Here is a 59136-nt window from a genome sequence, read left to right as displayed (position 1 = left end):
TCTGTGCGGACATACGGAATCACAGCCTCCTTTACTGTAGCCCAGGTGGAGGCCCTAAATAGACACTGCATGACACCCGGTGATTGGAGTGGGCTCACACGAGCTTGTTTGAGCCCAGGTCAGTATTTAGATTGGAAGGCCTTTTTGATTGAATTTGCTAGTGAAGAGGCTGCGGCCAATCAGGCTGGGGGAAACCCAGCTTGGGACAGAGATATGCTGCTTGGACAGGGGAGATTCGCCAATCAGCAGATAGGCTACCCGGTTCAAGTTTATGAACAAATCAATAAAATTGGCATAAAGGCATGGAAGGCCTTACCAAATGAAGGCGAGGTGAGTGGCAATCTCACCAAAATCCTGCAGGGCTCTATGGAGCCGTTTTTGGACTTTGTTGCCCGTATGGTCGAGGCTGCTGGCAGAATTTTTGGTGACCCAGACGCAGCCATGCCATTAATTAAACAGCTTGTTTATGAGCAGTGCACTAAGGAATGCAGAGCCGCCATAACCCCATATAAGAACAGGGGACTAGAAGCATGGATGAAAGTTTGCAGAGAGCTGGGTGGACCACTAACTAATGCTGGATTAGCTGCTGCTGTGGTGCAATTAACCCAGAAGAATGGGGGGCTGGGAAGGTGGCTCAGTGGTAGAGCGCATGCCTTGCATGCCAGAGGCCCTGGGTTCGATTCCTCAGCACCATATAAGCAAAATGAAAAAAGCCGGAAGTGACGCTGTGACTCAAGTGGTAGAGTGCTGGCCTTGAGCTGAAGAGCTGAGGGACAGCGCCCAGGCCCAGAGTTCAGGCCCAGGAAAAAACCTATTCAAAAAATGCTGCAAATTTGTCTAAACAGTTGTCTAGTTATCTTTTAGGTAATTGAACTGGGGAGTTTGACAGCCTGATGGAACAGCTCAGGGTTGCCATCGTCATGGTGAACTCCACCCGAGTGGATGCCGGATTGGCGGAGGGGTTATCTTCATGGATCTCCGCTGCTATGATTCATCTCAAGGAGGGGGCGGGTTTGGGAGCCCTGATAGGCCTCCTGGTGTTAGCCTCCTTGGTATGTCTGTGGTGCATTTGCCAAATTAGAGGTTCTCAGCGTCGCAGTGCAGCCATGATTATCCAAGCCTTTACAGTCATTGGAGCAGGTCAGTCCCCCCAAGCGTGGCTTGCCACCCTAAAACAATGAACACAGATTACAAAGCCAAAGTACTGCAGTCGAGAGGCATGAGTTTTGCCCTCGAGGAGAGCATGTTTGATTGCACACGGGTTCGATTCGCCTTTTCCCGTCCTTGTGAAAAACGAATCAATGGACAGGCTGAGTCATCCCTAGAGAAGGTACCCTCTGGGAGAAGGCTTGTATGCAGTCCTTGCATTGCACAACAGGGATCAGACCTCTGTTCTCATCTGTATTCTTTAAACAAAAAAGGGGGAACTGTAGAGAGCTGTGAGAGGCCGCACCTGGAAGATGGCGCCGGCTTCTGCCCTCCGCCTTCCCGATGGCAAGTGCTCTCGTGGTAAACAACTCCTTACATGGCTAAGGCAAAGAATCTGGCTTGCTTCCGCGTACCTGAACCTATTGGTGATTCCCACGTGGCGTATCAGGGTTGGCTATCCAGCGGGTACTTAAGGCTGTGGGGAATTCTCCCCGGGGTTGGGGTCAGAAGATTACTCAAAGGTCCTGAATAAACTGCAGAGAGAAAAGTCCGGTGTCGCGTCTTCCTTGCTGGTCGAGGCGGTAGCGACACTTCTTCCCTGAAAAACTGGGCTTTGGCCTCTTGATTTTTCCTTGGCAAACCATTATAACAGGCAGTTACTATCATGGGCATTTTGCTTCCTTCCCATAAGACTTCATTTAATAAAATGCTATTACTGTCTTCAGATTACAAATTAGGAATTAGTACTTAACAGCTGTGAGAAAACAAGGAAATACACCATCCATCTCAGGTTGGTGGATAGAGAAGTATTACCTAATATGATTTATTATAACTTTACCTAGTGTATTGTAAGTGACATATAAATATTAGATGTCACTGCTATTGATATTGATTGTAACTTAGCATTTATAACCTTTTTTTCTCCCCTCACAATTATTTTTCATGAATGCAGTGCACTGGCAATATTAGGAATCAAGGATCAGTTCTTGTCCCCAAGGAGATTACTTCTAACAAGAAAGATAGCAAGTTATAAAAGGATAATAGAAAGTGATTGCTTAAGGCAGCGCTCTCCTTTGCATTGGGTCTTAGTGGTTACTTGGGTGTGTTCCAAATGGAATGTTGCTTGTCACCATGTAGTTGCCAAACTTGCTTACCTACAGCTCAAAATCACCTTAGCTACCTTGTCTTCTGAAGCTATTTCCCAGCCTGGATTGGTGGGATTTTTCCACTGGTTGATGTGGTAACTCCAAACGTCTCCTATAATTGTGACTCACCCAACAGAGGAAAGCACTTCAATTCAGTTTATCTTGGCAGTTTATTTTCTTCTAAGGAAAAATTATACATGGCAGTAAAGCAATATATTCCAAAGTTAAACTTATGTCTACACTATAAGAATAGCTTATTTTCCCCAAGAATAGCTTATTTTTCCCAGCTATTATGTAGGAGTAATGGTTCACTCACTGAAAATTGACCCCCACCCTACTGTCCCAGGCCCATTCAGATGCCTGGCAAAATCCCAGGTATGTGTGAACTCCTCTGAAGTACAGGCAGGGCAATCCACCTAAGCCCAGCTTTAAACATCCCATTGTGGGCCCAACTGAAAGGCCCCCACCTTCCTTGACCTAGTGGCCTTTTCATTAATCTCTGTGAAGGGTCCCACACATCCATCCCAGGAGACCATGAAGAGGCAGGCAGGCACTGAAGAAAGGTTATTATAAGGTTTATTTTCCCCAAGAGTGAGCACATGGCCTCTGTCACCACCCAGGCAGCAGGAGAGGTCAGAGGGTAGGAAGTGAGGCAGATGGGAGCCCAGGTAGATCTGGGTGGAGAGAGGGAGGGGCCAGCTGTATGGCGAAAACTCCAGGGATGGGAGTGGCTCAGGTCTGGGTGAAGCGGAGGACCAAAGGTGAGCATAATATGAACATTCTGCCTTCTTGCTCAGACCTTCTATAAAAAAAAAAAAACCCAGCTCCTGTCCCAGCTCTTCAGTACAACCCCATGGGAGGGTCAGTGCCTCTCAGTGTTCCTCAATAAACAGTCCTCACCTGTTGATCAAGCCGGCCTATTCCTTTTCCATTCTCCTGCATTTTCCTAACATTCAGTGAGGGATCAACTGAGTACTGTCACTCAGTCCTCTCTCCACTTGTTTTTATCAACAGCTTCAATGGCTTCCTTAGGACATGGATATGAAGACTGGTTAGAGAGTATGTGTAGCTTTCTAAAGAACACCATACATAAGTGATCTTCTACAACTTCAACTGGCCTAAAACCTGAGCAGGGACACTTGGGCTTTGAAGTCTGGGCAGAGACTTCAAGCACCACATCCACTTGTGTTGTTCTGCTTTTTGGATCCCTGGTTCTGGGCCTAAGCCAACTCTCTGGCCATTTTTCTTTTGGGGGGGGGGGTCTGATCGTGGGGCCTGAACCCTGGGCCTGGGCGCTGTCCCTCAGCTCTTCAAGCTCAAGGCTAGTGCTCTACCACTTGAGCCACAGCACCACTTCTGGCTTTTTTTTCTGCCTATGTGGTACTGAGAAATCGAACCCAGGGCCTCATGCATGCAATGCAAGCGCTCTACCACTGAGCCACCTTCCCAGCCCTCTCTGGCCATTTTCTGGTCTCCATGGTCACTGTCTGTTCCCTACAAGATTCCCCATCACTGACTCATTTTCTGACCAGATCATGGGAATATTTATTTCTGAAAGTCTTCCCATCACATCTGTTCTGATTTGCCCTTAAGAGCTAACTTTCCTATCAGCAATCAGGCCTGGGGACTTGCTAGGTGAAGATCTCTTCTTATTGCATGTGTCTCTCACTTAGTTAACTCTACAGAAGAGAAAACTAAAAATCTGGAGAAAACTGACTTAACTGAATAATTAAAAGTAATTCCTGAATACAGTGTTCTTTTCTGATAAAGTGTGACTCCAAATGAACAATCTCTCTTTTCATGAAAAAGTATTTGCTGGCTGTGCCCACAGATTTTGTGATATCTGAGAAATAAAATATATATGGGGTGAAAAAAGGAAATTAAATTTTCAAGGGTTTATTTCAGTGTTATGTAAATTTTAGGAATCTACTCAGCTTTTATCTGCTTTCAAGAAAACAGGAGTTATTGAATTTCAGTAACTGGAGAATCTAAAGCACATCTTTGTTCATTGTCTGAACCTGCAGTTCAGCCTGGCCTCAGAAGGGCTTGTTTGTTTCTTTTCATGGAGTCCACTGGTATAGAGCCACAGGCACAACAAATAAATCATCTGATTGGAATCAGGAAAATGACAACATGTGACCTCTTCAGTCAAAGAAAGTTTTGGATCCTTTCCTCACATTTTGCCTTGACAAATCCATTTAGAAAAGGAAAGCAGATACCACTGTGTAGTTGAGCTATGAAGCTTATGGGCCAGTGTAATTAAGGCAAAATTTATTAAATAAGTCAAAATAGATTTGGAACAAATAGTCAAGTCTAAGAATTTAAGCAAAATTTAAGAGTTTGCCAAAGGCTCATTGGCACATTTCATACCTCTATTATCCTAGGTATTTCAAATATATACATTGTCAAGCAAAAGAGTGAAGGAGAGGTTCCCAGAATTGAGCATGTCAATCAAACAAGTGGCTCACAGAGACAACCATCTGAGAGGCTGGTGATTGAAAGATTCCACAATTAAATAATATAAGGACAGGTCTCATCATGGAAGGTGGCGCTGAATTTGGATACTCTGAAGACCCTCCCAGAAATAAGGACTGGGTATCCACAGTTATTATGAAAAAGAACTGGTCATGCTTGTATGGTATTTTATATTGTTCACATACCTGATATCATGGATCACAGAAAATGACTTTCATGTCTGTGGAAACGACACTGAAGAATAATAAAGGTAGTTATGTCTCTTGAAGAACCGTGGATACCAGGGTAGGATTAGGCTCATAGGTTCTCCAAAATTCTTTTTCTCCATATCCACAGAATATATACCACATAAAGTAGAGCAGCAGAGATTGGTTATATTCATTTTCTTCACAGAATTTTTAAGTATTTTTTCACTACTGAAATTTGAAGAGAGAGCCTTGTTCTACTGTTGCTTCAGTTAATTTTTCTGATAGAGTCTTACACTTTTTGTCCTGGTCAGCCCCCACCCACAATTTTCCTATCTATGCTTTCCAAGTAGCTGTGATTCCAGGTATGTATCACCATGTCCACATTATTTTTCAGGTAAGGTCTTAGTAACATTTTTGCCCAGGCTGCCCTTGAATCACAATTTTTTTTTTACATCTGTCCCTCAAGTAAGGAATTACAGGCATGAACCACTGTGCGTGGCTCACTTAAACTCTCGAGGCTTGATTTAATCGTTTCTAAGCAAGGAACATTAATCTGCTTAATCACATTCTATTCCCCACATTCTTTGTCTAATTCACTATTACAATAAGCAAGTAGGTTACTTTGTACACATATATACACAATTTGGACAAAATGAATGGAAAGTAAGAACTACTATGAATAGCAATTCAATAATGAAAATGATAGGAGTATATAAAACATTTCTCATTTGCAAAGCAGGCATAAAATTGCCTTCTATAAATTATTATGTACTGGATATAATACAACATTATATGGGTATATTGTTATGCTATTGTTATTTTCCAGAGAAGAAAATAGGAAGCAGAAATGTAAGGGATTTTATTTATTTATGGCACCAGCCCTGGGGCTTGAACGCAGAACCTGGGCGCAATCTTTGATTTTTTTTTTTTTTTTGGTTGGTTGTAGGGCTTGAACTCTGGGCTTGGGCCCTGTCCCTGTGCTCTTCAGCTCAAGGGGAGAGCTCTACTGCTTGAGCCACAGCACCACTTCCCCCTGAATTTTTGTGTTCATGGCTAGCACTCTATCACTTGAGCCACGACTCCACTTCTGGCTTTTCTTGAGTAGTTTATTGGTGATAAGATTCTCACAAACTTTCCTGCCTGTGCTGGATTCAAACCATGATACTCAAATCTCAGCCTCCTAAGTAGCTAGGATTACAGGTAGAGTCAGGCAAGGGAAATTTTTTGAAGAGATGAAAATTAACTAGGAAGGAAGATTTAGAGAAGACTATACAGAAGTACTACTAGAACTTGACTGCTTTTCCCTAGTCTAATTTACTTCTTTTTCTTCCTGCTCTCACTCTGGTCTTAGTACATCTGCGCTCCCAGTGATATGCCCAATTCTTTTTGCTGCCTCCAATCCCACTAAGGAATATCAGGTCATTTCTGTTTTCTTTTCTCTATTTCTCCTGTTTTTAATACATCATTATATCCAGCCAACACTGCTAACACACAGCCCATCAGAAAAGATTTGGGAACTGGATTAGAGCTCCCTCTTCTGTTGTGGGAATGCAGGTATCTGGGGCTTAGAATAAAATCCTCAGCAAAGGAAATCAAACCACACCGGCTTCTTTTCCAGAGAGTAGCAAGTACTAATTGGAAAAGAGACTTTAAAATTTCCTTATAACTAAGAATCATCACCTGTTCAAATGCAGATTCTGAATCTAGGTCAAGATGAAAACAATATTTTCATATATATCATGCTCTCATACAATGTCAATATAAATATAAATTAATTCAGGACTCTTCACTTTTGGTTTATGATTGTCATCTGAATATGAAGTAGGAATTACGTGATAAATTTACATTTCAGCTTCACCAACAGCTTCTTTCATCAGGATTGTTTGTAGAAAACAGATGAATGATTATGGTAAAAGATTGTTGGTTATAACCCCAATGAAAGAGGAAGTCTGTGTCATGATTTTATTAGTGTGTTTTAATTGCATAAAATAATGAGTTTTGTCATGACATTTTCACACATGAATATAATTTAATTGTACTTACCTCCCATTACTCTTCTAATTCACTTTCACCTGGGCACCTTTCTTCCCAAATAGCCCTCTTATACTTTTACATTTTTGTAGAGAATCTAGATTCTACTTATGAGAGAAAACAAATGAGACTTGTATGAGTCTGGGTTATTTCACTTATCATCATTATTATCTTCAGTGCCATTTCTTTGCAGGCAAGATTTCATTCTTCTTTATGGATGAATGGTCCACTATACATATAAATCACATTTCCTTTATTCCTTTATCTAATTCCATCTTTGTCCATCAAAATTCAACTATTGTGAATAGTACTGTGAAAATAAATATACAGAAAAATCTATTGTATGTTGGCATATCTGATCAGACAGAAGTTCTTTTAGTTTCTTAATAACCTCCATGCTAATTTGCATAATGGCTGTACTAATCTATATTCCCACCAACCATGTGTAGTTAACCTTCTCTCTTTTCATACAATACACTGCTTCTTTTTCACTTAATACTGTCAGCACATGATTTTTGTTTTTTTTCCTGATAAAGTCTCTATGTTCTTTTGATTTGTGTTTCCTCAATGGCTGAAGATGTTGAACATTATTTTCATACATTTATTGGCTGTTTATGCTTTTCCTATTAAGAGGTGTATGTTCAGTTCATTTGTCCATTTATAGGCTGGATTGTTTTGGTATTTTTAAAATTATCTTTAAGTAGATGTACAAAGGGGTTTCAATTGAACATGTCATTTTTACAAGTACAATGCATCTTGATCAGAATTACCCCTCTTGAAATTCTTCTCCATCTATCTCAACCCCACTCATCCCCCCTAATTCTCCTACTTTTATTTCCACTATTAATTTCTGAGTTCTTCATAAATTCTCGATATTGATGCCCTATCAGATGAATAGGTAGCAAACGATTTCTCCCATTCTGTAGGTTTTCTTCACTCTGGTAATTATTCCCTGCGGTGCAGAAGGTTTTTATTTATTATTTTTTTTTTTGCCAGTCCTGGGCTTGAACTGTCCAAGCTTCTTTTGCTAAAGCACAATACTACTTGAGCCACAGCACCACTTCTGGCTTTTTTTTTTGTTTATGAGGTACTGAGGAATCAAATCCAGGGCTTCATGCATGCTAGTCAAGCACTCTACTACTAAGCCACATTAGCAGCCCAGAAGGTTTTTAATTTGATGCAATCATCCTTGCTATTGCTGCCTGACCTACTGGAGTCTCATTCAGAAAGTCATTGTGGCACTGTGGCTCAAGCGGTAGAGTGCTCGCCTTGAGCTGAAGAATGCAAGGACAGCGCCTAAGCCCAGAGTTGAAGCCCATGACCGCCAAAAAAACCACCAAAAAACAAAAAACAAACAAAAAAACAAACAAAAATACAAAAAAACCCAGAAAGTCATTGCTCATGCCTATATCTTAAAAGTGTCTCCTCTGTGCTTTCCCTAGTAGTTTCAAAGCCTTAGTTCTTATATTAAGGTTCTTGATCCACTTTCAGGTGATTTTGGTATAGTGAGTGAGGGATAGGGAATATAGTTTTGGTTTTCTCTATATGGGTATCCCATTTTCCCAATACTGCTTACAAGAGGATGTCTTTTCTCTTACATAGGATTTGGCACCTTTGTTGAAAACCTTATGGCTAGAGCTGCTTGGATTTACTTCTGAATATTCTATGCTATTCCTATCCCATTGGTGTCTATTTTTGTACTGATACCATATTTCAGTTACCATAGCTCTGTAATATTGTTTGGAATTGGGCATTGTAATGTCTATAGTATTGCTTTTTGCTCAGTATTGCTTTGGCTATTTGGGAATTTTTGTGCTTCTTTATGAGTTTTCAGTTGATGTTTTACCAGTTCTGTGGTGAAGGACATTGGAATTTTGATAGGAATCAAAATTTATATAATATTTTACAGTATGGCCATTTTCACAACATAAATCTGACCAATGTATGGAGGAGGTCTTTTTATCTTCTAATATCTTCTTCAGTTTCTTTCTTCAGTATTTTATAATTTTTCACTTTGGAGGTCTTTTACTTTCCTTGTTTAGCCTTATTGATAGAAAAGGTAGAAAGAGACCATGAAGCTGAGAGAGACATAGTGTAGGCAGAGAGAGGGGAAGGAATAAGCACAGCTTATGGAGTGGAAGGGTCCATAGGACACTGTGGCATTGGAGTACCACTAGGACCAAGATCATGGAAGCCTTGTAGCTCAACAAGTTTACTCTCATGTGGGAGCTACCTGGTACCCAAACCTTGGCTTTTAAAAATATTACAAGCTTTCAGATATTCATTTGTAAAGATCACTCTGGCTAATCTGTAGGAAATGGATAGAAGAAAACCAAATTGCTGGAATGTAAGAGCAGCAGTGGACATGGACAGAGCTCAGACCACAGTTCTAAATCGTCTTCCTTCAGATATTTCTATGAATTTCTCCTATCTCTTGCAAATTTAGCTGTGTGGATGAAATAATAGCCTTTCCAGCTTGTAGGCTTATTAATGAGACATATCAAGTCTTTGCTTGGTTGGGAGTGCCTAAGGTAATGTTGACTAAAATAGAAAAAAATGAAATGACACCTAATGACATAAACATGGTCTGAGACCTAAAGTCATCTGTAGTGTAAATATTTTAGACTCCATTTTAAAAACAGAATTTAAACTTGTAAAGATGTGATTCTCAATGCCTCATCCACAAGGGTTCCAACTGTATTGCTATTGAGAGTAATGTAATTATTAATTGCCATCTAGGTCCCTTTGTTCCTCCAAAACCATGTTTACAAATTCTCTATTTCTTCTTTGCAACAATATGAGCAGTATGAAAGGGACTATATAACCCTTAAAACCTAACATATGACATTTACCTCTTCGTAGAACAAATATGTAACTATTTACAGAATATTTCAACTCCACGAAATAAAATATTTCTTTTATTTCCATGAAGTAGAAATCCTTAGACTTTTTTTTTTCTTTCCCTACATACTTCTAATACTTAGAAGATTAGGGTTTTGTGATGGGCTGGAATGGTTTTTCTCATTTTCCTGTCACAAAACTCACTATTGCATCTGGTTTTAGGGGCAGATTAGATATAGATTGGGATGCCACTTACTCTACTTGGATAATTCAGTTAAAATTGTAAATTTGAGACTATATGTTTACAGGAAATCTTTTAGATTTTATGATTGCTTTATGATTACATCTGATAGTGATATGGTGGAGGAAATAAGGATGGAATATAAAATTGGATTGTGTAAAATGGATAATGAATGATTTTAAGATATAAATGTAACTGTGCTTTCTGTGGCTATAGCAACTAACTAGCTATTTTAGCTAGTAACTGTAACTTTGCTTCTGCTATTTTCTGAACAATGCCAGTCCTAACCCAGCAGAACCATCATTACCCTTTGTTCTATTCCCCTGCTTCCCACTAGCAAAACCTTGGTGGAAAATTTAAACTTACGGTGCAAATTTCTTCTAACAATCATTGCCTAAAATCAATACCCAACCTCCCCCTTTTCCCACCCCAGCCAAAAATGCTTAAAAGCCAATGTGGGCTAGCACTCAGGGGCTGTTTCTAAGGATCCTGACTCCAGGTGTGGTCCTGGCAGCGCAGCACTTTTCGCTCAATAAAAATCTTCTACATTTTCACTGTGAACTAAGTGGTCTCAATGCATGTCCCCACTACAATAGCAATACAATTAATTGAATACATTGATTAAAAAAATGAACTTCTTTTTACAGTTATTATTTATTTATTTATTTTCTCTGGGCCAGGGCACTATCCCTCAGCTCCTCAGCTCAAGTCAAAAGCTCTACCACTTGAGCCACAGTTCCACTTACAGTTATTTCTTTCATTATGATAAGTTAGTAACTTAAGCTAGAATCTCTGGTTAACACCGAATAGACCAGAATTGTGTATACATCTTATTTTATTTTTTATGTTACCATACTGAGGGCTTGAGTGCAGGGCCTAGTGTTGTCTCCCAACTTTTTTTCCTCAAGGTTTGCATTCTACTGCATGAACCACGGCTCTATTTACTGCTTTTTATTAGGTAATTGGATATGTCTGCCTGTGTTGGTTTTGAACCATGTTTCTTAGATCTATCTGAGTAGATAGGTTTACAATACAGGCTTGAGCCACTGATGCCCCAACTCCAGTCTCCTCTTCCTTTTCTTAGAAAAGAGGCTTAGAGATGTTAGTTGACTTGCGGAAGGCCACAAACTATCCGTGATAAATTTCAATGTCCATCACTTTGTAAACAGGGCACAATTATTACTCGTTTGAAAATTTTAACTTTCATGATCCTTTGCTGGGTAATCATAGGGCTGGGGAAAAATAAGGCATCGCTGAATCGAATTGCTGATGCTCTTCAGTAAAATCAAATATGAGATGGGAGCATACGTGGTTAAGCGGCTGTTAGTAGTTGCTCTAAGCACACTCATATCAGGAGCACAGAAGTACTGAATGAATTTCTAAGCTATTCTTATTCCGTTTAAAAATCATACCAGATGGCTGTAGGACAGATATCAGGAGCTGGCTTTCTGGAGGCACTTCCAACACCACAACTGAGTTCTCTCACAGGATAAAAAGACACCTGAGCCCCAGGTAAAATAAACGTCATACACTAAAGGTGAGGTTTCCTTCAATTGCAGTTTTGCTTTGGCTTTTTCCAACCTCCCCTTTAAAACAAAACGAGAACACTTCCAGACCTTTCTGGAATCAGCCTTGTTTTCTGTGGTGGATGAGCTTAGTTACGTTTTCCGGTAACTAAGCACAAGTGCTGCCCTAGAAATAAAACAAAGCCTTGAGGAAGGGAAAAGAAAATCACCTTGGTTCCGCCTCCAGACTTCCGCCGGTAGAAGCAGGCTAGGAGCCCGCTCTCCCGATCAGGGACCAATCAACTACGCCGGCTGCGGGACGCCGGAAGGGGCGGGACGGGGGTTGCCAGAGAAGCCGCTCGTCGGTTACCAACACGGCGTTTGTGCTACAACACCCCTTAGAAGGGCACTCTTGGTCCTCAAGCTGTTCAAGGAATCCTCCTGCTTCTGGCCTCCTGACCTCTGCCTCCACCCTTAGACTTTCACTCACTCTACGCTTCCCGTTTCCTCCCAGCTAACCCAGAAGGATATCACAGGTACACTGGCCGGCCTTCCCACACCCACCGCGGAACGTCACCCTCCAAGGACCTCCTGGCCCTTCGTGGGTCGCGGCGGCTGACGTCACGGTGACGTGATAACGCAGCGGCGGGGGTCGAGCCGGGGCGGGCCTTGTGGGGGGCGTGGGCAGGGTCCTGCTGTGGCGCAATGGGAACCGTTTGCTTGTCTGAGCGATTGCTTTGGCCGCCACCCTCGGAAGTTTGGGACTGGGGCGGGTCCAGGAATTGACAGTTGTGGCGCCCCCCCCCCCCCGGCTGAACCCCCTGGCGTGGCGTGGCGTGTTTCTTGTGTTCACCCTCGGTGTACCCCAAAGAGGCGGCGGGTCGACTTGGCCCTGGGACGTTGGGGCCCGTGTTAGCGAGAGGTGGGCTTGCTCAGTGCAAACCCCAGATTAGTGCTGAGCTTCAGAAATAATACTGCCTAATCCTTTGTTTCTTTTTTTCAAGCATCTAACAAATTAAATACCAGATTCAGAGAAGCCCTGCAGCTCTTTAAAGTGAGGCATGTGCCACTGGAGCCCCAGGAAAGAAGTCCTCTTCCAGGATTCCTGATTATTTTTCTGTAGACGTTTGTGATGCGATAAAGGAGAAGTACTGGGTTTAAGTGGTCTAAGTCACAGCTCTCTCGCTAGGTTTTCCCTGTACCTACCTCACTCTGAATCCTCCTCATTCTTTGACCAGAACACACTGAATTCTCCTCATTCTTTGACCAGAACAATTTTAATCTTTTGAGTATAATTGGAATTTGTGAGTGGTATTAAAGACCTGACTGTATTAAGTAAAGTTTGTACATTGCTTTGTGTGGAGTGGATCTTTATATGCACTCATATATTAGTATCTCATGGTTTTTAGTTCAAAACAGCCCCACCAGCTCTTGTGATTTTGGGCAAACCAGTTCTAAGAGGAAACCTTGTTTCCCTTTGCCTATAGGTACTAGATGCTACGAGCACCTCTAGAAAGCTTTTTGTGAGATGATATAAATTGCTAAATAAGTGATAAAAATAGACATCAAGTTGAATGAAAACTTTTATTTGGTAAAGAATATTGACTTTATTTGGGACTACATGGTATTCTAAACATCTTTGGTACTTCTCATGGGTAGTTGGTCTGTACAGATTGGCCCACTACAGGTCAGCAGTGTCCTGCTGAACATAAACATGGTTTGTTCATCCTAATAGCTATTTAAGAACCCTTTGTAGGCTGCCACTGTCTTAGGTAATTTTCGAGGCAGAAAGTGTTAGGTATATTTGCTCTTACAGAGTAGCAAATTTAAACAAAAGCTAAAGCATGAACACTCTTTTTTTTTTTTTTTTCAGGTAAGGGGTAGGTTTATTCATCGTTCAGGCTGGCACCAGGCCATCTTGGTCCTCCACGTGGTGGGGAAAGGCCTGTGAAAGAGAGCGAGCTGGGAGAGAAAGAAAAAAAAGAGAGAGCTGGGGAAAAGAGCTAAGAGAGAGCTAGAAAAGAGAAGAGCTAGAGAAGAGCAGAGAAACATGAACACTCTTGATTGTGAAAACTAGTTATTTAGGGTTCTTGATAGGCTGGAGTTTTCACTACAGTAGCTTTGAGAAGGGAAATCCCACCTTAGGCCTTGAAGTGTACATTTTTGTATTTGTTCAGACATTCTTTTTTTTCTTTTCCATATATATTTTTTATTGTAAAAATACTGTACAGAGGGGTTACAGTTACATGAGCAAGGTAATGAGTACATTTCCTATCAAGCATTGTTACCTCCTCCTGTTCAGACATTCTTGCTGTTAGTGTTCCCCCTATACTCCCTCATTATAGCTCCTGTAAATATTCCCTTTTTTTTTCATTGTAGAACATTATAGCTAGTTATTCAAGTTAATAATCTTTTTGTATTAGAAAAAGTTATTTCCCAATTTTTGCTTTTACTCAGAACATGATTTAGCTTTTACTCAGAACATTAAAAATTTTTTTTTACCCTCTGGTCATTTTCCCTCTCCCACTATTCCCAAGTTTCCTATACTTTCTTTTATGAAATGTTACGGTACCATAGTTAACTTTTTCGTGCATTTTGACTAGATAGCAATAGTGGGAGAGGGAGAAAACAAAAGCAGCATTCCAACAACTACTTTATGATCCTTGCAAAGTATTTCATGGTTTTTGTTTTTTGTTTTTCCAGAGAGACTGTGTGCTTTTGTTTGAAGTCTTTTTCAAAAATCAATGTTAGGGGAAAGAAAAGTCTGAAGGATTCATATCCTTTTTTTCCTCCAGAGAAATTAGTTGTATTTGTATGATGTTGGTCTGTTTACTTAACAGTGATTGAGAGGCTAAGAGGTCATCATTAGATTTTCTTTTTCTCTGACCATTGCAGTATCATTGTCCTTGAACAGCTATCTATCAATGAACAAAAATGGCCTAATGAATGTAGCTACATCAGCATACTCCATGAACACTTCTGGGAAAAGATTTAAATATATGCATTTTTGGTAATGTTATTCTTACATAGGATACTAATTTCTTCAAATAATTTCTCAAAGACATTTTTTGGGAGGGTGTGGGCCTCAGTCATGGGGCTTGAACTCTGGGCCTGGGCGCTGTCCTTGAGCTCTTCAGCTCAAGGTGAGCACTCTGCCACTTGAGTCAAGGTACCACTTCTGGTTTTCTGGTGGTTAATTGGAGATAAAGAGTCTCACGGACTTTCCGGTCCTCAGCTCAGCGTCCTGAGTTGCTAGGATTAAAGGTGTGAGCCACCAGCGCCAAGACTTTTAAAGACTTAAAAAAAAAAAAAAAAGTAATCTTTAAGGATTTGGTTATTACATATGTTTGCAGAAATGTTTCATAAACTAGTTCTACAGAAGCACAATACTTTTGTCAATTGGCAGTGTATTCCACATAATTAAAACATTTTGTTGCAAAACATCTGCTTCATAAAAATATACAATTGTCAATTAAAATGATAATATGTTTTGCAAAGGTATGTTTTTGTTTTTGTTTTTGAGACACAGTCTTGCTGTGTTGCCTGTGTGGCCTAGGATTTGCAATTCTCTTGCCTCAGGCTCCTGGAGTGTTGCAATTATAAGCAAGGTATATATACTACAGAAAATATATTTTTGTTTAGTATACATATATGTTTGTCTATAGAATTATAACAACACAGAATTAGTGATGTGCCATTGAGCCTCTGAATATTTTTTTCTCCTTGTCATTTCTCAGCCTTTTGGCTAAGATCAGGCATAGTATCTAAGTAAGCTTTGTCCTTGAGAATATAGTTATTGATACTTTCTGTGGAAGTATCTGAGACTTACATATTTCATTCACTGTACTTTAAAAACTCTGTAATGAAAGCTTTATAGAATGTTGGGCTAGATATCAGTTTTAGATCTCTGTTATTTTCCCAATGACTTAACTGTGTTTGCTTATTCTTTAAGATAATCACAACTATAGATGAAGAAAAAAATTTTGGTCTTAAAATTTTATCTTGTGATAAACCTTTTAAAATAGTTGTGTATATGGCTGCCATTAGCTCCCAAAGCCAAGTAAGAACTTATTTAAAATAATGATACTAAACCAGATCTCAGCCTGCAAAATATGTTATGTAAATTGAATATTCTTATATTCTTAGGCTGTTTTTAAGGTTTTATGGTATAGGAACAATTTTCTTTTAATCCTAAAATGATGAAACAAAGTATGAATAAGAAAGAAGGCAGTCTATTAATCATATTTACTGAGGGCTATAAACTCTAGATTCTCTCCTCCGATTATTGTTTAATCTAATTAAGCTCTTAGTGTTTAGCATTCAATTATAAATAAGACATTCCTTTTTTTGCCAAATGTCAGTAATTCATTCTTCTTTGCTATTCAGGATGCTGAGATCCGTAAGATGACACTAAGAGTCAGCCTTGACAAGAGTTTGTGCTTCTTCATCTCTAAAATAACCAGCAGAAAACAGAGTTAGAAACATCTCTCAAGCAGTAGAGCACCAACAGGAGGACCAAAATTCAAACTCCAGTAGCATTTTAAAAAAATCTTGCAATTTCCAATCTACAGAAACATAATTTAAAGGTAAAAAACAGTTCCTTTCTAAGAGGCCGTAGCTATTGCATATAAATAAATTTGCTCTGACTTACTTGATTTGTGTATGTGCAAATATTTTAAATTCCTCTAGACTATAAATAGCCCAAAGTATCATATTGCCCTTGTGATGCTTCATGTTTTCTGCAGCCAAGAGGATCAACTTAAGCTATATGATAGTTAGCACTTCCATTTGGATTTCAGCTTCTGGCATTTAAAAAACATGAGATATTCATTGACATATCCTAAACATTTGTCTCTGCAGTCTATACAATATTCACACAAAATTAATACATTTTTACAATTTGAGAAGGTTCTGAATTGCTAATTAAATTTGAATAATTTTAAACCTGCAACTTCATATTCTACTTAAAATATTAAAAATTTATATTTTTATTTTTAAGTTTTGTTTTTCTAAAGGTGATATACAGAGGGGTTACAGTTACATAAATCAGGAAATGAGTATATTTCTTTTTGTACAATGTCACTCCTTCCCTCTTGGTCTCTGTTTCCCATCCCATCCCACCCACAAGTTGTATAGTTCATTTTCAACATAGAGTACCACTGTAGCATTTGTTCACCCTTTGTCCCTCCATTTCTGTGCCCCGCCCCTCTTGGCTTCCCAAAGATGGATAAAGAAGACAAAAACAAAAAACAAAAACAGCAACAACGAATAAAACCTCTTATTACCATTTCTTTGAGTTTATTTTGATAAATATTATTTCATCTGATCAGAAGTACATAAGCATTGCACCTTTGTATTCCTTCACTGAGTATCATTGAGATCATGATTATTTGAAAACAATGCAAAAAAATTCTTGAATATAATCTGTGATTTTGTTTGAGCATAAAATTAAGTCAGGAAAATACATTGTGAAAATATAGCCTTGGTAGTTGATAAAGGTCAAACTCACTACTAAATTGGAACAGGGTCGAAGAAATTTATAGACATTCACATTTAAGAAGACATCTTTATGTTTGAAAGAAAACAGATTCTTTGTTAAAGTTTGGAAGTCATTTGTCTATTTATATTATTCCCAAAGAAAGACTATCCAGGAATAGGGATGAATCAATTTAATTTGGAAAAGTCTACTTTCAAAAGAATAACCTGTCTTTGTAGCACGTGTCAAATGCATTTAAAAGTATGCTAAATTTGTACAGTTCTAGGCATGAATACTATGTTCCTTATTGAATGAGCATGTAATCTGAGTATCTTTGTTAATTCTGTTTGTGTGTTTTTTTCTCAATTGGATGAGATACAGTACTATAAGTATAATACTTCAAGAAATAGACTAATAAAGATGTCTATTTTCATAATTATGTAGAGACTAACAGGCCTTTTGGAAACAGTATATGGAAATCGGCAATTGATCAGTGTGCTATGAAATTTTGGTCTATTTTTAGTGTAACAGTGAGTAGTAGTTAAAATTTTGATCTTTGAAATGTGCTTTTACATCAAAATTTGAATCTTTATGTTATATCATAGGGTAATGAGAGGAAAAAAGGTCTACTGAAATGATGTTTAATAACTAAAATTTTTCCTAAATTTCAGTTTCTGTGGAGAAGTTACTGAATCTATTTATTGAATTTATGGAGACATTTACCAATGATGGTAGTCATTCCAAAGAACATTTGCAATTTTATGCCAGTGATGGACATATCAGCAGGTATTGTCATCATTATTTGGGGAAGTCTAATTTTCTGATTTTAGTATGTCATGTTTTGTCCATAATAAGTATTCTTTCAAAGTATCTTTTACAAATTTAGCAATTATCTTTAAAATATATTTATTTAATCCAACTACAAATATATTCATTTTGCAGAATTTAGTTTTTTCAGGTTTTTCAGACTAAGTCTCTTTATTCCATAGCTCAGGCTGGCCTCCAACTTGAGATAACCCTGCCTTTACCAATGAGTGCTAGAAATAACAGGTATAAGCCACCTAGTTGTCGTTGTACTTGTGTATCTTAATGATGGAATGGTACAGTAAATTTGTAAAGTAAATCTTTTAAACTCAGGTAAATGAAAATGTAAGAATGTAAGGAAGAATTCATTGTATATACACCATAAAATTGAGAACTATAAGGGATGGGGTGGGTTGAAGGGGGTAAAGATGTTGAAGTGATGACACAGGTCAAGATGCATTGTACACATAAACTGTTTTGCTAACTGACAAAAAATTTAATACATGCCCTAAAAGTAAGAGAAGTGGTGGGTTGGGAGGGGTGGGTGAGAATGTTGAAAGGGGTGATATTGATCAAGATGCACTGTGTTCATAGACTGCTTCAGTGAATGGCAACCCTTTGTCTAACTACATAAGATAATAAAATATTAAAAAAGTAACAAGTTAAACAAGAAATGTACTCACTTCCTTACTTACGTAACTGTAACCCCCTCTGTACATCACCTTACAATAAAGGAAAAACAGCTAGAAAAAATATGGGTATTAGATGTATAGCTGATGGGGCTTGGAAGGTGGCTCAGTGGTAGAGCACTTGCCTTGCATGCCTGAGGCCCTGGGTTCGATTCCTCAGCACCACATAAACAAAAAGAAAAAAGCCAGAAGTGGCGCTGTGGCTCAAGTGGTAGAGCGCTAGCCTTGAGCTGAAGAGCTGAGGACAGCACCCAGGCCCAGAATTCAGGCACCATGACTGGACCTCCCCCCCCCCCCAAAAAAAAAAAGAAGTATAGCTGATGAATACTAATATACTGTCCTTTGTGATACTGCTGTATAGCAAATATTTCTTATATTTTTTATTTTGTTTGTTTTTTTTTTATTGTGAAAATACTGTACAGAGGGGTTACAATTACATGGGCAAGATAATGAGTACATTTCTTTTTTTTTTTTTGGTCCGGTCGTGGGGCCTGAACTCTGGGCCTGAGCGCTGTCCCTAAGCTCTTCAGCTCAAGGCTAGCGCTCTACCACTTGATCCACAGCGCCACTTCCGGCTTTTTTCTTTTTGCTTATGTGGTGCTGAGGAATCGAACCCAGGGCCTCAGGCATGCAAGGCAAGCGCTCTACCACTGAGCCAACTTCCCAGCCCCATGAGTACATTTCTTATCAAGCATTGTAGCCTCCTCCTTTGTTTCCCCTTCCCATCCTACCCCCCCCACCCAACCCTCCTCCCTCCCCCCCCCCCCCCCCCCCCACCAAAGTTGACCCATTACAACAATGAGACGTACAAGTCGTATGTCGAAAACGAACTTTACAACTTTGGTACAAGTCGTATGTCGAAAACGAACTTTACAACTTTGGTATATTTTACTTTTTTAAAATGAGAAATACACTCATGTATATGAATCATTATTCCCCTAACTAGTAATCTTTAAATACCAATCATGTCATTATTGATAATATAGTCCAGCTAGTTTACTTGTTATGAATGACATGTTTTATTTGTAGTAATTCCTGACTTTCTGTCTACTGTTTTTTTTCTTTTTTCTTTTTTTGTTGTTGGTATTGGGGTTTGAATTCAGTGCTTGGACACTGTCCCTTCTCTTTATTGTTCAAGGCTGTCACTCTGTCCCTTGAATTACAGTTGTACTTCTATTTTTTTGCTGGTTAATTGGAGGTATGAGTCTCATGGACTTTCTTAACTCACCTGCTTTGAACAGTGATCCTCAGATCTCCTCCTCCTGAGTATTTAGGCTATCAAGTGTGTACCTGGCTGTCCATTGGTTTATTGATGGACAGTTTTTTGTCTTAGTCTTCTCTGCCCTTTGCTTTAACCTAGTGATGCTTAAGAACAAAATCTACATGACATAGCCGGGAAGATGACATCAATTATTACTGTTGATATAAAATGTTGTAAAGAAAACAAATAGCTTCCAACCAAAATTTGAGATAATTTGGGGCTAAACCTTTCACAGGAACATTTTAAATTAAATCCTTGTCAAACTGGAGGCAGGATTGACAAATATTTTCTCAGCACATGCTCTAAACCTTTCAAATGATTTTGGGATATTGATAAACTTTCCTACTTCATCATCTCACTCAATTCTTCTCTAACACCTGCCATTCCCAGAAGTTAAGTAAATGTTAAAACCTTGTTTCTGAGTTAAAAGTTTTGTCAGATTGTTCTATAATTTTGGGTATGTACAGACAGGGACAGGTCAAGACTTCCTTGTGGCTCAGAGGATTGAGATGGTAGTATCCAGCTGAACATAAGTAAGAAGACTATAGTTTCGACTTTTAAAATGATAATAGATACATTCTGAAACTGAATGTGAAGGATTTTAGATACCTGGAGGATTGCTTTAGCTTTGGTGTTACATTTGTTTTGGGAATGTTTTCATGGTTTAGAAAGGCATATCTTTTAAATAAGTAGTAAGTGAATGAAGGAAAGGAAAAAAGATCTATACATTAACAGATTCATTTTACAAATCAAAATATTTATATTAGCCTTTTTTTCTTTTTCCTTTTTTTTTTTTTTTTGGTCATGGGGCTTGAACTATGGTTCTCAGTGCTGTCCCTGAGCTCTTGGGTTTAAGGCTAGCACTCTGTCACTTGAGCCACAGCACCACTCCTGGTTTTCTGGTGGTTAATTGGAGATAAGAGTCTCATGGAATTTCCCACCTGGGTTGGCTTTGAACCATGATCCTCAGATTTCAGTCTTCTGAGTAGCTGGGATTATAGGTGTAAGCCATTGGTACCCAGCTATCTTTTTGTTTTAATAAAAGTTATTCTGTCTGTAGAAACTATATAGAAAAACTGCATAGAAATTGTATATAGAAACTGTATAGAAAAACTATTCTGTGTATGGATGAAATACACAAATATAGGAAAAATGCCCACATTTTCAGTGACAATTTCTTAGCATATTTTGTAGAGCAATTGATTGATCTGTAATAGTTAATTTGTGGTATATTTATATAAAAATGTAACTCATTTTTTTATGATTGATTTAACTTGGATTTTTTTTCAATTGTAATCAGCCTGAATCAAGACTTCTTAAATGAAAAGACTGGATTGAAGGCAACACTTAAGGAAGCTGAGCTGGCAGCCTGTTCTGTAGAATTACTTTTGCCATTATTTAAGAACACCGTTGAAGGAATCCGTATAGACAATGTGAGTATTTGATTTACAAACATTTAAAAATGTAAAACTACCATAGTTATAAATGCATTAACTGAGGTCTAATTCTAAATAAGTGTGTTCATATGTGACAATTTAATACCCAAGTGGTATTTATAATGTTCTTTATTCCTGTGGTCAATAACTGTAATTCTTTCCATAAAGGAAACATATTTTGGTGGTTGACTTACTTGGCCTTGAACTAAAGAATAATCTTAGAATAAAACTTTCTGGGTGGAATTAAAGTCTATTTTCAATCGTATTATTTGGAATAATAATTTTAAAACATACCATACAAGTTTGAGTTAAGGACCAAAATAAATTATATTCTATAATCCTTAGAATAAATACTGAACTGTGTTTAGAATGTAGGTCTTAGTTATTATTTTATTGATCATGCAACAGATCCTACCTACTATTAATAAAGTTGGAATATTTACTATTACTTTATGCAAAAGAATGACTTAGTTACTAGACAAACTATTATTTGATACTACTGTATTTTAGAATGTTTTACTTAATGCTATATATTAAAATATGTTCTTATGTTTTATCAGCCTAACCTTTCTACATCCAGTTTGAAGATTTCTGAACAGAAGAAAATATTAACAAAAGAATTAGATACTTTTAAACGTGTACAACTGGCCTTAGAACATTTTAGAAAGACAGACTACAAACAAGTAAGACTTGACCCTATATACTCATTTAATACTAAGTTTCTCACTTGAAAGAAACTTGATTTTTCTATCACAAAAAATTAAATATTTGTGTATTTGAAGTGGAAATAATTCTTTGAATTTTTGTTAGAAATGTTAATCATTATACTTTTACTTTTTTTTGTTTTTTTGTTTGGTCATGGGGCTTGAACTCTGGGCCTGGGCGCTGTCCATCAGCTCTTCAGCTCAAGGCTAGTGCTTTACCACTTGAGTCACATGATACTTCCAGTTTTCTGGTGTTTTATTCGAGATAAGAGTCTCTTGGACTTTCCTGCCCAGGTTGGCTTTGAACTGCAGTCCTCAGATCTCAGTCTCCTGAGTAGCTAGGATTACAGGCCACCAGTAGCCACCAGTGAGCTACCAGTGCTGGGCTTTCTCTTACTTTTAATGTTTGACAAATAGCTTTACATAAAACAAACAAGTTTTCATAGAAAATGTATTTTCATTTCCTGTCCAAGAAGATACATTAAACTATATCCTATCCAATTAAAATATATTTTAATTTCCATAATTTGTTGTATTTCATGTAGCTGATTAGCTGGTTACAATAAAATAAACGCTTTTAGAGCTTTAACTTATACATGCATAATTTTATTGTTTCTCTTTTTGGAGGTGTTGGTGATTGAACCCAGCCCTGATGATTGAATTTAGGACCCTTCCTCCATGTTTGCTAGGCATATGCTTTAACACTTGAGCTATGCCTTTAGCCCCTTTTTCCATTGCTTATTTCAAAGTAGAGTGTTTCTTTATAAAAAGTCCAGGTTGAACTGGGTGCTGGTGGCTCATGCCTGTAATCCTAGCTACTTAGAAGGCTGAGATCTGAGGATCATGGTTCAAAGCCAACCCAGGCAGGAAAGTCCATGAGACTCTTACCTTCAATTAACCATCAGAAAACCAGAAGTGGTGTTGTGGCTCAAGAGGTAGAGCACTTGCCTTGAGCTGAAGAGCTCAGGGACAGCGCTGAGGCCGAGTTCAAATCCCACAACCGAACAACAACAACAAAAAGTCCAGGTTGGCTGGTCTGTGATTCCCTGTGTCACCGATCACTAATGCATGCACTGCACCCATTCTGGGCTTTTCTCATGGCTGGGTTAACAGACATATTGTACGTTTCCCATTCAGTGATTGAAATGGTAGTTTTTCAAACTGTTATGCATAGGTTAGCTTCAAACTGCAATCCTCCAATCTCTGCCTCCTAAGTAGTTAGGATTATAGACTTGGGCCACTCTATCCAATTCACATACATGTATTTTTAAATTAAAAAAATTAGTTCATAAAAGACATTTTACATGTTGATACATTCTAGTGCTTTGATGGCTGCATAAAATACATAAAATACTTAAACATAGCTCCTCAAATATCTATTGTCTTTCCATGATGAAACTTAAACGTTTTATCTTCTGCCTTTTTGAATTGTATATACTACATTATTATCTATAGTTATACCAGTTACTACAATAGCATACCAGAATTACTTATTCCAACTAAAACTTAATACCCATTGGGTAGTCTTTACCTATCCTTCCCTCCCTATTACTCTTCCTCCACCCCCCCCCCCAGCCTCTGATAACCACCGTTCTACACTCAACTTCTAGGAAATCAACTTTTATATTCTATATATGAATGAGGTCATGTATTTGTTTCTGAGCCTGGCTTATTCCAATGAAGTATGTATCTCTATTGCCATTTATGCTGTGGTGAATGAAAGTCTCATATATTTTTAACAGCTAAATAGGATTCCTTTGTATATATGTTCACATTGTCTTTATCCATTCATTAGTTGATGAAGAGTTAGGTGGTTTCCATTTCCTGCCTATTGTGAATTGTGCTGCACTTAATTTAACATGGCAGGTATCTCTTTGGCATACTGATTTCACTTTCTTTGGATATATACGTATGAGTAGGATTGCTGGATTACGTGGTAGTCTGAGTTTTGTCGTGGTTGTTGTTACTGCTCCCTGATACTTCAAAAAAATTGCAGAGTGGTTACAGTTATATAAGTCAGGTAATGAGTATATTTCTTGTTTTCTTTTTCTTTTTTTTTTTCTAGTCCTGGGACTTGAACTCAGGGCCTGGGTACTGTTTTTGATCTACCACTTGAGCCACAGTGACAATTCTTGCTTTTTCTATGTATGTGGTTCTGAGGAATCTAACTGAGGGCTTCATGCATGCTAGTCAAGCACTCTACCACTAAGCCACACTCACAGCTACATTTCTTTTTGAACAGTGTCACCCCTTCCCTTGTTTTCTCCTAGCCTTCCTATCCCCTAAGTTGTATAGTTCATTTCCAGCATAAAATCTGATTTTTTAAGGAACCTAACTCCTCACTGTCTTTGCTAATTGTTGTACTAACTTACATTCTTACTATGAAAGAATTTCCTCTTTTTCCCCCCATTCTTGCCTAATACCTTGTTATATTTTAATTTTTTGATAATTGCTATTTTTACTGGAGTGAAGCAATACTCATTATGGTCTGAATGATGAGATGTTGAGCATTTTTTTCATGTACTTGTTGGCTGTTTGTATGTCTTTTTTTTTTAGGTGAATTCACTTAGACCTATTATCCATTTTAAAATAGTTTTATATGTACATGTAAATACACTTTTATATGAAAAGAATGCATAGTTTTTTCATATGCTCAAGCAGGAGCCTGTCCATCAATGTTGGAATTTATAATTTCGCTTAATCATAAATAGCATTGCATTGAACCCATTTTGTAAATTAATTTTTTTGGGTGATTAAAAAAAAAAAACCAAAACTGCTGCTGCGTGCTGGTGACTCATGCCTGTAATCCTTGCTACTAAGGAGGCTGAGATCTGAGGATCACAGTTCAAAGCCAGAACAGGCAGGAAAATACATGAGACTCTTATCTGCAATTAACCACCAGAAAACCAAAAGTGGCGCTGTGGCTCAAGTGGTAGAACGCTAGCCTTGATCAGAAGAGCTGAGGGACAGTGCCCAGGCCCAGTGTTCAAGTCCCACAACTGCCAAAAGAAAAAATAATTCTGTTGTTGGCTTATAATTTCTGATGAATTATTTGGGATTTAGAAAATTAGTTGTATAAATTACAGGCAAGTATATTTTGGAACATACAGTCTAAACTTTCTGATAACTATTCTAGAAATTTGTACTATATGTAGTAGTTGTCCATGTATTTTGGTCTGTTTCTACGATTTGAATTCAGGGCTTGGGCACTATCCATAAGCTGTTTTGCTCAAGGCTAGCACTGAAATACTTAAATCACAGTTCTACTTCTAGCTATTTTGGTGGTTAGTTGGAGATAAGAGTCTCATGGACTTTCTTTTTTTATTTTTAATGTAGAAAAATAAAGTTTTTGTACATTGATTTAAAACCTCCTTTCTTCACAGGCAGGAGATAATTTACCCAGCATGTTGTTAAAGAACTTAACTGATAATGAAAGTGAAAATATTGTAAGTTTTTCTTTTACTTTGTATCTGTTCCTTTCTTTTCTCCCCTCCCTCCCTCTCTCCCTCCCTTTCTTCCACCCCCCTCTATTTCTCTGATTATTTGTGTGTCAGCCATTATTATTCAAGTTGTGAAATTTCTAATTCTTATATTTGCTGCAGAATCTTAAGAAGAAGGTTCTGGAAAAGGAATCGTATATTCAAGAACTTTCATGTTTATTTCAGAATGAAAAGGTTAGTAAAGTTTGAGCTTTGGACTTAACTTGTCAGATTTTCTTAATATTGACTCCCTTGTTCCTTCTTCCCATCCTGGTTCCATATCCTCAGAAATATATGCAGGAAAGGCTTTTGTTAGTTTAGATTATATGTGTATTTTATGTTGATGTATTAGATTTCTCTATATTTAAGGGTTTTAGTCAGGACAGTTGGCATAAGTTATTACAAATTAGGAACTCAGCATAAATTTGTATTGTTTTTCAGTTTGGGAACAGATTAAGGAATTTGGGTGTTTGTAAGAGAATGTTAGACCTGTCCAGAGCTGTACATAGGAGGTTAGATGGGAAGTTTTACAAAGATAATTATCAGGAAGTATTAAGTAAAATGTAGATAGTAGAGAAAATGTACTTGTATAAGAAATGCATTTGTATTTGGACAGTAATTTATATAAAGTAGACTTTGCTTTTTATCATCGTTTTAGTTTCTAAATGGGGTAAAACTAATGATATGAGAAATAAAGCAAGTAACGTTTTATTGTTTCTTCTCTTTTACAGGCTAATGCTTTGAAAGTAAACCGCTTTTCTCAGTCAGTGAAAATAGTACATGATCGACTACAGGTCCAGATTCATAAAAGGGAAGCAGAAAATGATAAATTAAAAGACAACATAAAGGTTTTAAATATTTATTCATTTTTATAGTTTAAGTGAAATTAATAAAACTGTAAAGCCCTTCCTTCATTGTGGAATGTGGTAATTATGAAAGAACTTGAGTCCTGCCATAGGACATATTTATATTAAAGGTAAATCTTAATAGAAAATTTCAAGATCTTCCTAAAATTTAGGTTCAGATCAATATATCAAATGATATCTCTTTTTAATACCAATTTAGGAAGGATTTGTAGCGATTGATTTACCTTAAATATCTTTCTCTTGATACAGTTAATTTTTCTGAGAATAATTTATAATAACTAGAAAGCAAAAGCTGAGTGCTGGTGGCTTATCCCTGTGCTTGTAGCTACTTGGTAGAGTGGGATCTGAGTATTGTGATTTGAAGCTAGCCCTGGGCAGGAAAACCCACAAGACTCTATCTCCAATTAACTACCAAAAAAGCTGGAAGTGGTAGAGTACTGGCCTTGTGCAAAAAAAGTTCAGGGATAGCACCCAGGCCCTGAGTTCAAGCCCCGGGACCGGTACAAAGCTGAAACAAAATGAGTAGGAAACAGAAATAAAGAAATAAAGCAAGAAATAAAAAATATCACAAAACACTGAAACTACTGCCAACCATCTGGCATAAATTAATCCAATTTCATTTCTGTGTCTTTAGATACATAATCTCACACATTCCTAATGGACAGGCAATAAAATTTAAAATTAATCTAGCCTTGATACTCAAATAATTGAGTAATTTCCTTTGCAACAGGACAATCAAGGGAAATATTTTGGTTTAATTGTGCTTTTGCAGTCAAAGTCAACTTTAAGGATTTGAGATGACTGCCATGTATTGAAACCTAACTGGATCCAGTGTTTTGCCAAAGGAAAAGAAGCAATATTTCTACTTTCATGGCAATGCACAGACTGAGAGCCTCTTAAGCATGAGGCCTTCTATTAGATTTTTGCTTGTTTATCCTCCTGAATCATAGTACATATCTACAACCTGTAGCACACATTTTAACACTGTGCTCAGGTTAAAATTTAGTTTTTTCTTTGACAGCATTTGCCCTTAAACAAATATATGGAAGATGTAAACATTGCCCTTTGTTCTGCTCCATGTTCTTTGAAGCACTGTCCTCTATAGATTCCCTGTGTACTTTGCATGCTGAGTGCTAATCCACTGCAGATGAAAGGTGTTTGGTAGAGCAGTGCTTAGTGATAGTGAAAGGGAATAGTGGTGAGCTAAGCTGTATGATAATCATCTACCAGTGATTAACTTACAGTTTAAATAATGTCCTCATATAGCAGTTGGGAACATTTTTAAGAATATAGTTCCTTCAATTTATAAGTGCAATATAGAAATATAGAATGTGTTTTATTTTTTGGCTGGGATTTGAACTCAGGGTCTGTTTACTAAGCTGACACTCTACCATTGAGCCAAACCTCCCACCATAGGGTCTGACTTCCCATCCAAGCTCATACCTAGACTGTAATCACCTACTTTATGATTGCTGGAATCACAGTTGCAAACTACTGTGTCCAGCTCCCTCCATGGAGGTGGAATATTGAGGACTTTTCTGCCTGAGCTGGCCTGAACTGCAATCTTCTCAATCTCAGCTTCTCACATAACTTGGATTTCTGACATAAGCCACTTGAGCCTGGCTTTTTAAAATGATTTTTAAAAGGCAATTTTAACAGCTATTATTATATTCTTTAGCATTTGGAGAAAGAACATAAGAAAGAACCCAGATATTTTGCCATGATAGTCTAATACTGAGGTCAATTGCTTTTCAAAAGTAGAAATGATTGGATAAAATGCTTTACTTATTTTTCTACTTTTTTTTTCCATATGCACTTTTAGAATTTAAAGCATTAAGTAATCAGGGGTAACAGTTTTGATTTTAGATTTTAACAATTTTACTCCATTTCTTTTTGAAAGCAAAAACACTCAGAATTGGGTTGATGGTATACGCTGGCAATCCCAGCTATGTGGGAAGCAGAGATGTTGGGATTGAGGTTAGAGTCTGCCCTCAGACAAAAAACAGTAGATTCTATTTGAAAAAGAAACTAAAAGCAAAAAGAGCTAAGATTATGACAAGTGGTAGAGTGCTTAGTGCAAGGTCTTGAGTTTAAACCCTAGCCCATTAATAAACAAACAAATAAAAATTTATATTGTAATTCTTTGAGAACTACTCCAAAGATATTTTAAACAGTTTTTTCCCAGTCTTTGAAATACAGTAGTTAGAATATTTTAAAATGCTTTTAGAAGATGGGAAGAATAATTATTTGCATGGTAGGCAACATATATATACTTGTAAACAGTAAGAGAGAGTTATTTGGCAAATGACTGAGCAGTTGTTTATTTTGAAGCTGTAAAAATAATTTGATAGTTTCAGCATACTTTTCTTTTTTTTTCTTTTTTTCTTTTTTCTTTTTTTTTTTTGTACTGGGGATCAAACTCAGGATACTCAAGTTACATCCAAGCCCTCAGCATACTTCCTGATGGTATTTGATAAGGGATTTGATAAAAAGTAGTGAGAGAATCTAATTGCCACCTTATTTTTCACACTTCTTGTGTGAATAGATAGAAGTTTAAGTGTAGCAACTACTCATGGTATGATGATGACCCCCTGTGGCTCTTTAGAGGAATAACAACTATTTATTACGGGGTATGCCTTTTTCTTTATGTTGATGTAATGTTCTACTCTTGTTTTTATGCAGTATTTATTATAAAGTTTATTATAAAATTATATACATAATTATAAATGAATTATAAAATTACATATAATTATAAATAAATTATAAAATTTATTCTTAAGGATATTTTAAAATGTGTTGCTACTTCTAATTTAGTCTACCTAATCACTCTTCAGATCAGATCTTATCTCAGACTTTTACTGTTTAAGAAGCATAACTTTTGTTGATCATAGAATTAAACAGAAAAGCTTCATCTTGCAATGTAACCCCTTTGACTTTTTGTTAAAATAACTTCCCAAGGAATTGGCGACTAAAATCCAAATTCTATGGTATTTTTCAGATTATTTTTCTTTTTTTTTTATGAATACAATATGTCTTTTTTTATCCCCCCTTCCACCAAAGTTGTAAAGTTCATTTTTCGACATAATGTCTTGTACATCTCATTATTGCAATGGGTCCACCTGTATCCCTATTTAAACAATTTGTTTTTTTTTTCCCTTCCCCAAATTATACCAACATCAAAAACAGTGAAAACTGGGGTTATACCGTGGGGGGAGGGACCATTTGAGTCCTTATCTTGGGATTCATTTCGCCTAACATCAACTTGTCTGGCCGTTTCTGCTTGTCTCAGCCATATACTAGTTATGCAAATAAGGGAAACCATCAGACCTGTGTTTCTTTGGACCTGGCTTACTTCACTTAATATGATTTTTTCCAAGTCTTTCCATTTCCTAACAAATGAGGCAATGTCATTCTTTCTGATGGAGGCATAGAATTCCATTGTGTATATTTACCACATTTTCTTGATCCATTCATTTACTGAGGGGCATCTGGGTTGGTTCCATATCTTAGTTATAGTAAATAATGCTGCAGTAAACATAATTGTGCTGGTAGCTTTATTGTGATCATTCAGGTAAATGCCCAAAAGTGTCAGATTCTTTTAAGCATTACAGTTTTAAAAATGTAAAAGCATTAAAATCTCAAGTGTTTACATCTTTAGATATCTAATACTCAAATACTTTCAATACAGAGTCTAAAATAATTTGAAATAAAAACATAAGACCTATAATTAGCATCATCCATCTACCTAGGTTAATATTCAGTCTTTCATACTGCAAAGATATTTGTCAAATAAATCATCCTGCCAATGATGATTGACATAATTAGTATATCATCCAACTCATTTGATTAAAGTCTATCTTGAAACATCTTTTTACCTTTATTTATATTATGGCTCTCATATTGTTAATTTATCTAAACGTGTGATCTTAGAATCACCTTTATTTTCATAATTTACTATTCATTGGGTAAAGCAACACTTAAAAATGTAACTTCCTATTAGGGCAATAATTTTAGTAAATTAAAATTTGGTAAATAAGTCTCACATCTGTATATATGCAGTTACCTGCCTTTTCTCTGAACTTTGAATGCCTATGATTTTGATCATTTTCTAGCTCATTTGAGTTTTTTAAACTAATCTTTCAAACTAGTACTATGTGTTACATTTTAGATGTGAACCAAGAAAAAAAGTCAGTACCACAGATTTAGGGAAGTTAGCATTTCTGCCTTTATCACCAATAATAATATGATAATTCATTTTAGGTAGGCTTAAATCTTTTTAATTTATAGTTTTAACTGTTCACAAAGAAACTATGCATCATTATTTTGCTTTTTATTAATCTTAGGATTAATTGTTATAATAAAATTGGTGAAAATGATATGAATGTTCTTAAAATATTGACTAAACATTACAGTTCTGAAATAATTCTTTTTTTTATACTTTTTTTTCAGAGCATAGAGAACAAAATAGCCAAATGGAATTTGCAGCTGAAAATGAATAAACAAGAGACTGTAGCAGTGAAAGAATCAAGTCGACAAACAGTCACTGCCCTGAAAAAGGCATCAAAAATTTATCAGCAAAGGTTCAAACATTTTACAGGAGATATTGAACACCTTACTTCCCAAATTAGAGACCAAGTAAGTATAGATATTCTTTTCTAAAGATAGATTTTTCCATAGTTAATGCCTTGATGTTCAATTCATAAGAATACAATTACTATTGTAGAATTTTTACTCATAATTTTGCCTTTTAACTTTTTTATTTTATTTCCATAAAATATAAAATTTGAATTATAATAACATTTCCTTGGAAACTTTATGGAAAGGAGATTTTTAGAGTATCCCATTATATGGGATACTGTACAGCCAGCCCAGTAAGGGTAAGGCAGGCTTCATTCTCTTTGTCCCTTGGAAAGTTACAGTACACATGAACATACTAAAGGCCCTGAGAGGGCATTCTTAAGCCCAGAGTAATGAGGATATTGAACTTAGAGTTTCCCACATTCACTTAACCACAGAACTCTTCTTTTATACACAAACCCACTTTTGGAAATGGTTCTGAGAAATATCAGTTTGGGAAATGCAGATTTATGTTATTAGACCATATGATTTTATTCAGTAATCCACTTCATTTAATTTCTGTAAAGCATTTAAAACCATATACTGACGTAAACACACCATATGAAAGATATCTTTGGGTATAGTTCAAAGTTGAAAAATAGACCTAGTACTTTGTTGTTTTTTGACAAATTATATTTATTCACTTACCAGCTACTAAAATATTTATTGTTTTTAATGATTCACTAGTATTCCAATACTTAAGAACTTATGTTAAGGCTTATAGAATTATTAAAGACTTTTAGAAAGGAAAGCAGACTTGCATAAAATCTTGTGCAAAACAATATTTTATAAGCACAAGAGTTAACATTTTAAGGTTCTAATATTTAACCTACACTCATAGGATTAAGCTAAATAAAAGAGTGAAGGACCAGATTCAAAGTCTGCAAGGCTGTAGACGTGGTTGAATAACTGAAAATATTGAGAGGTAAAGACTAATATTGTCATTGTCATACTTAAAGTTTTTCTATTGAAATAACTCCTGCCCCTTGTCAGTGCAGAAAAACTCCTCCACTCATTACTCCCATGATTTTACACAGAAAACTTAACCTTGCTTAAGCTTCAATTTCTTTATCTATAAAATGGGGGATAATAACACTGCTGTCTTAGGTGATAGTAAGAAAGGATAAATGAGGAAATAACACATTAAGCCACACTGCATGCATGCTTATACTACATTTATGCCATTTGTCTTCTTTTCTAGTCCTCTAGTACAGGAGTTTGTTGTTGTTTTGTCACCTATGGCTCTGACCATCATGGTTTTTTTTTTTGGTCCGGTCGTGGAGCCTGAACTCTGGGCCTGGGCGCTGTCCCTCAGCTCTTCAACAAAACGCTAGCGCTCTACCACTCGAGCCACAGTGCCACTTCCGGCTTTTTTCTTTTTGCTTATGTGGTGCTGAGGAATCAAACCCAGGGCCTCAGGCATGCAAGGCAAGCACTCTATCACTGAGCCACCTTCCCAGCCCTGACCATCATGTTTTTTCCAGCTCATCATTCTAGTTCTTTGTTTTTAATCATTCAGGTTTCTTTTGAGTTGGTATCAGAGACCTTCCCTCGCTATTTTTTAAGAAGTAATCCAACAACAATCATATCATTGTCTTAAATTTTTTTTCATAGCATTTATCACAATCTAGAAGTTACTTCATTTATGGTTTAAGTTTACATCTTCTTGTTTTGTTTACTGCTTTCTTCTATAAGCTTACAGGTAGCTGGAGTTTATCCTCTTAATCTATGAATATCATATTTAAATGTATCAGGTTCAAAATACAAACAGTTAAGAAGTAAGAAATTTTATTGAGCCATCATATAGCTCATCACACACATACATACACAATGCCTAAAATTTATAGAGACATCAGAGGGTAAGAATTTGGAAGAGTCCAAGATTGTAATTTTCTGTGCTGAAGAAGAAAGGATGAAGGGTGTCCCTGTGCTTGTAAGGATGGGTAAAAGAGGTAATGAGGATTTTGATATTACTGGTGATAACTGATCTTGATGTTAAATGTTATATATTTGTACATACAGAGAGTTATCCCATTTCTTTCTTTAAAAGTTGGGTAGATCCTAATTTTGCTCCTGATAGTATAGATTCGTTTAAATTAACAAGAAGCTGGGCACTAGTGACTTACGTCTCTAATCTTAACTATTTAGCAATCTGAAATCAGAGGATCACAATTTGAAGCAGCCTAGGTAGACAAACCTGAGAAACTCCTATCTCTCATTAATCAGAAAAGCTGGAAGTGTGACTCAAGTGGTAGCTTGAGCAAAAAAGAATCTAAGCCGGAGAATAGGCGCTGAGTTGAACACCCAGTACTGGCACAAAAATAAGTAAACAAATAAATAAATGAATAGAAAAGGTAGATCAAGGAAAACAAAAACAAGTTTTCTCTTTTAAGGTGATTTAATCTTTATCTGGTTTGTATACTTTAGGAATGTCATACAAATTAACTACCATCCTCTATATGAATTATAGGTGGTATTTGCATATCTAATATATAAATTTCTACTTTATAGGTAAAAATTTCTAAATATCTGAATTTATACCACAATATAAACTCACATTTTAAAATTTATGCCTATACATAATTCATAATTTGTATTAAAATTTTATATGAAACACAAAAATAGGATACTAGTCCACAAAAATATTTATACTTAATAACAATAAAAGGAAGTTGAGAGGAGGAAAAGACATAAAACATATTTTTGAAATGAACTAAACATTATCTTACACACAGATCTTCAATAAGTCCTTGTTCAGTGAACAAGATGAATGATGGAATGATAAAAGGACATGCCCAATAAGTGTTAATTGCCACCGGCACTGTTTATGGATTTTCTAATCTTAATTAACATGGTCTGTTGTATTCCAGTCAAGTTTTTATTTTTCCTAGTGGCTGCAGCTGTTTAGACAGATCTTCAGAGAGTGGACATTCATTAAGTGGTTGCTGTGCTCTAGCACTCACTTTTTAAGACCCTAGAAATACATCAGTGAACAAAACAGACAAAAATCCCTACTTCATGAATCCCTACTTCACATACAAGATGGATTAGTCACTGTTACCACTTCATCTCTTTGTTGACATTAACAATGTTAGAAGGTTGACAAGGATGACTTCTACAAAATAGCATGGCATCATTATAACAAAGATAAAGGCGGCATTTGAAAATAGTATGGAGTTGTGAAATTAGCATTTTCCTATGTATACTATAGAAAGCTTCTTTTTCCTCTGGTGTGGTTCTTAGTATCTTGTACATACAGAATATAAAATGAAAGCTCATCCTGTAATCCTATCTACTCAGGAGGCTGAGGCTGAGGACTGCAATTTTTGCCAGCCTGAGCAAGAAAGTCTATGAGACTTTTATCACTAATTCACACCAAAAAAGCCAGAAGTGGAGCTGTGGCTCACGTGGTAGAGGATAGTCTTGAGCAAAAAAACCTAAGAGACAACACCCAAGCCCAGAGTTTTAAGCCCTAGGACTGACACATGAAAGGAACGGCACCATGGGATGCATATAAAATGACATTAATATAGATATTTTATTAAAATTTACTTTAAGAATTTTCTATAAGAAAAGTTATATAAATTATTGGAAGATGTTTCCTTATTTAATAACATATTTGCATATGTTAAAACTAACAAAAATGACTCTATTACATGATGTGTACTTCATGTATTTTTTAGGAAGCCAAGTTGTCTGAAACAGTTTCAGCTTCCAATGCCTGGAAAAGTCGTTATGAGAAAATTGTAATTGAAAAAGCTGAATTAGAGGTTCATATTGAAACAATGAAAAAGTAAGAATGATTTTTAATCTTTGTACTGTTTAGTAAAAAGTAGTTTTAGTTTTTTCCTGTTTGAATAGTTTGAGTAGTTTGTATTATTTATGTTTGGATTTCATGTGGTAAATGTACTACTTGTGACTTTATAACTGTAAACTTTTCTTAAAATATAAAAATAGTAAGAAAAATATTTAGAGGTTTGTTGGAATTCCCATTTTGGAGTTTTGAACTTGTAGATTAGTATTTTTTTTATTGTGAAAATACTGTACAGAGGGGTTACAATTACATGGGCAAAATAATGAGTACATTTCTTATCAAGCATTGTAGCCTCCTCCTTTGTTTCCCCTTCCCATCCCTTCCCATCCTCCCCCCGCCCCCCCAGCCAAGCCCCCCCATTAGTACTTTTTTATTTCAATGTGTCGTCTGTTATTTGTAGTAAGTATGAAGACTGTCTTAAATAGAAGTGATATTTTTCAAGTAAACCTGAATGTGCAATATAAATATAAATGCCTTGAAAGTCCTAAAAATTATTATCCCTTAATTAAAGTGATTTAAAGCTATAAAGAAAACAATTGAGTTTAAATACATTTATTTAATCTTTTGAAATTAAGTGCTGATAACCAACAGACCCTTAATACCTATTTTAAATGTTTTATTTTCAGTGTATTATGTTCACTTTTATCATTTAAAAATGTGTAAATGAAGGTGACTTAAATACAAGTTACATATAACTAAAGATTAGTTGCTGTTGTCTTACTTAATCTTTTTTTTGTTGTTGTTGTTGGTCATGGGGCTTGGGTGCTGTCCCTATACTCTTCAGCTCAAGCGACTCACAGTGCCACTTCTGGTTTTCTAGTGGTTTATTGGAGATAAAAGTCTCACAGACTTTCCTGCCCAGGCTGACTTTGAACTGTGATCCTCAGTTGATCTTTTTCTTTAAACTTGTTTCTAAAATTGTGTGTGCATGAGGAAAACAGACATGTAGACTTGGTGGCTAATAGGTCAGATATTCCATCATTTAGCAAAGAGATTATTTGTATAATCAGTGGATATTTCAAGCTACTCTGATGGTAACCTTATAGATTCCTTCTTCCAGATTCCCCTGCTCTATAAATTCTATTAACATTTTGGACTTTTCCTATATGAAATAGTGCAAATTACCAAATTGACTTAAAAATACTTAAAATGTGTTATGGGAATGAAAATTTATATAACTTCTATAAAATGTATTTACCTTATGAAGGCAAATCACTGATCTTTTAGAAGACCTGAAGAGAGTAGAAACCCAAGGGAAAGCTTCATGTGAAGGAATTCTTAGAAAACTTAACTCACTTGAATATGAAAATGAAACTCTGGATCTTGAGAATACAAAATTAAAGGTATTGTGCATGTCTGTGTGTCCATTGCTTGATGACAACTTATATAATTTAGAAATAGATGAAGAAACAGCATGTTAGAATAATGTTTTATATCAGTTTTTGTTAATGTTTCTTAACAAATCATATTATACAAATATAACATGTCTATATAATGTATTTGTACATGTATGGATTTATCTACACACTTATGTATATATAATGTATAGTTATTCACACAGATGCATCTTTAAATTGTATTTAGCAGTATAAAATGAAGCTTATGAAATTGAGTAACAATCTCAACTTAAATTATTTACTCTAATTTTAGCAGTTAAGTGAATCATTCAAAATTACATTAACTTCAACTTATAAAAGTATTGTTAGGTGTCATGGTTGCCATAGGATATAACTTCAGGCAAGGTCTGTTTGAAACTAGAAAGTATGTTCTTGGCTGCATCATAACTAGAAAGAATTTTCCAACCATGACAAATCAAAGGGGTGATTTGCTTGTATGTGTACAAGAGAAAAAAATGGGAAAGAAGTTTTTAGACTTTCTGAGATAAAAGATACTTAAGTTCTCTGTTACCCAGAATTATGCATAGTCAACATGACACTTGACTAAAGATGATGCCACCATTTCTAGTTCAAAATACTACTTTTGTAGGACAGAAAACAGAATCATGGGAAGTGGAGGTGTAGTTCAAGTGTTAAGAGTACCACCCTTAATAACAAAAACAGGTAAGAGAGCAAGACCTTGAGTTCAAGCCCCAGTACTAGCACACACACAAAAGTCTTCAGCAGGGCACTGGTGACTTTACACCTATAATTCTACCTGTCCAAGAGATCTGATATTGTGGCTAAAAGTCTCAAAAGGAAAGGCAATGAGAATCTTATCTTCAGTTTACCAGAAAAAAGTCAGAAGTAGAGCTGTGGCTCAAGAGTTAAAGTGTTAGCTTTGAGCAAAAGGACAGTTCAAGCCTCACTATTAGCACGCATATACTTAAGAAAAAAAGAAAACTATGAATTAGCTGATATGGAATGATAAATTAAATATTAGCATGTTATCAATGACATATAGTACATTTTAGAGAAACTTTTAAGCAAATGTGACTTTTTATGTTTAGTTTTACTACAGCATTCATAATTACTTAAAAGGTTATTGTAGTTGTATGGTACTTGAGATACATCTTTTTTTTTTTTTTTTGTTGGTTGTGGGGCTTGAACTCTGGGCCTGAGCGCTGTCCCTCAGCTCTTCAGCTCAAGGCTAGTGCTCTACCACTTGAGCTACAGTGCCACTTCTGGTTTTCTGGTGGTTTATTGGATATAAGAGTTTAACAGACTTTCTTGCCTGGGCTAGCTTTGAACCTCAATCCTCAGAACTCAGCCTCCTGAGTAGCAAGGATTACAGGCGTGAGCCACTGGTGCCCCGCTCGTGAGATATATCTTTAACAAGAGAAGTGTTAAGACTTTAAAGAGTGTTTTTATTTGCTTGTATGTTTTGTTTTTGCTTTATAATTGTACTTATTTCTTCCTTTGGAAAATTATTGACCATTATGTAGATGTTTTGGGAAAGTTACAATGGACGGTTTTTCATGAATCCATTTACATGAAAAAATATAAATAAATTATTACATAAAATGATTTTAATTAGAAATGATGGTGGTGTAGGCTTTAAATTTCAAAATTGTTGTTTTATTTTATTATTTTTATTTTATTATATAGGTGATATATAGAGGGGTTGTAGTTACATAAGTAAAGTAATAAGTACATTTCTTTTCGAGCAGTGTTACCCTCTCCCACATTTTCTCCCACTTTCCCTCCTCTCCCCTGCTTTCCTTTCCCCTTCTCTTCCTCCCTCCTCTCCCAAGTTGTAAAGTTAATTTCCAACATAGTGTTTAGTATTTCTGTTGTATTGGTTCACCCTTTGTCCCACTGTTTCTGTGATTCCCCTTCCCTACCCCAAGTTAGATAAAATTATAGAAGACAAAGGGTACCAAAATCAGAAACAGAGACCAAAGGAATAAACCAGAAGAGAAAATAAAAAAAAGATAAAAGAAACAACTGCAAACAGTATATTCTTTAAAAAAAAAAAAAAAAGAAAGAAAAAAACAACCACAAAAAACTCTCGTTTCCATATTGTGGGGATCATTTTGATTACCGTCATTTTATGTGGTCATTTATACATATGTATACAATAGCTGTTGTGAATGTCTGCTAGGACTATCCTAGGCATATGCTAATTATTACAAATGAGGAAAACCATTTAACCTATGTTTCTTTGAGTCTTCACTTCATATGATTTTTTTCAAGTCTTTCTGTTTCCTTACCAATTGGGCAATGTCATTCTTTCTGTTGGAAGCATAGAATTTCACATTATTTACCACATTTTCTTGATCCATTCATCTACTGAGGGGTATCTGGGTTGATTCCAAATCTAGCCATGGTAAATAATGCTGCGCATAATTGTGCCAGTAGTCTTACTGTGGCCTTGTTTGTGATTGTTTGGGTAAATGCCAGGAGTGGGATTATTGCATCATTGAGGAACTCTACGTTTAGTCTTTTGAGGAGTCTTCCAATGTGGTTGAACCAGTTTACTTTCTCAGCAACAGTGTAGTTGTGTTTCCTTTAGGCCACATCCTCACCAGCTCTGTTATTATTTGTTTTCTTAATAATGGCTGTTCTTATTGGGGTGAAGAAGAATCTCAATGTAGTTTTGATTTATATTGCTTTATGGCCAGGAATTGAACATTTCATGTGTTTATTGGTTATTCTTAGTTCCTCTCTGGAGAAGTCTCTTTTTAGTTCTTTAGCCAACTTATTAATGGGGTTGTTGTTTCTTTGAGGATTTGTTTTTGGAAGGTTTCATTTTTTGAGCTCTAAGTATATTTTAGATATGAGGCCTCTGTCTGTTGTATAGCTAGTGAAGATCTCCAATCTGTGTGTTTTCTATTTATCTTGCTAGCTAGTTCTTTGCTATGCAGAAGCTCTGCAGTTTAATACATTTCAATTTATCCAGCCTTTTTTTGATTTGTTGTGTTTCTGAATCTTTATTTAGTAAGTTCCGACCTGTATCAAGGAGCCATAATGTTTCCCCTATCCCTTCCTGTAAAATTCACTCAAGGTAAGAGCAGATTTGGAGTTGATTCTGGTGCAGGGTGATATATAAGGATCTAACTTTAGTTTTCTACATGTGTATAGACAATTCTGCTACCACTATTTGTTGAAGAGGCTGTCTTTCTTCCATCTGATTATTTTGCCTCCTTTATCAAAGATCAGGTGGCCATAGGTCTATGGGATCATTTCTGGGTCTTCAATTCTATTCTATTGGTCCTTAGGTCTGTTCATGTGCCAGTACCAAGCTGTTTTTATAACTATGGCTTTTTTTTAATGTATATTTTTTATTGTGAAAATACTGTACAGAGGGGTTACAATTACATGGATAAGATAATGAGCACATTTCTTATCAAGCATTGTAGCCTCCTGCTTTGTTTCCCCTTCCCATCCCTTCGTATCTCCCCCCTCCCCCCACTCCACTTCCTCCTCCCCCCTCTCCCCCCCCCCCCCCCCCCCCCGTCCCCACCACCAAAGTTGTAAAGTTCGTTTTTTGACATAATGAATTGTACATCTCATTGTTGCAATGGGTCCTCCTGTATCCCTGTTTTAACAATTTGTTTTTTTCCCTTCCCCTCCACATATACCAACATCATATATTAAGTATGGCTTTTTAATAAAGTTTGAAGTTTGTTATTGGTATTCCTCCTGCGCCGTTCTTCCTGCTAAAGATTGTTTTCCCTATTTGGGGTCTTTTATTATTCCATATGAATTTTGGGATTGCTTCTATTTCATTAAAGAATGTTGTTGGGATGTTGAGGATATTTGGCAGTATTGCCATTTTCACATTGTTAATCCTCCTAATCCAGGAGCATGGGAGGTTTTTACACTTCCTTAAAAAAATCAGCTTTAATTTTCTTTTTCAGATTTTTAAAGTTTTCATTGTAGAGGTCCTTTACCTATTTGCTTAAGTTAATTCCTCAGTATTTTTCTTTGAGGCTCATAATTGTTATTTTAAGATTATTCCCAGAAGAAAATTAGAGATACCTCCAAATCTCTTGTACTTTTTACTAACCTTTTCTTCTCTGCATCTCAACATCATGTACTACAGAGAAGATTTTATTTATTACAGACTTGGACATATTAGTTTCCAGTGCCCAACCTATTTTTTAAGTACGGATCTGTCTTTGAGGGAGGTGTATAATATTATACAGTACACAGTAATTAAAGATTGCTTATTATGATAGACAGCAGGTTGCCCACACTGGAAAACAAAATCCTTTCTATCTGTTGGTTTATAAAGTTGGTAACCTTTCTTAGCGTGGACAGTTTGGAGACCTTTCAGTTCCTGACTTTAAATCAGTGAGTAATGTCTGGCTCCTGCGGTTCAAGCCCAGTTTGTTCCACATGGAGAGACTTGATGAGTTCGAAGTGGAAGACTTGAAAATCATAGTCCTGTTGCTTATAGTCATTTAGGAATGAGTGGAGGAAATGGGAGGGATCTAAGTGATATATATATGACATGTGTAGCAAGATCCTGCCTCTCCGTGGCACTTATATTTTGGTATTATTATTTTGTCTAAATAGTTGATCAGTAGAGGTTTTTTAAAAAAAAAATCATAGGAAGGAAATCACTGCTTTCCTTAGTTGTTTTGTTTTGTTTTACCCATAATATTCAAGATTAGCCTTTTTTTCCAGGTAAGTTTATAAATTCATAGTAATTCAGCTAATATGAATTTCTGGGGTTTTCTTTTTAAAAGAAATCTAAGCAGGGCTTTTAATGGCTCACACCTATAATCTTAGCTACTGAGGAGACTGAAATCTGAAGATCACAGTTCAAAGCTAGCCTGAGCAGGAAAGTCCATAATACTCTTTATATCTAGTTAACCACCAGAATGCTGGGAGTGGAACTATGGCTCAAAGTGATAGAGTGCCAGCCTTGAGCACAGAAGCTCAGGACAGTGCCCAGGCCCTGAGTTCAACACCCAGGACTGGCACCCCCCCAAAAAAAAAGCCCCAAAAGAAATCTATTTATTTATTGTACATGTGCTTCTAAGTCTTTTTGTCCATAGGCTAGTATTGTCTTTTGAGGGAAGAATCTAGCTAAGTGGAACAGCCAGGATTATAATTTGCATATAGGAAGGAAACAATACTAGATACAATCATGTTTGGAGTTTATAATTACAAACTTGGTTTCCCATTTTTTTTAATTATGTAAACTTTGCTAGAATGTGGTAGACATTTCCAAGAAACAACATAATTGACTACTCTAAGGAACTGTCTTTGATGTTTCAGTGAGTTTTCTACTAGTTAAGAGTCAGCTTTATGAATATAATAAAAACCCAAATCAAGTGGAACTATATGTTTATTATTTAAGCAAACTCTAAAGTTGGTATATATTCAGAGCAGAGAGGTTATCTGCTAACTTTTCCTCTTAGCTCTGTGTCTGCCCTTGCTTATCCTCAAAATCTAGATGGCTGCTGGAGTTTCAAGCCATTATAGCCAAATTTGAAACAGAATAGAGGAGGAAAAAGAAATATTATGCCCTCCTTTTTCATCTCCTTCCCATTAAAGAAACTCTTTTACTTGTTTATACACATGACCTATGTAGCTGAAAGGAATGCTAGGGAATGTAATATATATATGGAGTTAACGTAAGCTCTAACAAATAGGAAAGTTCATTATTTTCTGTATGGTTCTATAATTTCCTGCATAGATTCCTATAATTTTCCTATTTCATTGTCCTTAAGAATTTCCTTTTGTTAGTGTTTAAATGCTTTCATTCCTTACCTTAACTTAGTGTTGAAGGGAATGTAAACTTGTTCAACAATTCTAGCATTTGGAGATTCTGGAGTTGGGAGATGCCTTAAAAAATTAAACATTGACATTGTTCAAAAAGAAATATACTGTTTATCTGATTTATTTAACCATAACCCTTCTGTACATCACCTTTATAATAACAATAAATAAAAAAGTTAAATATAGGATTATTCTGTGATCCAGCAATACTACTTCTGGGCATTTATCCAAAAGATAAATCAGGGGACAGTAAAGCCACTTGCTCAACTCTGTTCATTGCTGCACTATTAACCATTGTGTATGCCCTTCAGTGGACAAATAGATCAAGAATACACAATGGCATTTTACTCATCCTTTTATTTTTGGTGGGTCCTGGGGCTTGAACTCTGGGCTTGGGTGCTGTCCCTCAGTTCTTCAGCTCAAGGCGAGCGCTCTACCGCTTGAGCCACAGTGCCACTTCCAGTTTTCTAGTGGTTTATTGGAGATAAGAGTCTCAGGGACTTTCCTGCCCTGGCTGGCTTTTAACCGTGATAGTCAGATCTCAGCTGAGCCACCGGCTCACGGTGGCATGAGCCACCGGTGCCTGGCTTACTCATCCTTTAGGAAGAATATTATTTGCAAAGAAATGAAGGACCTGGAAAAAAATTAAGTTAATTGAAATAAGCCAGGCTCAGAGAGACAAGGAACACAGAGGAGAGAAATCATCTGTGGAAACTAGATCTAATTTATAAGTGTACAATTAGACACACACAGGTCATATGCAAGTGTATACAAACTTAGTTACATAAGCATGTTATATGGAGGGGAGAATTCAAATTGTATAATTTCTTAAAAACTAACAGTCCAACACAATGAATATTAGGAAACTGATACTTGAAAGGTGTTAAGGGAGGTCTAGAGGAGGGGTGTAAACAATTGAAGAGGAATGAGGGTAGAATGTAGATATTCAATATATATATATATATATTCAATGTATATCTTAATGAAATTAAGGCAGTGGAGAATGAGGAGTTGTGTTAGGAGGAATGGGAGAAAATGATGAAAGGAATGACATCAATCAAGACACATTGTACTCATAAACTGATTTGTTGAATGTTAGCACTTTTGAACAACTACTCAGAGATAATTAAACTAACAAATAAATAAAAATTTAAATTCCTTTAAATTTAGTTCCAAATGCTTCTTGCTTCCCAAGTCTTATTAATGAGGATGAATCTCTCTTTACATGTTACAATCTTTATTTATATAGGATGTTCATGTAACATGATATTTTATGCTTAATTAGTGTTTGTTAAATGAATGCTTACATTGATGAAATTTTATGTATTATGTTTATTTTCTTAATTTTCTTCGTAACTTCCAAGAGAAAGACTTAGGATAGCTAATTATTAAATCTAGGTTTTAATTACATGACAGTAGAATTAATTTTAAGTTAATAGCCTATAAGTCACTGAGTTAAGATTTTCTGCAGCATATTATATTAATAATTCAGAAAGTATTTTATTAACTTACATTAGTTATACATAGAGGGATTGCATTATAACATTTTCGCACATGTTCACAATATAGTATAATCAATGCTACGTCCTCTATCACTCTACTGGAACATTTTTTTTTAGTGTTTTATTATTTAGTACTTTATTCTCTGGGTTTCTATTTAAGAAAAATATTAAGATATTTGATGTGTTATTTTTAGTTAAAATGCCTACTATTTTTTACTTTTAAGTAATTTAGAAAAGCTTTATATTTTTTAGTTTTAAATGAAAAACTTACTGATATTATATTCAAGGCCTAACAACTATCTTTATTAAAACAACAAAAGTGTCCATAATCCTAGCTACTCAGGAGGCTAAGATCTTCAAATGGAAGTTCATGTCCAGCTTACGGAGAAAAGTCCAAGAGATCTTATCTCCAATTAACTACCAGAGGTAGAACTGTGATTCAAGTGTTAGTGTACTAGCTTTCCCAGGTGAAGGAACATATTTCCTTATTACAGATAGAAAAATACAAAGGAAATAAAGTAATTGTAATTTCACAACTAAAATTTATGTTAATATTTTAGCATATATGTAATTTGTTGTTGTTGTTGTTGGTCATGGGGCCTAGACTCTGGGCCTGGACGCTGTCCCTCAGCTCTTCAGCTCAAGGCTAGCGCTCTACCACTTGAGCCACAGTGCCACTTCCGGCTTTTTCTGCTCATATAGTGCTGAGGAATTGAACCCAGGGCCTCATGCATGCAAGGCAAGCACTCTAGCACTGAACCACCTTCCCAGCCCATAGTTTTTATATTTTATATATTATTTGGCACTTCTAATTTTTTGTAAACAAAATGATGGTTTCTTTAAGTCTTTTTATTTATATATTTTGTATACCTATTTTCTTAGGATAAATTTTGAGAAATGGAATTGTCTGGTCAAAAGAGAGGCCCATTTTTAATATTGTTGAATTTTTCTAACTTATCATAAACATATTTGCCTTATGCAAAGGGATTGGTGTACTTGTTTTCCAGTTTGAGGCGAAGGTTCTACTGTTTAAAATAAAGTTTTCCCAATTTGATATGTAATCTCTCTCATTTAGTCTTGAGGCTATTTGGGTCAACCTCAAATATCATTCCCACTTGCTTTCAAGAATATAGTGTTTTATCACTTATTCTTATCTTTTTTATATGTTTGATTAATACTGAAATCTCCATTGCTGAGAATTTTTTAGTGACTAGTAGACAGTGTATTTATTCATTGATCATTGTATTTCTGCCCTTTTTTCGGTGGGGCAAGTCCTGAGGCTTGAGTTCATTGTGGGGCACTGCCCCTTCCAGCTTTTGTGGTGGTTAATTGGAGATGACAGTCTCATGGACTTTTCTGCCTGGGCTAGCTTTAAACTGTGATCCTCCGAACTAGGATTACCATCATGAGCCTTTGGAATCTGCCTATTTCTGCCTTTTTTGAGTGATATAGTAATTGTCCTTTGACTTTTGATTAGAACTCTGTAAATATTAAAGGTATTAACTTTACATTTGTCATATTTGTTAAGTGACTGATGACATATAATGCCATGTATACGTATATACATCTATCTATTTATCTATCTATATATTTATATACACACAGTAGCTTCTGTGGGAATGTCACTGTTCTACATGTCTTACAGGTAGAAGTATTAACCTCCTGTGATCCAGATAATCTTTTCAGGGATGTTTGTGGAGTTAACATTGTTGAGAGTTAATAATATTTCCCTTTGCAAAAAGCAGTTATGCTTACTGCCTATAATGAGAGATTTGAGAGTTCCCCACTCTTGGGTTTGCCCTTCTATAATAAATCCCACTGCATGTGCAGTTTTCACTTGGCCTTCTTTGTTTTGCTCCCTTGGAGATACAACTCAAGAAACTGACACAAATGCTAACAGTCTTGATATTCTCATTGCTGAAATAAAGTCCTCAGTCTCTAAGGACTTGTTTTCTGTTAACATCCAGGAAACCAGTAGCATAACTGACAAACTTACATGAAGGGTAAAGTCTCAGACTCTTATAATTCTTGCATCTTTTTAATTTTTTTAAATTAAAAAAATTAAATTAATTTATCTTATTTTTTGCCAGTCCTGGGGCTTGAACTCTGGGTCTAGACGTTGTCTCTGAGCTTCTTTGTGTTCAAGGCTACTGTTCTACCACTTGAGCCATGGTGCCACTCCTGGGTTTTAAATGGTTAATTGAAGATAAGAGACTCACAGGGACTGTTCTCCCAGGCTGGCATGGAACTACAATCCTCAGATCTCAGCTTTCTGAGTAACTAGGATTATAGGCATGAGACACCAGCACCCAGCTCTTCTTAAAATTTTTATGAATTGAGTTTTTGCTATTCTAAACTCCATTATAGTTTTACCTAGATATTCTTTGAATGTTTTTAATTTTTTGTTTTGTAAAATATTCAGTCTTTAATACATTTGATACTTCTTCAGCGTTAGATTGAGGCAGGTAGAGAATCAATTTTTATTATCAGTTCACTACTTTCCAAATTTCTGAATTTTGTATGGTAGTTGTATGTTGCCTAAACCAAATATTGTTAAACTTGTTGGTAAATTTTTATAATTAAGAATAGTTTTACAATAGTTTTTATGCTGTTTTATAATAGTTTATAATAGTTTCATAAGTAACAGTTTTTCAAATGACTTATAAAATCATCTATATATTCCTGTCTAGACTTCACTTGCTGCTTTGAAGGATGAAGTTGTTTCTGTTGAAAATGAACTCATAGAATTGCAAGAAGTAGAAAAACGACAGAAAGACCTGATTGAAGTATATAAAACTCAGGTGACCACTGCATCTGTTAAAACTTTGTAGATAATTTAAAACATTTTATTTGTGAACTTAATAAGCAGAACTTAGGAGATTGGTTTACTATTTTATAATAGATACAGTATATTCCAGCCACTTCTTAAGGTTTCAAGTACCTTTGTAATACTGCCAATTCCTGATTCCAATACTGCTTGTGGATGAAATGGCTATTCCTAAAGGTATATTTAATATTAGTTGCATAGATGTAATACAGCTCCTTTGTTTATCTTGGTTTATGTATTTGTTGTTACTTAGTGATACTGATTTACAATATGACTACCTTTTAGCATCACTAAACCCCAGAACTCCCCTTCTCCTAGTATAATTAAGATTTTTCATATGAAAGACTTAGAAAAAAACATATGGCAGTATATATGAAAGAGAGCATGTGTCCAGTAGTATTTACATAAAAGCTTTATGTTTTAGAGCTATAATCAAGTCATGAAACACATAGCACTTATGCAAATACTTTCTTAATGAGTAACAAAATAGTAAGTAAAGATCTGAATTTTAGTCTGGTGCCAGTGGTGCACCCGTAATATTAGCTACTCAGCAAGTTGAGATCTAAGGATCATGGTTCAAAGCCAAGCCAGTCAGGAATAGTCCATGAGATTCTCATCTCCAATTAACTACCAAAAAAAAAAAAAAAAGCCAGAAGTAGAGCTATGGCTCAAGTGGTAGAGCACTAGTCTTGAGCACAAAAGTTCAGAGACACTGCCTGTAACCTGAGTTCAGCGTCTAGGACTGGTGCATGTGTGTGTGAGTGCATGCACATACGCACACACAGACACACACAGACACACACACACACAGACACACACAGACACACACACACAGACACACACAGACACACACACAGACACACACAGACACACACACACAGACACACACAGACACACACACACAGACACACACAGGATCTAGGTTTTATTGGAACAGGAAGAATCTGAATTAAAAAATAATCCTAGGCTGGGGTTTAACTCAGTTGTAATGTCTTTCCTACTGGATTTGATTCTTAGCACTGCCCTCTAGCCACAAAAATAAAACTAAGAAAAAAAAGAATAGACAAGTATGAGGGGCTTACATCTGGATGGATGGGAAATGGAATCAAGGCATTTAGTTAGAATATTCTAAATGTGGAGGTAAGAATGGAAGTTGTAGGCAAGTTGTGGATCCTTTCATCTGAGTCTTCCACCTGGTGGTTCAGGTTTAATCCCTCAATAAGAATATTATGACTGATTACCATATTCTAGCTACTGAACTTTGTATAAAGTACTCAGTTTTTGATTATTAGAATGATTGCTGGTCTGGACCAGAGACTTAATTTTAAAGTGATAATTACCTGCAAATCTATAGTTTTTAGTCCTTAGTGAAGACTCTAGACATATTAATGGAAGAAAACAGGTGAATCATAGAAGTATTGCAGATTAGAGCATTAAATAATTCCATATTTAAAGAAGGAGTGACAAATATACTGAGGATGTTAAGTATATAGTGACTTAGAGTTTTTATTACATGTTACACTCTTAAAATAATACATCGTGATCTAATATATTTTTATTTTTAGGTAGAAAAGTTGCAGGAAGCAGCTGAAATGGTGAAAAGCAGATTTGAAAAATTGCTAAAGGAAAATAGCCTAATAACAAAAAACAAAAATAAAAAAATAGAGAAGGTAAGTTTGAAATTGAATAAAATAACCTTACATATACATATATATAGTCACTTGATGAATATCAAATTCTTTCACTTTATTTTCTCTAGTTCATCCTTAATTTCTGGAGGACTTATTTTCCCCTAAATAAATAATGTTTCTTCCAGGCTTGAAATGTTTTTATGAATGAATGTTTTTTCACTTTTTCCTTACTATTTGAAAAATAGCACGAAGGTATAATTTTGTTGATATAGGGGCAGATATAAGCTAATACAGTTATTTATTACTGAGATTCATCAGCCACAAAATGCAAACTAATTGCACCTTTTTTTCTGTCTATAAATCTTGTGTCTAAAAAATACGTTAGTATTCTCTGCTAAATGCATTTTTGGAAGGAAAATAAAATCTCTTTAGAAAAAAAGAACTATCATTTCCTTCTCTTCACCATGTTGCAACAGAATGAGGAGAAGAAGGCCAGTGCTGGCAATGATGATGTTTTTATGAATATTTCTGAGTTTTTAAATGAAACTGCATTCCTTTTTGGATTTGGTTTGGGGAGGGAAGTGATCGGATGCTGACTCTTGGCTAAAGAGGTCACGCAGTGTCAGTGGTCAGTTCCATCTGAGGGTAATGCAGCTACTATCTCTGGATTATTTCCTTATGTATGATTGAGAAGTCAGAGTGAGGCTTCTCTGCGAAGAAAAGGTCAGCCAGGGTGGTCCACTGGCACTGAAATATGAATAGATTAAATGGAGAACAGATCATCAAATATGCAACTTACTGTTTTCTTAGAATTACTTTTTACCTATTTTTAGCAGACCAGAGAAGATACCATTTCTTGTCTTTTGGTCTCTTTTTTCTCATCAAGCATTCACATGTAAAAGTCTCCTTTTCTGCTAGACAGCACTATAAATAAAATTCAATTTGAGCAAAAGGAAAGATTTCTTTTTATGATCTGAGGAGAATCCAGAGTTTTAGAAGCCTATTTTAAAAACTTGTTGTAAAAGCAGACAGGGAAAAAAACTTTTTTTCTAGCTACTATGAGGTTACTGGTCTGTAAGCAAAGTTGTGTGTGTGTGTGTGTGTGTGTGTGTGTGTGTGTGTGTGTGTGTGTGTGTGTGTGTGTGTGTGTGTGTGTGTGTGTGTGTGTGTGTGTGTGTGTGTGTGTGTGTGTGTGTATACACACATACACATATATGTGTATATATATACATCTATGTTTGTGTGCATGTGTGTGTAAAATTCTTTTTCCTTTTAATTTTTTTTTTTTTTTTGTGGTTGTGGGGCTTGAACTCGGCCTAGGCGCTGTCCCTCAGCTCTTCAGCTCAAGGCTAGCGCTCTACCACTTGAGCTACAGCTCCACTTCCAGTTTTCTGAATGATTTATTAGAGATAAGAGTCTCATGGACTTTCTTGCCTAGGCTGGCTTTGAACCGCGATCCTCAGATCTCAGTCTCCTGAGTAGTCAGGATTACAGGCAAGAGCCACTGACATCTGGCTTAAATATTTTAAAAAATTAGCACTACAGTCACTTTTTAAGGCTGTTTTATGTCATGTATCCACCAAAATGGTACATTGAGAATGCACAAGGGGATTAATGTAAACAAAATTAGAGACTTTTTTTATCACAATTGTGTGAGAGCTGGATATCAGCTATTTGAAATAGTATACCTCAAACCCCACTGATTTGGGCCAAGATGGGTGGATCAAGACAGCTCTAAATTTAGTTAAATAGCTAAGTTCTAAGATTCTAAGATTGACTGAAGATAACAGTATCATAGAGCTGTTGGTAGGCAGTAGAAACAAGTATGGCAATTTTTTTTTAAATAATATCTGTGCTTGCATAAATTAAAAAAAAAGCTTTCCCAAGTAGCTTAAACATCCTCTCTGTGAGCTAATACTTCCATGTTTAATTTTCTGGATAAACTTCTGAAAATTAGTTAAGTGCTTATACAGCTAAATCTCAATTAATATTCATTCATATTTGTTTGGTTAAATACTATTGCTTAAAACCATTCTGCCTAAAATATTTACTATATAACAACATATCTAATATTTAAGAGAGTAAGAATATCCCTGCCGAATGTGTGACCTTGCACTTTTTCCTCTAATGTCACAATTCAGATGAGAGGCCAGATGGAGTCTCATCTGAAGGAGGTAGACAGTGTCCGCGATTCGTTGATGTCAGCTGAACGGAGGCTTCAGGAGTGTCAGGAGAGTCTGCGGTGCTGCAAGGAGAAATGTGCAAACCAGGCTCACACCATTAGGGAGCTTCAGGGCCAGGTGTCCTGTGGTTGTTCTGAGATTTGCAATATGTGTGAAAGGAATGCTTGGAGTCCTTTCACCAGTTGAGGGCATTCATGTCAGGGATTCAGGTTTTGTTTTTTTTTGATTCCCATGTACATAATTAATGAAACAATATATTAATATGGATAGAGTAATACTGTTTTGCAGACTATTCTTTTAGTGTCTAATGGTGACAAATTAATAATTAAGCCTGCTAATTTATGAGTTAGAGGCATGGCTCTAGGATTGAATGCCTGTCTAGCAACCATAAAACAAAAGAATTGCTAATTTATGTTTTTCTTGTAAACCTTTATTTTGACAATGGAGGACATAGTATAATAAAGGATGAGAGAAAAGGAACAAAGCTGTGGTTACATATATGTTTCTAGATGTCAGGATAAAGTAGATTATTATAATTTATCAAAATACACTTCAGGTTTTTGATAAATTATTATAACTAACAAAAATTAGAATGTATTTTAATTAAAATTGTGCACCAAATTTTTGGAGGTTATTTTCTATCTTTTTTTTTTTTTCCAGTATGTCCTTTTTTTAACCCATCAGAATAAGGACCAGGTATATCCAGCTGGTCATCACACAACCATACCTAGCTTAATGCCTACCACATAGAAAGCACTCAGTGATTTCAAATGAATTAGTTTTCTCTCAAAGCATATCTGAGGAAGATGTCTAATCTTTTTCACTACTTGTGCGACATTTTTAGTAAGCATTTACTTTCTGTCTTCCATATATAGTCTGGATTTTCATTTTGAAATACAGCCTGTTTTTTTAAAAACATGCAATCTTTTGTAAATTTAAATTTCTGAGAAGATACTTTTCTAGGAAATTATTAGATTATATATTTTAACCTAAGTTACTAGTTGAAATTACAAGAATTATTATTAATGCTTCTTTATTATTAACGCTTCTGCCGTTGAAGCAATGGGAAGAAAATTCTATCTTGCATAGGCTTTGTGTTATTTGTTTCTTTTAGTTTGCTTCTCAATAATATTTTTACCTGTAGTTACAACTTCATATATAATCAAATATCAATCATTATTATTATTTTGATGGTACTAGAGGTCTCAAGGTCTTGAGCTTGCCAGACAAGTGTCTAACACTTGAGCCTTGCCTCAAACCCTTTTTGTTTTAGTTATTTTTCAGATAGAGTTATGTGCTTTTTGCCCAGGTCAGCTTTGGATTGTGATCCTGCTATCTATACTTCCTGTATAGCTGGAATTACAGGCAAATGCTATCATACCCAGCTTGTTTTTAGAAATAGGGTCTCACCACTTTTTTTTTAGGCTGTCCTCAAACTGACGCTCCTGTCTTCACCTCCTAAGTAGCTGAGTTTACAGTCATGAGTCACTATACCAAACATCAATTTATATATATATATATATACACATGTATATATATATATATATATATATATATATATATATATTTTTTTTTTTTTTTTGGGTCCGGTCATGGGGCCTGAACTCTGGGCCTGGGCGCTGTCCCTCAGCTCTTCAGCTCAAGGCTAGCGCTCTACCACTTGAGCCACAGCACCACTTCTGGCTTTTTTCTTTTTACTCTCGTGGTGCTGAGGAATCGAATCCAGGGCCTCAGGCATGCAAGGCAAGCGCTCTACCACTGAGCCACCTTCCCAGCCCCTCAATTAATATATTTTAAATGAAACATAAAACCATAAAAACTGTAGATTAATGTTATTTTAAAAATTTATATTATAACTGAATATCCCTTTTCCATAAAATATTGTTCCAAAAATTATTTTAAAGTCAGGAAAAGTTTATTATGCTGCTAATATGGCTTGAACTCGGGGCCTGAACATTCTCCCTTAAATTTTTTTGCTCAAGGCTGGCACTCTACCACTTGGAACTCAGCTCTACTTCAGGCTTTTTAGTGGCTAATTGGAACTGAGAGTCTCAGGTACTTTTCTGCCCAAGGCTGAGTTCAGACTTTAGCAACAGAACTTGTATTTTAGCAGTGTTAATAGTTCTTGGTGCCTTTTTGTGTAGGAATAATGACTTTCATATCTTCTCATGTCTTGTGGTTATTCTGACAATAAAATATCCAAATCATTCTGAAAACTTTTTATAAAGAAAATAACCAAGAAAATATTTTTTTTTAGTTTGATGGAAGTCATAGTCTTCTGACAAAGCTTTCACTTGAGGAAGAGAATTCTCTCATTCAGTTAAAGTGTGAAAGCCTTAAACAGTAAGTATTGAATTGACTTAAAATTAGTGTATATTTACCTATAACATTGTAGTTTTAAAATATATATTTACTGTAAAAAGGAAATTAGAACAGATGGATGCAGAGAATAAAGATCTTGAAAAGAAGCTAGCAGACCAAGAAGAATGTCTTAAGCACAGCAATCTGAAGCTTAAAGAGAAGTCGGCAGAATATACAGCACTGGCCAGGCAGCTGGAAGCTGCTTTAGAAGAAGGAAGACTAAAGGTACAGATGGCCTTTTTTAAGAAACTTTTTAATTAGTTTGCCAAGGAGTTGTTTATTTAAACAAATCATATCTCCTATGCTAAACCTACAGTTATTGTTCTTATTCTGCTGACAGGGTAAACGAAATAGTTACATTTTTGTTCTTTACCTAATTTTCCCTTGGAGCATAACAGATGATATTACTATGCCAGAGTTATTTTGCCAGACAATTGATGATGTGGCAGGGTTACAGGCAGAGATAGAAAATGATTTGAAGGTATAACCCTTTCCCCTTCTAAAATATAAAACCAATTTGAGGGTGCAAATAATTAAAAATTTGGCTTCAATTAGGATATAGTAAGCTGTAAGCTCAAGGCCTTTTAGACAAATATTTGTTGCATAAATAAATACAAGCAAGAATTCAGTTTCAGTTCAATCTGTAAAGTTAGCATTTAGCATTTAGGCATTTTGCTAGTGCTTGAAAGGCAAAGATGAGAAAGCCTGGCTTCAGTTCACATTACACTCTTAAGTGAGTTAGGTAATAACATGAGAACAAACAAAATGTAAGTGCTATAGTAAGAGGTGGGCTTAAGGGATGCCATGAGTATTTATCTCAACCTGGAGCCTAGGGGAAAGGATTGAGGAAAACCTCATAGAAGAGGAAAATTTATCAAACAGGGTAAAAATCTAATCTTGAAAGAATGAATATAAGGTAGTTTTTGGAATCCAACAGGAACTACATTTGAATTCTGAGTCTGACACATTGTATCCTGACCAAAGACAAGTTACTTCTCTGAACTTCAGTTCTTAATTAGTAATACAGGGATGTTGAATGTCCTTGTAGGATGAGTGATACTGCTCATACTTGTGTCCCTACCAAAATCCAGACTTTGATATTCTACTATTATCTGTCATCTCCATTTAGCATGGTGTGTCAAACTTAGAATGTCTAAAACCACATTCTTAATCTTTCCTTCCAAACTCTCTTCTACCCATTGTCTTCCTCAAACTGATTATGTTTGTCCTGCAAAGCATAAAATTGGGTATCTTTGAAATGTAGCTTTTCTATCACAAGTGTCAGATATATTTGGATTTTCTTAAACTCTAGATGAACAGTTTAAATTGATCTTAAGAGTGTCATCCCTGACTCCACCCTGTAGGCTCATGCATGTAAATCTTGTCTGTTCAAGAGACTGAGATTTGGAATATCAGGGTTCAAGACCATCCCAGGCAGAAAAGTTTGCTCTGCTTCATCTCCAAAATAACCAGCAAAAGCAGGGTTGTTTCAAATGGACAGGACAAATGGACAGGACAAGCCAAGTAAATCTGAAGCCCTGAGCTCCAACAACCTAAATAACAAAATGTACTCCCTGATATGTAATATGTATTTCTTAGCCTTATCATCCTTTGGGAGGAAAATAAGAGGTGACTTTATCATGGATTTAGCTCATGGGGACCTGGAAAATGCTCTCACATTCCTCCCCCAAAGTGGTGAGAGTCCCAGAACTATACTGGATTATGGGGGAATCTCTAGCTTTTTATCCATTTGAGAAGGGCCATCACTCCCCTCTCATCATTGCCCACATTGAGGGGGTCAGTGCCTGGGCACTGTTGCTTGTCCTCACAGTTTCTTCTCCACAGACAACATCATATCCTACTATTATCCCTCACTCACCATCACCTTTGGTATTTGGGAAGAAGGAGTCTTTGCAAAGTGTTGTACAGTAACAGAACTGAATCTTTGAAGTTAGTTTGGAGGATAGTTCTTCCCACTAGCTCGTTGCCTCTACTTGTTGTACCAACTCTTTCTACTCTTTCTTGTGACTCTCGCCCAACATTTTTACAGATAAGTTCCTAGAAGTCTGAATCTGATGAACATGGCTAAGCTAAATGTACTACCACCCTGGAAGTGCATGAGTGAAAAGCCAATTTGTGCGTGTACATGAGTGTGTGTGTGTATATATGCGTGCATGTGCGTATATATGAGTGTATGTGTGTGTGCATGCATGCATGCGCATTTGTGCGTGTACGAGTGTGTGTGCATGCATGTATGTGCATTTGTGCGTGTATATAAGTTTGTGTGTATGCATGCATGCATGTGCATTTGTGTGGGTATACACTGTGAGCAACATCCCACTCCATTCCAGCCATTTAAATTATAATCAGCATTTAATGAGAATTTTCTAGACATCAGGGTGAATGTAAATACTATCAAAAACAACAAGTGGTCTTAGTACATTTAAAAAATAGGCTGTTGGAACTGAGCACCAGTGGCTCACACCTGCATTCCTAGCTACTCAGGAGGCTTAGATCTGAGGATCAGGATTTAAAGCCAGCCCACGCAGGAAGTCTGTGAGACTTTTATCTCCACTAAACTACTAAAAAAGTCAAAAGTGGAGCTGTGGCTCAAGTGGTCAAACACTAGCCTTGAACAAAAGAAGCCTGGGGACAGTGCCCAGGCCCTGTGTTAAGTCCCAGGACCAGCATCAAAAGAATTTATAGGGAAAATGTACACAACTCACCATTGCAGGCTAATTTTGCAGGTACTTAGGCTACAAAGGTGAGTAGATAGACTTGTACTATTTGTGATTTTTAAAGCTACAATATACTTTAAATACATTCTAATTAAATTAGCACTCAGTAGCTATTTGGAAATAAAAAGTACCATTTAACTCTATTGAGTCTTTAAATTACATTTAAAAGAAAATGCATTTATTTTATTCTCTTAATAAAAATTACAGGTTTCTGAAGAAATAGAGAAAATGTCATCTAGAGAGAGGGCTTTACAAATTAAAATACTAGATCTGGAAGCTGAACTTAGGAAGAAAAATCAAGAACAAAACCAACTTGTTTGTAAAATAAACAATGTAAGTATTAGTATGTCTTAATATATTATCATAAAAAACAAATTAGCATTTAACATTCATGTCATGTAGCTTATTGGTTAAAATACAAATTGAAGTAACTCAGAGCTAATACTATTATATTAAAAATAATACTACAAAATGCAAAAATATAAATATTAGGCTAATATCAAGGCATTTTTTCTCCTGCCTTTCTGGAAACATCTGTTGCACTGCTCTAAAGTCTCATCAGGCCCATTTGTTACCCATTAGTTTGTATGAGAGCTGCTTAATGAAAGTTATAATCAGCTTACTTTATACTGTGAATTTTTCATTTTTAAAAGATGTATTAATTTAAACAATGAGATTTGATATCTGTCTTGAACAATGAATATTATATTTTAGAAAGCTATAGTTTGGCATTGAGTAAACATTCAGTGCTGTCAAATCTGCATATGAGATGAATGCTTTGATCCACTCAGCCATGCAATGAGAATAGTAAATTGGCTGTGTTTAATTAGTTTGCTAATGTTTGTCTCCTGCATATTCATAATAGTCTAGATTGGTCTAGAGTAACTTATGAGTCTTAAAAACTAGCATTAGTACTGCTTAAATTACTTAATGAGTACCTACTTGATAATGATATAGAAAATAATGTACTTTATTTTTCTAGGAAGTGAAGACTTCAGGTTAACTACTATTTTATTCCCAAATGTCTAGAAAATTAAAACTTAAAAGATTCACAAGTTAAATCCCTTTGACAGTACTGTTCAATTTTATTGCTATCAAAAGTTTCATGACAATTTAATCAAATTAAAACATTTATCTTTTTTTTTTTTTTTTTTTGGTCAGTGGTGGGGCCTGAACTCTGGGCCTGGTTGCTATCCCTGAGCTCTTCAGCTCAAGGCTAGCGCTCTACCACTTAAGCCACAGACCCACTTCTGGCTTTTTCTGCTTATGTGGTGCTGAGGAATCGAACCCAAGGCCTCATGCATGCGAGACAAGCACTCTATCACCGAGCCACCTTCCCATCCCATCATTTTTAATTTAATGCAATTTTTAAACTTTTTTTTGGAAATACCTTTATCATTAAGTTACTGTTATCATAAAAAGTCTAATATTGTTTTGTGGTATCAAAGCCTTTGGAAAAGTAAGGTAATTAAGATATGATGGATTTTGCCATAAAGTTTCTAGTACTTGGCTGAAGCTACTAAAATTACTAGGCTTAAAATATGATGCTAAAACTTACCATTTTGTACTAATAAAAATCTGAGCATAGGTTTAAAAATAGCTGCAAAATGAATTTAAGATTTTTTTGCCTTCTGTAGGAAAGTTCAGAGGGCAGTTAAGTATTTCATATATATGCTCAAGTTGAATGGAATTATGAGTACCTAGAGAGCCTGTCTCATAGTTAACTGCATGACTCACCCTGCTAGCCTATTCATATTTTTGGTCCAAGTACTCTTGTGTGTTTGTGGAGTGTTTGTTTATAATGAATATATGATCTCAAAAGTGACATGTGCAGCTTAATCCATGGCAACCCTCCTGAAGCTCAAAGCATCTTTGAAGTCTTAAGTATTGTCTTAAAATCCATTCACATTTTATGGTCTGCCTAATAGTAAAAGTTTGTGTTATTATTTTTCTCTCAAAAAATTGAGTAAAATTAGTACTCTGTAGAGTCACTGTGAACTTTTTTTTTTTTTTTTTGTCAGTCATGGGGCTTGAACTCTGGGCCTGGGCACTGTCCCTCAGCTCTTCAACTCAAGGCTAGCGCTCTAGCACTTGAACCACAGCACCACTTCTGGTTTTCTGGTGGTTAATTGGAAATAAGAGTCTCACAGACTTTCCTGCCCTGGCCTGCTTTGAACCACTATCCTCAGATCTCAGCCCTCCTATTTAAGATTACAGGCGTGAGCTACCGGTGCCCGGCTTATCACTGTGAACTTTCAGGCAGAAAAAATGGTAGAAAATAGTATGGGAATAAATATGTAATGACAAATATAATGGAAATTAGTCTTAACATTTTAAAATAAAACTGATATTAATTAATCATATTAAATATGTAATAATTTGGAGCTTATTAAATGTGTATTAAAAAAACTATCAAAGTAGAGATTAACTATTTGTGTTATTTAATTTAAAAAAGGAAAGGAAACTTTAAAATATGTTTATAAGGACAAATAGAATATAAATATTCTTTCAGAAAATTTTAAATTGTTTTAAAAATTATGTATTCAGTTGTTGCATATATACATTATAACTCATATTCTTTGTTACAAATATTGTTGATTATCTATATTTTTCATTTTTTTCTTTAGAAAGCACAATATCAGGAAGTGTGTTTGAAAGAAATACAACACAGTCTTGAGAAGACGGAGAATCAAAATGAGAGTATTAAGAACTATTTACAGTTTCTTAAAACTTCTTATGTCACAATGTTTGGATAAATTTTTGAATCTATTTTTTTATTTTAGTATGTTTTGATTTGTGTTAGTTCCAATTGAAGATACTTGAAATCTAATTTATTATCTAATTGACATTGTAAAACACAATAACTGTTTTGGTTTTTTTTTTTTGCTTAATCATTCTCATTTAACACTTGTTTAATTCCTTTTAAATTATATTGGATTTTAGAATGTTTTTCCCATGTATGAACAGAAATTAGAATGTCTTTGTAAAGTTTGTCTATACCATTCAAATGAATTTGTAGTAAATCTAGGCCAAATATGTGATTTTGCATAATGTATATATTTGTTTTATGTTATGGTGCTATGTAAATATAATAAAATATGCTGAACTTTATTTTTTAATAGATACAATTGCATACATACTTTTTTTTTGGTCCTGGGCCTTGAACAGAGGAGCTTTTTTGCTCAAGTCTAGTGCTCTACCACTTAAGCTACACCTCCACTACTGGTTTTGTGGTGATTAATTAGAGATTAAGACTTTCATGGACTTTACAGCCTGGGCTGGCTTTGAATTGGGATCCTCAGATCTTAGCCGCCTGCATAGCTAGAATACAGACATGAGCCACTGGTGCCTGACTTCATACCTACTTTAAAGATACCAAATGTCTCAGTATACTTAATATTGCTTAAAGTACATGCCCAGTTGCCATTATAATTTCTGTTATTTTAAATATAAAATATTAAGTAAAAGCTATTAAATGTCAACTGATGGTGACTGATGAAAATTTCTTGGCATTCACTGTTTCTTTATAAAGGATAGGTATTTAGGCTGCCCTGTGAATTCATAGCCTTTGGTCATTTTGTTAGTGGTTATCTGGTATTACAGTGAGTACTTTTAAGTCTTTGAGTTAACTAAAAGATTAAAGGAGAATAACTTTTCCCCTCTCCTAACCAGTTTACATGGGACAATCAGAATAAGCATTTTTACATGCGAAACTTTAGGATAAGGTCTTTGTTATTTGGGATGAAGTACCAGAGAGATCAAGAACTTGTTCCCTTTGGTTATCTCCCTCTGTATGTGCTAAACCAAATACTCTTGAAAGGGGATGCATGTGATTCTCAAGGGATCCAGTGATTGTGACTCCTTTTGGACAATGATTTAAGAGCTATATATTTAGGGCTGGGAAGGTGGCTCAGTGGTAGAATGCTTGCCTCACATGCCTAAGGTCCTGGGTTCAATTCCTCAGCACCACATAAACAGAAAAAGCTGGAAGTGGTACTGTG

At 35.8% G+C, this 59136-nt stretch overlaps 1 protein-coding gene and 1 long non-coding RNA gene across 5 annotated transcripts; one reads left to right on the top strand and one right to left on the bottom strand.

The window, feature by feature from the left end:
- Positions 1–5012: 5012 nt before the first annotated feature.
- Positions 5013–11929, bottom strand: LOC138817136 (uncharacterized). The gene is made up of 3 exons (XR_011368768.1): positions 11806–11929; positions 7001–7298; positions 5013–5185 (listed from the first exon to the last, which is right to left on the bottom strand). It is a non-coding gene; the product is annotated as an uncharacterized lncRNA (long non-coding RNA).
- A 97-nt stretch (positions 11930–12026) lies between these two features.
- Odf2l (outer dense fiber of sperm tails 2 like) lies at positions 12027–58569 on the top strand. 4 transcript variants are annotated; one of them, XM_070007519.1, is made up of 19 exons: positions 12044–12111; positions 14471–14585; positions 15962–16161; positions 17723–17837; positions 21106–21238; positions 21802–21924; positions 25329–25391; positions 25548–25619; positions 26156–26272; positions 30740–30925; positions 34591–34700; positions 35929–36064; positions 46086–46196; positions 47788–47892; positions 49995–50153; positions 52294–52379; positions 52460–52622; positions 55343–55468; positions 57763–58569. In XM_070007519.1, the coding sequence occupies exons 4-19, from the start codon at positions 17761–17763 to the stop codon at positions 57889–57891; spliced, it is 1896 nt and encodes a 631-aa protein (XP_069863620.1). In that variant the 5' UTR covers positions 12044–12111; positions 14471–14585; positions 15962–16161; positions 17723–17760; the 3' UTR covers positions 57892–58569. The 4 variants fall into 4 exon arrangements, with proteins under 4 accessions (XP_069863619.1, XP_069863623.1, XP_069863620.1 ...); XM_070007518.1 differs by lacking the exon at positions 14471–14585 and having other exon boundaries at positions 12027–12111; XM_070007521.1 differs by lacking the exons at positions 12044–12111; positions 14471–14585 and adding an exon at positions 12238–12497.
- Positions 58570–59136: the final 567 nt, after the last annotated feature.

This window comes from Dipodomys merriami, unplaced genomic scaffold (assembly GCF_024711535.1).
Source record: "Dipodomys merriami isolate MVZ:Mamm:240054 unplaced genomic scaffold, mDipMer1.0.p SCAF_7, whole genome shotgun sequence".
NCBI classification, from domain to species: Eukaryota; Metazoa; Chordata; class Mammalia; order Rodentia; family Heteromyidae; genus Dipodomys; species Dipodomys merriami.
Note: the sequence above shows the minus strand (reverse complement) of the source record. Positions and strands in the feature narration are given on the sequence as shown.

Bases quoted from the DNA above. Each gene is read 5' to 3' on its own strand.
- Odf2l (XM_070007518.1), top strand. From the start codon at position 17,761: ATGGAGACATTTACCAATGATGGTAGTCATTCCAAAGAACATTTGCAA. The intron at 21,239-21,801 runs GTGAGTATTTGA...ATGTTTTATCAG, and splicing joins AAGGAATCCGTATAGACAAT to CCTAACCTTTCTACATCCAG. The intron at 21,925-25,328 runs GTAAGACTTGAC...CTTTCTTCACAG, and splicing joins GAAAGACAGACTACAAACAA to GCAGGAGATAATTTACCCAG.